Raw genomic sequence first — 71476 nt, forward strand, 5'->3', positions numbered from 1 at the left:
AGCTATCCTCTCTGCTATACCATCATCACTGTAATTTAATGAGAGGTTTTCATACATAGATGAATGCTGTAATGATTCTAAGAATCTTAGTTAAATGTAATGAAGACATATCCTAACGCATCAGCATCTCCTACTCTTACTGATTTGACAGACATGCACTCTCAAACAACCCAGCTATGTGCTAAGACTGTATCTTACAGCAAAGTACTCTGATGATTTGTTGCACATCAACAAAACTTTCAGATTTGCCTTTAGAAAGTAAAATGTGAAGGAACCTTCTCTGTGAAGTCATCCACTTCCTTAAAAACTAGCAGCTACATTGCAGGATCTCCATTAGTTGACAAAATCTGCCAAAAAACAGTTGAGCTTTTGTCCTCACACTTCCGACAGAAAGTCACCCTAAACACCGCTGATTTTCTTCTAATTGTCAGTCTAAACCTCAGATCAGTTAATATCTTGTTTCATGCCTGTACTTTTCTTTAAAACTAAGACTTCATTTTTGCTAAGCCAAACACTTCTAATGTTACCTGATGAATTAGTGTAATGGTATACACAGTAAATGTATTAGCTCATGTATCTGAATTGTGACATGAGGGAAAAAAAGATCAAATATACTGTCTTTTTCATGATCAGGGAATGCCACATGTCTATATCTACACTTCTTGAAATCCTTCATAGTAGTGGTGCACTATAGCAGCTGACACTGGATCTGATAAGTAAGACCAGAAGATATGGTTCCCACAGCACAAGTGAAATCTTTCACAGCAGTCTTTTTCTCAACTATAGTTCGTATTTATAGCACTTATTAGTGTTCATGGACTTAAAAAAGAAAAAAAAAGGCTAATATTTCTACCAGCTGCACAGCAGAATCTTGAGTAATAGCTTGTACCTGCCTGAACGTTGTCTGTTACGTAAGTTTTCCCAGAAAGATAAGTCACAGAGCCCTGAAAAACAAGGTCTATAGGCACCTCTAGAGCAGGCTGGGTTGCTACGCAGCTGGGAAACAACAGGAGAGTTGTTCTGCCACTCCTTGTTTTACATACATAAAAGGCCTTGTATTCCAGTGCTGTCAGGCAGTAACAAAACGCCCGTGATAAAGGCAGGAATCTGGTGCATGCTGTTACAGCCCAGCCAGACCCACAGCTCAGCAGGATTACTCACTGCTGCAGCTGCGCACCTGGTGGGTTCCACAGCCTGGCTGTTAGGAAAGGAGAAGAAAACTATAAAACTGAAGAAATTGAGAGTTTATTTCTAATGATTACAAGGCAGTGAACAGCATAATTTTTTGTATAGAGTGGGCAAAATGCAGGGAGAGTCAGAATTAGAGTTATTGCACATAGGAAAACAATGGCTCCATTCTGAGAGTGTGAAATATTTACTCAAAGCACCAAACCCTGGAGCTAATGTACTTCTGTATTATTTTATTCTACTTTTATTTTTCCCACCAGGGGCCCTGGTCCTGCAAGCTTATAGGAGGTGAGAGCTATCACGGATAGGACTACTGATGCCAGGAGCCACTAGGGCTTTGGGATACTTCTCTGCAACATGCACATTTTTTCACAGAATCTACAACATCCTTAACATATGCCCCATCTTTGGAGGCACTCAAGGCCAGATTGGATGAGATTTGAGGTTCTTTCTAACTGAAGCCATTCTACTACTGTATGATTCTATGATATTTCAAATAGCTAAATGTAATTTTTATGCAAGTGGAGCCTTGATGCACTACTTTCTTCTGGTATCTTTTTTACAGCTGAGTGGAAGCTGGGGCTTCTATGCAGTAAAGAATCTTTAAACAATGCAGAAAAGTTTCAGGAAATAGTTTCAAACAATGGGAAAGATTTTCATAATAGTTCAACATGAATCATGATGAGATTTAAACATCTATTTGCTGAGGATATATGCTGGATTTTCCATCTTAATCCCACTTGCTAAATACTGCACTTCGGTCATGTGATTGGATCTCTTGACTAAAAGAAGAAACTCAACTTTTTTACGGAGGAAGCAAATAAAAAACACCTACTTTTCAACGGCAACAGCAGGATCACCTCTGCTTTTGTAAGAGGCAGAGCTTGACTCTGCTGATCAAAAGCATGCCCTTGTCCTCTGCCCCAGCCGCTCCCTCAGCACAGAGGGAGTGGCTGCCACACTGGGACCAGGCAAGGCTGGGTGAGTCACTAAGCCCCTTGCACAGAGGCCATAGGTGAGACCATACCTCACCAGGATGCTTGTGCTGACAATTACCAGCTCTGGAAGCAAGCACTCCATCTCTGCAGGAAAGATATGCATTGTTTTAGAAGATAATTCATTCAAAGCCTATAGAGAGAATGCCAGCAGACATCTGTACTTCACGAAAATAGCACCTGATGCATGCTGTACATCTTGGAGAGCCCCTTTCCTGGGCCAGCACTAAAGAAGGGCTTGGCTGCTTTTAAGGTTTTAAAAGCAGCGGTGAATTTTCTTTGTTCTCTGGAGCCTGTGAACTTTGAACTGCTGCTATCTCCAGAAGGAAAACAAAGATCTAATGCTGCACGGATCCTCCCATGCATGCTGGCTTTGGGGTCAGAACTGTGGTGGGAGGAGGACAGTTTTGCAGCTGCCAGTTTAAAGTGGATAAGAGCTAGAAATTCAACTTCAGGAGATACTGGCACAGCTATGAGCTGTTAGAAGCAAACTGATGCTCCTTGACACTTATTTCAAAACATCAGACATTTTCCTTCTGTAAAATATGAAATAGTTTTCCATACCAGAGAACAGAAGTTTCATAATATTTAAAATATTACTGTTTTAATCTGTTAAAAAAAAAAAATAATAATGTGCAGAAGAGCTTCTGGTCTTGCTGTGGGCAAGCTGCTAGAAGAGATTTCCTTTTTAAAGGAAAGCACTGCAAAGAATATTTCAAAGAGAATTAAATTAACTTTTTATTCCATCGTATCAGCATTCAAAAATGGCGAATGACTGTAAATGTATGTTTGCTAACACATCTTTAACTGTGCACTGGATAGGCAACTAAAAGCTGTTTCAGAACTCCACAGAGCCAATTGAAAGATTAAGACAAAAGCTGCAAATCAAGGTTCTTCCCTGACAGCCATTTGATGCAATGAAATGCTTTCAAGCTATGCTTAAGCATCAGACTAGGATTGGAATCTACTTATAAATCACCATATTAAAAGTACTATAAATAAATATAATACTACAGAACTGTAAGAACTATAAATATGTTCTCCAAGACATGCTCTATGTCACTTATCTTAAACAAAAATTACTAAAAGAGAACTTTAGCGTTTGGCTAATATTAGCTGCACCTGTCACGTTGGTTGCTAGATCTGCCCCAAACTGCACACCTGGCCCTAAACTCTTGGTCAACAGCAAGTGTCCCTCATTAGTCAACAGTGTGCCCAGGCAGCCAGGAAGGGCAACCATATCATGGGGTGCACCAAGCACAGCATTGCCAGCCAGCTGAGAGAAGGTTTGTTCTGCTCTACACCGTACTGGTGTGGCCTCACATTGACTACTGTGTGCAGTTTTGGGCACTACAATACAAAAAGGACATAAAACTATTTGAGAGTGTCCAAAGGAGGGCTACAAAGATAGTAAAGGGTCTAGAGATCAAGGTGTGTGAGGAGTCGCTGTTGTCCCTTGGTTTCCTCATCCTGGTGCAGAGGAGGCTGAGAGGACTCACAGTGGCCTACAGCTCCTTGTGAGAGGAGTGAAGGGGTAGCTCTGAATTCTGCTCTCTGGGGACAATGACAGGGCCCGAGGGAACAGCATAGAGCTGTGTCAGGGGAGGGGGAGCTTGGTTATTAGGAAAAGGTTATTTGCCAGAGGATGGTGGGCATGGAACAGGCTGCCCAGGTCATGGACCCAAGCTGTTGGAGTTCAAAGAGTGTTTGGACAACACTCTCAGTCGTATGGTCTGATTTTTATGTAGTCCTGTGTGGAACCAGGAGTTGGACTCCATGATCCTTATGGGTCCCTTCCAATACAGGCTGGATATTAGGAAAATTTCTTCTCAGAGTGGTGAGGTTGCCCAGGGAGGTGGTGGAGTTACTGACCCTGGAGGCGTTCAAGAAACTTTGAGATTTGGCACTGAGTAATGTAGCATGGTGGGAATGGGATGATGGTTGGACTAGGGGACTTTGGATGTCTTTTCCAACCTTAATGATTCTGCAGTTCTGTGATTCTGTTCACCACACATTGTTACAATACACACGAGGGGAATGCAGTGTCTTTAGTATGAGGGTGGTGAGGTGCTGGAACAGGCTGCCCAGAAAGGTTGTGGATGTTCTGTCCCTGGAGATGTTCAAGGCTAGGCTGGATGGGGCCCTGGGCAGCCTGGTCTAGTCTTATGTGTGGAGGTTGGTGGCCCTGCATGTGGCCGGGGGGGGGGGGAAAGGGGGGCTGTTGGAGCTCCATGATCCTTGAGATCGCTTCCAACCCGGGACATTCTGTGACTCTGTGATTCTGTGTCACTGAGAAGACTGCAGTAAGGCTGGTTCCCTGGTGAGCATCACTGGTAGCACTATGACCAGCTGCTTCCAAAATTATTTATAACAACTGAGTGTGATCTTAGAAAGACCAATCAGGTAAGAACATCCTATAACAAAGGATGTACAGGAAGGGTATTTACTTATTTCGCCATCATGAATAAGCAGTTATGTCTTTGTCAACATCAATTAATGAGGTGTATCCAGGAGAGATCTCTGCCAGATAGGAGTAGGAAGGATATAGCTGGGAGCACGTTAAATAGAGGATTACGGGAACTGTCAGAAGGCCGCGCTAAAACAGCTCACCGTTTCATTTTCCCACGAGTGTATCTTGTATCAGTCACTCATTGATTTATCGGTTGGTTGTCGGTCCTTTCTCGGCGGGGCGGTACCGGGGGCTCTCCGAGGTCTGGCCGGGCCGGGCGGGGCCGGGCGGGGCGAGACGGGCGCTACCTGCCCCCTCCCCGGCGCTCCCCGGCTGCTCTCTCCACCCATCCGCGGCTACTAGCGCGCCCCTCGCCGGGCCGCCTCCATTTCCCTTGACGGCCGCAGGAGGTGACCCCGTCCCGGGCGCGGCGCGCAAGCGGCGGCCATGTCGCGGGGTAGCGCGGCGGCGGTGCCGTTGCTGGCGCTGCTGGTGAGTCCCTGCCTGGGGCTGGGCCGGACGGTGGGAGCCGGGAGGGAACCGCGGGCGCTACGCGGTGCCCCGGGGGCCGTGTGCGGGCGCGGGGCGTGGGGAGGGCGCTTCCCGTCGAGGTTTGGCAGCTCTCGTGTTCGCTTCCTGGGAGGGAGATGAAAGAAAGATCCGAAAGTTGGGAAAAGTCGGGAAAGGCTATGAAAGGAGCGTCCCTGTGTCTGGAGATAGGTGGGTTTTGTCGGGGCTCCCGGAGGATTAGGGGAATTGGTGCTGCTGTCATCTTCTTGTTCAGTATACTGTCTGTAAACTGTGTTACCTGTTGGAAGGAGCCGTGCCAGGAGGGAAAATGGATTGTCCGTAACATTTACTGGAAATCTTAGGGAAAATATATACAAAACTCTTACGAATACAAGATACGTGGGTTTTCCCTTTCCCTGCTCTCAATCTTAAGACCTTTTGTCCTATGCAACAGCTTTCCATGCTAGAAGCAAGTCCTGAATGTCCTGAAACCAAAGAAAGCTTGGGTTTGGTTCAGGCTGGTGTTTTCTGGCAGTTTCTAGCAACTCCCCAAGAAGCTTTCCTTGAAATCAGAGGCATTACTGAGCAGCTCACTCTCCCTGCTTGGTGAAACTCCTGTGAAGTTGGGCAGCCACTGCCCAGGCAGGGTGGAAGCCAGGCCTGGCTGGGAGCTGAGCAGGGCTCGGGAGGGCTGCAGGGAGCTGGGCAGGATTTCTCATGCTCGAGGTCCCAAAAATCAGGTTGAGTGGAGATCTGTTGCCTTGCAGCTTTAATGCGGGACGTAATATTCCAGGGACTAAAACTGCCCTGCTTGGTCGGTGACAGGAGAGAGAACTATGGGGTATTCCCTTTTTGTGTGTGTGTTTTTGTGTGTGGTGGTTTTTAATCAAGACAAACCCATTGTTGTGGGTGAAAGTAGCTGCTTATATGAGCATCCAACTGGAGTCACTGATGTCAAAAGGCATGCAAAGAAGACATAGATAATTGCAAAACCCAGAGAACTGACTAAAAAGCAAAAATTAAAAAAAGAATAATAATCACAATGTACCTTCCACATTAGAAGCCTTAAAAATTATAGGATCTTCCTTTCCTGTTTTTCCTGGAAGCACTTATTGGTTGACTGTGCTCTCTTTCTACCTATATCCATAGCATCAGTCCTGAGGATTGTATGAAGGTCCCAGCGCTTTCCCATCTCTACCTCTACCCTTTCTCTAGGAACATCAGGGTATGCCCAGCGATGGTGCTTGTAGGGTTGGGACCAATATGGGTCATGTCCAGGGCACGCACCTGGAGCCGTGGCCTTGTCACATAGGCACAGCCAACAAGGGTCATTGCACTTTTGTCTTCGAGAGAGGAAATGTTAGAAAGTGTCCTGTATTTGAGTGAGAATGGATTTGAGATTTTTTTTTTCCTGTGGATGTTTTCTTAGGTTGTACATCCTTAATATTTGATATTTTAGACATTAGACTAGTATGGAATACTTGGAATCACGATTGTAATGTTACCATCAGTAGCAATTTTTTTTTCAGAATTCATAGGAACAATACCACAAAGCCAACTGTATCCTGTGCTGCATCAAAAGAAGTGTGGCCAGCAGGGCGAGGGAGGTGATCCTGCCCCTCTACTCTGCACTGGTGAGGCATCCAGATGTGGAGTGCTCAGTACAAGAGGAGACATAGACCTGCTGGAGCACATACAAAGGAGGGCCACAAAAATGATACAAGGGATGGAACACCTCCCTTGGAGGACAGGCTGAGAGAACTGGGGCTGTTCAGTCTGGAGGAGAGAAAGCTCTGGGGAGGCTTGAAAGCAGCCTTTCAGTATCTAAAAAGTGTGTATAAGAAAGAAAGAAATATACTCTGTAGTGAGGTCTGTTGTGATAGGATAAGGGAAAATGGGATAATGGTTTAAAACCAAATGACAGGAGATTTAGACTGGATATAAGGAAAATAAATTTATGATAAGGGTGGAAGAGGTTGCCCAGTAGTGGATGTGGTGGTGCCTCATCCCTGTATACATTCAAAGACAAGCTAGACCAGGCTCTGAGCAGCTTGATGTAGCTGTAGGTGTCCATTGTAAGGGTTCGTTGTAGGGGAGTCCCTTCAAATTCAAACGATTCTATGATTCTGTGAAACAAACAAATAAAACTGACTAGTTTTAGTTTTTCTAGAACTGATTAGTTTTAGGAAAAGCAAAAGTGAGGTGATTTCAAGAAGCCTACTTTCTGTCTGCAAATCATGCATCTTTAAAAACAAACAAACAAAAAGACAGGGCTGTGGTGAGATATGAAAGCAGGCATGGAATGCCTGAGGTGATTTTTATCTGTGGATGTTAAAATCTGTGATTTTATCTGTTTGGCTAAAGAGGTGTGTTATCTCAGATGCCATACATCAGAAGAAATGGAATTATTACAGGAGAGACTAGAAAAAAGCAAAAAAATAGAAAAAAAATAATATAAATTCAAGTATTCCTAGTTTATCATTCTCATAGTGATACTAAAGAACTGGGATTGTGGGTAAAATGGATGATAAGTTTTCTTATATGTGAAAGGTAATCGTCACGAAAAGGGAGTTGTGCTGTTTCCTAGTTACATTATCTACATGACAAAGAGGGAGATTCAGTTTGAGATTAAGACATCTCAGTATAGCTGTTTTGATGTTGGTTATGGGAAACACATGCAATGGATGTAGAGTGCACCTATTTGATTGGATCAAATTGTGCTTTCGAAGCAAATCTCCAGAGTGTGACAGTCTGATTCTTTGAGATTGAAACTGTTCTGAGAGATGTTTCCATCACCTCTGTGGATGTTTATTCCATGGTTTCAGGCTAATTTCAGTCTGAAGTAAAGCCCACAAAGCTTTACTTGAGTACTGTTGTGTCCTCAGCAGCAATGCTGCGATCTCCATCACTAGTTTTTAGAAACAGGTTAAACAGCTGTCAGGCAGCAGATGGATGTTACTCATCCTACCCCAGGGCAGGGAGATGGACTCAGAGATAACCTCCCTTCAGCTCACTTCTGTAAGTGTGCAGGATGTCCACTTGCCAGTGGTCTTCAGCACCAAACTGACCAGCACAACATGTGACAAGACCACATTTATAGGGTTGGGTTTCTAGTTTCATAGCAAAGCAAATAGGTGTACACACCTTCTAGCTTACTCATTCTGCATCTTCACAATATAAAATGAAGCTGTGTGTTCAAAATGTGTCTCTTCAGTTACTTCCTTCACAAGACACGAGCACACGTTTGCACAAGAGCAGCCTTGCACTCTCTATACATGTCAGTCACTCCCTCCTTTTCCCCTGCCACCTCACCTGTTCCAGCTGCTTTTCTGCAGTATTTCATTCCATTTTTATTACTTCAGGCTTCAGGTTTTCTGACTAATTTTCTGTAGCAATACAGTTGTCTTTTGCCAATGCCTTTCCAGCTCCTTGTCATCAATAGATTTCATCACTAGATGTGTGAGTTTTTGTGCAGGGGCAGTGATTCACACCAAGTGACAGATGGGGGGTTTTCCTACTGAGCCACTTAATAGAAGGCAGCTGTAGTGTGTTGAAAAAGGGAATTTCAAAATTCAGCACATGTAGAGTGTGATTTTACTTTTCCTGAAAAATAATTCAATAAAAATATTTTTCTTAATTTTGAAATTTTAGTGTCTTTCATGAATTTTCAGTTAAATGCAGAACATGCCTATCTTTCAAATGTGTTTTTGCATCTCATAAACAAAATTCCCACTGTTAGACTCCTATATTAGATCACTTTAAAATTCCCCATGGACCACTGACTATTATAGATGAAAAAGTAAAAAAAACAAAATAATCTTTTTTTAGCAAGAAAACAGAATGCTTGAGGCTCTTTTGTAAGACTTTCTATTTCTAATGACTAATGGGATTTTCTTTACTTCTTGATGTGCTCTTCTTTTATCTCAGTCCACTGAGATATTTGCAAACTTCAGGCTTTAGTTTACACTGTTCTCAGGCTTCTGATACAAGGAAACTTCTCTCCTGATGCCCCTTGTCTCTGTTCATTCTTTGTCCCTTCAGTTTGTGAAAGCAAATAAGGATGTTCAAGATGACACTTTGACAGCTGCTTCCTAAAGAATTGTAGTTCTTGTTGGAAAACCTTGACTGGAAAACGAGTGTTTCCCTGTTATGCATTACCTTACTGGTATAATCTCATTGATCAGAAAAACAAAGTTTAAAAATTCATATGAATATTAAATAAGATTAAGCATATTCATAAGAAAAGCTTGATCTAAAATTTAAGATCCTGCAGCCCTCACAATGTGTTAGGGAACCTCCTGCTTGCTGATTTTTGTCTTCAGGATATACACACTGGGAAGACTGCTGTTTGAAAAAGTTTTGTTGTGCAAGTTGAAACCACTGTCTGCTGCTTTTCCCAACCTTGTCCACTGACTGCTGTGTTGCGTTGTGTGAGAAAGAGAGAAATTTAAAATATTCTATCATGCTATGATGTAGCAATCAGTGTAAGATGGAAGGGATCAATAGTGAGAGCTCAGATAGCAGTTTGAAAACCAGTCGAAGAGAACATTCAAAGTATTTAACATATTCTTAGTGGCTTGGATGAAGGGGTAGAATCCACCCTCAGCAAGCTTGTTGATGATACAGAGCTGGGTGGAGTAGCTGACACAGCTGAAGGCTGGGCTGCTGTTCAGGAGGACCTGGACAGGCTGGAGAGATAAGTGGAGAGAAATCTTACAAGGCTCAACAAAAGCGAGTGTAGAGTCCTGCACCTGGGAGGAATAATCAGGTGGCCAGGAGGTTGAGGGAACTGGTGCTCCCCCTCTATTCTGCTCTGGTGAGACCACATTTGGAGTACTGTGTCCAGTTCTGAGCTCCTCAGTTCAAACAGGACAAGGAATTTCTAGAGAGTCCAACAGAGGGACACAAAGATGATGAGAGGCCTGGAGCATCCCCCTTATGAGAAAAGGCTGAGAGACCTGAGATTGTTCAGCCTGAAGAAGAGCAGGCTGATGGGGGATCTTGCCAATACCTGTAAATATCAAATGGGCAGGAGTCAAGTGAATGCAATCGTGCTCCTTTCAGTGACAGAACAAGGGGTTAGGGGCACAAACTGGACTGCAGAAAGTGCCAAGTGAATGTGAGAAAGAACTTTACTGCAAGGATGACAGAGCTCTGGCACAGGATGCCCAGAGAAGTGGTGGAGTCTTGTTCTCTGGAGGTATTTAGAATCTACCTGGATGCCTATCTTTGCAACTTACTGTAGGGAACCTGTTATGGCTGGTGGCTACATGATCTTTAGAGGTCCCTTCCAAGCCCTATGATTCTGTGGTTTACTGACTTCAACAGGCAATCACTTCTCTAAGCCTACTTTTCCTTAGGCCTTAGGACCAATAAAAATCACCTGTGGAGCATCAAGGAATGCAAACACAGGATCTCTGATAATTTGACTGAGACTCCAGTTGCTTACAGCTAACAAGAGGCACCAAACTGCAGTTTCTGAGGGCATACATAGCTATCCTGGGCTCTTAGTGGATAAAGAAACGTGCTGCTAAAGCGACACTGAATTAATAATAATAGTTAACCTCACTTTCATTACAGATCTGTCTCAGTTGTGGAAATGGACTCCATTGGAAGGTAAGAGAGAGGCTTTTCTTGATCAGTACATGAAGAAGGGCCTTCTGAAAAAAAAAAAAAAAAAAAACAAGCATTGAAGACATGCTTTATTTAACTTGATAAGTATCTCCAGTTCTACTATTTTCTGAACAATGAAATCTGTATAATGGGTAACAAAATGAAAGCACAAATGTAAGAAAAGGACCAATCCCACATCCATCAAAAGAGTGATGTTCAAGAAACTTCAGCAAAAATGTTACATTGTAAATATCTTTTTTAACTCTCCATAAATGAAGTCAACTGCTATGATACAGTGTTTGTTGTGGATCTGGATACCAGCAGGACAGGGGGAGGAAGGACAGGAGTCAGCAGGAATGAGGGGTACCTGGACAAGGATAGCTGAGACAGTGTTGCTTATTGCATGTATCCTGTATTACAGAAGAAGGTATTAGTATTGATGAGATGTTAAACAGCATAATGAGGCAGAAGTAGTTGTTTATAGCAGTATCAATGGCAAACTTCATTCCACATCTGGTGACAAGCACTTAGATCTGTCAGAACAGGTGTATTTTCACCATACCCTGGTCATGTGAATGTGCCTGTGTATTTAAATCTTGGGTTTTATATGTCTGTCTTGATTAAAAGATTACTGTAGTTTTTCAGTTCAAACATCTTCAGGAATGTGTAGTTTTAAATTGTACTTCAGAAGGCTAGTCTGCTCTATGATTTAAAAATTACTATTAAAAGAGTGTATAGCCTCCTTGGAAGAAAATAAGTGGTAAGGTCAGCACGTGGTTTTGTGCAAGCAGAATGCCCAGGTTATGGCCTATGCTATTCAGAAGTGTGGACTAGCACAGCAATAAAGCATTTTATCTTAAGTGACTAGATGTTACGCTGGCATTCAGCCTTGTTCTTTTTCACAGATTTATAATCGAAGTGGCAAGAATGGCACATTAACTCATCCCAACAGCCTTGTCAGACAGAAACGAGAATGGACGGTCCCTCCTGCTTTCATACGGGAAGAGGAAGACAATTCTTATAGGAATCCAATTGCTAGAGTAAGACCTGAAAAGAGATAAATACAGAATACACAGAGATGAAAATATAAAATAAAGATGTAACTGCCCTAACCACAGACACAGATGTTTCTTTAATTTTAATGAACTATTGAATACTAGTAGAAAATTGGCACATTTCCTTCAGTTTTCTTCTTAAGATGAGTTACTCTTGAAGCCTGATTCAGCTGAGTCTTTCATCTTTTCCCAGTCAACAATTTTCATAATACTTTTGGAAATGCAGCGTTTTTGAATTTTTTTTTCACTCTACCACCCAACCAGAGTTACTCAGCTCTAGTTCAAGTTGGCTAGCAGCTCCCAAAACTGCTGGTGGTGATTGGACAGAAAGGAGTACACGGAACAGTCAGACTCTTCCTTGCACTTGTGTGCTATCCAACTTTCTTTGTCCAAGTCTTCTCTCTGTTCTGTGGTTCCTAGCTGTTGCACTGTCCATCACATTCCTAATCTCCCTTGGACTAGATCTTCAAAGAGAGCATGTAACTTTTTCTTCTGCTTTCATCTCAACATCTTAAACACTATAAACCATGTAGAAAAACTGTATTTAATACTAATTTTTGTTTGTTCATTATGAAAATAGCTAAAAGGATTATATGTTTTGAAATGTGGTTTTATTTACCAATTACTATTTACTCTATCATGCTCCTCCTAGATACATTCTGATTTTGAAGACACAGGGGTAGTGGTAACTTATACTATATCTGGTCAAGGAGTTACAGAACCCCCTTATGGATTGTTTGTTATCAATGGAAAGACCGGAGACTTGAACATCACAGGAAAGGTTGACAGAGAAAAGACTCCAGTGCTATTTGTAAGTTGAATAGTAACTTTACCCTTATAAATGCTCTTCTTTCCTTTTTTAATAAAAATATACATTATTTCAATAGGTTTTAAATTAATTATTTCAGTAGGTTTTTAACATTAAATATGTGTGTGTATGTGTATATATACATACATATAACTGCTAATAGTTTTAGTTGCTATATATTTTATATTTTGTGTATGTGCTCACATATATGTATTACAGTCACTCATTTTCTTATTGTTTCTGTCTGAATCATTTCAGTTGCGAGGTCATGCTCTAGATAAGACCGGAGCAAAACTGGAAGAGCCAATAGACCTTCCAGTTAGAGTTCTAGATATAAATGACAATCCTCCAGTGTTTTCACATGAAGTTTTTGTTGGTTCAATTGAAGAATTAAGTGAAACAGGTAACATTTTATATATTTTTAAATTTACCTATTCTGAATGTATTCAAGGACAGAAGTGAATATAGTCAGTGCAGCAGCATATCTGTAGTAACAATAGTGCATTATCTTGCTTATGTAGGACAGGTTATCCAAGTTTGAATGCATGTTTTTATTCAGGGCTGAGTTGTGTAGTGTGATGAAGGGAAAGTATGAGCATAAAGGGAACAGAGAACAAGACTTCTTCTTATGCCAACTTTGTTTTTGGGTCAGACTTGCCACTAAGCCAGGGAGGCCTTAAGTAGACACTGCATGGAGAATTCCATCCATCTTCTGGCCTAGCAACCATGGCCTAGCTGTGTTCTGAAGTTCTCCTTTATTTAATAGTCTGGAGAAGCACTTCGATGTTAAGAGTATACAATCATCACCCAAACCTCAGAACAAGCTATTGGCAGTTTTCCTATTAACGACAGTAAACATAAGAACAGATCTGGGAGCAATAGACTATTTCCCAGAATAAAACATCCTAATAAATACCTGATATCCTGTTCTTTTCAATGCCATGGCAATCTGAAGATAGAAATTACTGACCAACCATTTATGTGAGGTATTGAATTCCCCCAGCTGCCTTTCAAGTCAGTAGCAGCCATATGGTAACTGTCTCTCTTCTTGAATTCCAGCTGATATTCAAACCCAACTAATGGTGCTGGACAATAAGGTTGGCCCTTTCCAAGTACAGCATTACAACATCCTGTGTCATGCATATAAGGGGCTTGCAGCATGGGAGCCACAATTGATTTTGAATCAAGCTGTTGGAGGGTGTCAGTCTGTAAAGAACAGTTGTTGTATGGATGTTCATGTACAAAAGTTGTTCTGCTTCCTTTAGAATGACGTATGAGGGAAATGCAATTTACTGTCTAAATAAAGTTTCCATCTTCTTTATACAATATCTAAAGTTTTCTGTCAGAATTCTTGCAAGAATTCAACTCACTGAGTAGTTGTGATGAGTTGAATTCTACAACCTTCAGATCTGTGTTGATATGTAGTTTTGTTTTTGAGGTTTTAACATAAATTGAATTTCAAGAACAATTCTTCAGCTCTGTTAAATATGCCAGAGGTAGGGGCATCAGAAAATTGTGCATTACATCTGGCAGCACACTCTTACCTGTAACATTACATTAAAAATACTTGCCAGTGCATGGCAGCATAACCAAACATTGTATTTTGTTGGTTTTTTTTCAGGTACAATTGTAATGAGGTTAAATGCAACGGATGCAGATGAACCAAATAACCTGAATTCCAAAATTGCATTCAAGATCATTTCCCAAAGCCCTAGTTCTGCATTCAGTATGAATAAAGATACTGGCGAGGTTCAAGTAGCAGCAATAAACCTTGACAGAGAGGTAAAATAAATAAATAAAAAAAATCTGTTGATAGCATTCTTCTGGTACCTGTTGTCACTTCTCTCCTTCCTTCATCCCAGTTGGGTTTAAAGGACCATACCTTGTCTGTCTGATGTATGTTTTCCAGTGGCTTTGGGAGGGGATGAGGTAAAGCCTGCTTTCACCCTGTCTCCTCCCTCTCACTATGCCAGTTGGTGGCTGTTGTTTTCTGTCCCTTCTGTGCAGCTGGGCAGCAGTTACATGACACATGGGTGCCATTTCTTTGCTGGTGAGCCTGTGGATAGAACACCCAGGTCACCAACCTGTAAACCTGCTGGTTGAATCTAGACTTTGGTAGATTGCTGTACAAATCAGGACTCAAAGGATAAGAAATGATGCTGCTTTGAAAGTGTTGAAAGCCAAATACTGTCAGCAACTTTCCTTATGCTTGCATGTATTTTCACTGACCAGCAGATGGTGATCTTTATATTAGCTCACAGAGGCTGTGGATGCTATCCCTGTATCTGGATCTGCCTCAATGTGCAGGTATTGCTGTATCCTGTCCGTGGCTACTAAAATTTTTCCATTTTCCATTTGAGCACAGTCTAACTCTTTGGGAGGAAAATACAAAACTCCCAAACCCTTTTCTAAGGCTCAGCTTTACTCCGGTAGAAAGAGCTATGTGTAAGATTTAATAGTAGAGAGAAAATGAGTTTTGATTGGCCATTACTTGAGAGGTTTTGACAAAATAAGACACTGATAATACAGTAAGGCAACAAAAATTTAAACTAGTTGAAGCATTTCTTTTTTTTTTTTTTTAATTATGACAGACACAAAGTAGCTATTCTTTGGTGGTGGAAGGGAAGGACCGTGGTGGTGCAGCAGATGGGAATAGTGCTACATGCTCTTTAGAAATCAAGATTTTGGATGTCAACGACAACCTTCCTGTGCTTGAAAGCTCTGCAGTAAGTACATTCACCATGATATTTGGTGTGTTTGTACACCTGCTGGTATCCCATTGCTTAAGAAAATCTTATGCAGACTTTCTTGTACTGATGAAATACAGTAGATTGGGACATCTTTTTACATTTAAATGTTTTTGCTCTTGCAGTTTGAAGGAAGCGTTGAAGAAAACAGAGCAAATGTGGAAATTATGAGAATAAAAGTATTTGATAAAGATGAAGAGTTTTCTGATAACTGGTTGGCAAACTTTTCTTTTGTCTCTGGCAATGAAGGTGGCTATTTTCGTATAGTAACAGATACCAACACAAATGAAGGAATTTTGACTCTTGTGAAGGTTAGTATATTCTTTGTGAGTCTTTAGAGTAATTGATTCCCTTAATAGGGATTGATGTACAAATTATTTATAGTTAGTAAATAAACTATAAATGTACGTGGTGGATGCTTCTCTTATATTTTTTGGTGGTGTATTCAGTCATTCTGTACAAAATAATAATTTTGTTCACCACATTCTGTGTGGTGGCACTATGTATCCAGTGGAACAGAAATCCCCAGATCTTCCTTGTTGTTGGGCAGCAGTGCTAGTAGCACATATGCTGTAACCTTTCCCACATATTTGCTCTCCTTGCTTGTCTCAGTTTACTTATTTCCCATGGCCACAGATAACTGCATGCAGCACCTACTCCGTGAGTCATGGCTACAGACTATTTACATTGTGGATTTCTGTGGAGCTTTCACTCTTCTTTAGTGACAGGAGCTGAAGATGCGTAGTATGCTAAGCTTTATTTTTCTTCTGCTCTGTTTTCCTTATCTCAAACTTGGAAATTATTAGAAATAAAATAATAATAGTAAAAATTAAAAAAAAAAGGCATTACTAAATAACCAAATTGTTCAAATCATTTAAAAAAAATGTAGAAGAGTAGAATAATTCTGAGTAGGGATTCACTGAAGGCAAATGCAAAATATTTGTGTAGGACTCATTGCACATACCTTAAATTAATTTGATAATATAAAGTAATACCAGTGCTGTCATCCATGGAAAAACAAGGAGCAATCTTCTTAACATGCTCTTCAAGAGGTGTTTTGAATTGAGAGTAACATGCTGAATTATGGTTCTTTCCACTGTAGCGTCCTCCATCAGCATTATTTAAATATTAAACATCTGGATGTTGTCTCAATATCGAATACCATCAAATTCTGAGGGATTTTTTGTTTGTTCTTGTTTGCTCTAGGAGCTAAATTATGAAGAAATGAAAAACCTAAACCTGGGCATCGTTGTTACAAACAAAGCAGAATTTCACAAGTCCATTAAAAACAGCTATAAAGCACAAACAATTCCGATCAAAATTAATGTGATTGATGTGCGGGAAGGCCTTGTATTCCCCAGTGGGACAAAAATTATTGGAGCAAGTGAGAGCATGCAAGTAGGGCAGGTCATTGGACAGTATCAAGCCATTGATGAAGACACTGGAAAAGCTGCAGTGCACGTTAAGTAAGAATCTTTTTATATATCCCTCATAATTGAGCGTGTCAGAAACTACAGCTTACTGTAAAAATGTGTGTATTGACCTGAAATAATTTCAGAGGAAATCTGTTCTCTCCTACGCTTAATTGACAACTAAAAGAACACCATTACTATCAATATTCTATTTGGCAGAAAATGACTGATTTGAAAATACCATTTATTTTCTGGTAAATTATGAGTGCTTGTGCTGAAGTTGTCCATAGTTACATGCAGAATTATCAGGAAGGAGTATAGAGAAACACGCAGAAATTGAACAAAAAAGGATGTTTGGGTAGATAAGCCTGCATATGCATTCATGTGGCTGTCTTTAGCTTTTGAATTGTAGCACATCAGCTAAAACATTGTTGAACTACCACTGTGGTGGCATTTAGAAGTGTTACGAACTGACAGAGGTACAAATCTCACCCTGGGTCCCTTTCTTCATGCCTGTTATACAGCCTTTCCAGGGGGCTGCTGCTCACCCATGGCTGGGAGGAGGGTCAGGGGAAGGGGAGCATCGTGGTCAGCAGCACGCTGCCTCTCTAGTGGAACAGGCATTCTTGTTTCACTCGATAACACTGCCACACCTATGTCCTGGCTGGCTTGAGAGGGAAAAGCAGGTTTCAACAGCCAGGGTAGGTTTATAATCTAAGGTTAATAGTTGAAAACAATTACATTGGCAGCAGTGTCAGAGTTTGGCCTGCACAAAGAGTAGGCATAGTATGAAGCTGTTTTTTCTTCTGGTGGTTGTTTTGATCTTCTAAGTATGATATTTTTACTTTTTTATGTGATTTTCATCAGATATATCAAAGGAAGAGACCCAGCAAACTGGATCACGATAAATTCAAATACAGGTGAAATCCAACTTGCTAAAAACCTCGATTACGAATCACGTTATGTAGTAAATGGTACCTACGCTTTTACCATGTTGGGTGTAACTACTGGTAAGTTTAGAAAGTTCTGTTTCTGCTTTGCTGGATCTGGTGTCTTTTGTTAATTTCCTTGGGGGGGAGGGGAGGTGTTGGGTTTTTTTTATTATTATTTTTAAGGGCTCAGTTTGTATTTCTATGGCTACAGTTGGCTTAACCTCCCTACCTTCAACTGCCTAAAATTTAGGTGCCCAGTGCAGTTTCCAGTAGGCTCTGTGGAGGGACAAAGGCAACTCTATGAAATGGGACAAACCTTGGACTGGGTTGCCAGGATGCTTGTTTTTCTTTGACTGTATCAAGACAAGTTTTTAAAACAAGTTTTGTGAAGACATAGGTGGAAATTGTCAGTATCTCACTATAATAATAAGCAGATTTCAAAGTCCTAAATTTTCTGGAAAGCTAAGTTGGAAAGAATCTCTGAATTTCTTGTATAGCTAGTTAGAATTCTTTGTAACCTGCTTATTATTGTGTAGCTATGCACAAGAAATACATTTTTACATTAAGGTAGTAAAACAACTTGCCTTCAGAAGAACTTTGTCAACACAGTCATTGACATTAGGAATGAAACATTGCTCCCATAAACTCATTTCAGAAGTGCTTATGTTTGGGAAGATGTTGGGTTTTTTTATTTTAAGACAAAATTTCTGTACTTGTCAAATGTTGATTTAATTTTTCATATTTTGTAACCTTAGATCTTCCTACAAAAACAGCCACTGGCACCGTTGTTATTCAAGTTCAAGATGAGAATGATAACTGCCCAGTTATTGAGAACCCTGTACGGACTGTGTGTTTAGATGCAGAGTTTGTTGATGTTACAGCTAGTGATATAGATAGTTACCCAAACAGTGCTCCCTACAGCTTTTCTGTCATTGATGAGCCAGAAGGAACTGCAAGAAAATGGATAATTGCATCCAAAAATGGTAAGAAAAAATATGTTGAATTACTTTCAGTTTTCTGGAGTTCTACAGGAGTGTTGCACTTTGCTAATTCCAATAATTCAGCTTGACTGATCCAGACAAAACATAATTCATATATGAAATCACATCTGAGGACATGTTGCTTGTGTTCTGATGCCTTCCCTCTATCAGCTATAAAAATAATCGTGTTCTGGGGCCTGTTGCCTTCCCTCAACTGGACCATTTTAGTCTAATTTGATGAGCCAGCCATATGTAGATCATAAATCAAAAATTATTTTAATGAGTATTTCAAAACTAGATTCGCATTTTCTTCTTACATTCCCATTCTTGTAAACCTGGGAAACACTTGAAGGAAATGCTTCAGGTAGACTGAAGACACTAGAAAATACTTTTTCTTCTCAGAACAATTCTTGTTATTCATAATCCTACAACACAACACTGCAGAGCAATCAGCACAGTCCTAATCACAGTTTAGGACTGAAAAAGAAATCTTGCCTTTCCTCACCCTGCTTGTAGCCAGACTAGCAGCAATTACAGAGATTACAGCTTTTCAAAACAGGATGGTATTCGCCTCCTCATCCGGGATCTCTTGGGCGCCTGTTGCCCAGTCCTGTCCTAGACATGGCATGGTAATATGTCTGCCAGTAGCTTACAGCAAGTTAATCTCCTAATGACAGAAGTTGATTTTTGTGAATTCAGCCTTTAGCTAACTGGATGAAGTGAAGGTTAGTGCTCTGTAAGCAATCAGACTATCTTTTGTGATGGTCTCTGCTGGTGCAAAGCTCTTCTGTGATTTTCTGAGTCTTCAAGAGAACATGGCCATTTGTTACCAGCGTAAATTACGTGATTAAATAAAAAAGCACATATGCTGCCACGGACATAAATTTAAGTTGGGTTGCATTGACTGGTCCTAAACGGAGGGAGCTTGTTGGGAGTTTGAGAAGGTTTACAGGAGTTAACTTTCTGTCCACTCGTTTTGTATTCTTTTTTTCTTTTTCACTAACCCCACCCTTCTGCTTTAGCCACCAGTGTACGGTTGGTTCCCCAGGACCTGAAGGCAGGCAGTACTGAAGTCCCCCTGCTAATACAGGATTTCCAAGGGTTCAGCTGTGCTCAGCCACAATCTCTGCAACTGTTTGTTTGTACGTGCACTGCTGACGGCGGATGCAAAGATAGAATTACTGGCACTGGGTCAGCAAGTCTGGGACCAGGAGCGATTGCACTAATCATCTTGGCATTTTTGCTTCTGCTGCGTAAGTAATCATTTCATGTTATGTCAGAAGCGCCACAAATACGGTCCACAAAGCACCAGGGAGTAAACTGTTGTGCTCCCAGGTTTTATCATCTTGGTGTACTTCATGTAAACTCCTAGGCTGTGTGCAGTCATGGCAGATCTCCAGTTCGTTTTTGCAATATCAGCACTATACATTCAGAAGCTGTGCATTTTGAAGTTAATATGTACAGATCATAGTATTAGTTTATAACGCCATAAATAATAGGTGGGGAAACACTAAGGTATCCTTTTAGCATTTCCCACACTTCCCTGTGTGAACCCTAGCTCTTCTCACTCAAATCACAGCACTCTCTCAATCTTCTCCCTAATTACAGACCCAGGTCTGGTTCCTTAATCTGAGCAGTACATAATGTAAGAAGTCACATTGGTAAGACAAGGCAAAAGCTGAAAAACAAGAGAAATACTTGCAGTCAGGGTATGGCCATTTATACTAGTACTGCATTTGAATCATAGAATCCTAGAATAGCCTGGGTTGAAATGGACCACAATGATCACCTAGTTTCAACCCCCCTGCTATGTGCAGGGTCGCCAACTACTAGACAAGAATGAATGGGCAGTAATTTGAAAGGACAATAATTCATTGTTTGTAGTAGTAGCGCTCTGGCTATGAGAAAACAAAGTTAATTCCACAGAAGTATGTTTTCCTTCTGAAATTGAATCATTTTGAGCTCTCTAGGTAATGCTGTAAATGCATCCTCTCATGGGAGTGTTCCATATGGAGATGTCTTGATGTAGTTAGTAACAGGACAGGAGTTGGAAATGCTGAGGTTGTACACTTTTGGGGCTGGTTTTTCTACATGAGATCTTCAGTAGAAGTAAGGATAAATACATGCAAAATCATCTGCAGGAGTGACAGGTTCACTGTCAGTTTACTGTTTAGAAAAAAATCCCTGCTTATGTTTCCAGGAAATACCTTGAACTTCTGGGAATTGACTGCACTCCTTATTTGCTCGTATGATGTTCTTTAACTCATTAAAGACGCGTTGCTGGCCAGACTTCAGTATTGGCTGTTAACATGCTTTGACCCTAGTCAGTCCATCACAAATGACAAACTTGTGTTTCCCTGCAGTTATTCCGCTATTACTGCTGTTGTGTCCGTGCGGCTCAGGAGCAAAGAAGGGATTTGCTGCAATACCAGACTGTAGCGAAGAGATGTTGCGTAAATGGAACAGTGAAGGAGCAGCTCCTGAGGAGAAGGCAGGTTTTCCCTAGCAGCATTTTTCTTTGATTTCCAGCCAAGTGCTCAGTTTTGCACTCGTCTCTACCGCATAATGGGCTGATGTTTTCAACCTGCACAGCAGATTTTAGCCACACATGAATATTAATTAAAGTTAACCCCATCAGGCTCAATGAAGGATGCATGGAAAGGGAATTCCAACAGCAACTCTAGAAACACCAACCATAGTGTTAAAATCCCAAAGTAAAGGCAAAGGAATCAAGCACATGCTGATAGTATCTGATTAGAAGATAAAGTGTGGGAAAAGCATCCATGCTATTTGCATCTGCAAGCCTGGAATGTTCACTGCCTGTTTGGGAGTGTACGGTAAAGCTGTAAAGCTGTGAATGATCGGGTTATAAAGCTTAGCTTCCCATCACCAGTTCAGAGCTTCAGGTTGCATTTTAAATTACTTTCTTGTGTGTTTATCTTCTTAAACAAAGGATTATTAAAAAATAAAGTTAATACGATTTCAATATTATTACAATTTTTTAAAAAGGCAGAAAAAAAACTTCAAAATGCAGAGGGAATGCAATAGAGAAATGAATGCTAGAGGTGTTTCTTCTTGTTGTCCTATACAAACAGACAAAAGGGTATGACACCAGCCTGTTTTTGCATGACAATAAGAAATAAGGGAAAAAGCTTTTTTTTTTAGGGCCAGCACTCACACCAAATTCTTGATGAAAGATTGTGAATTTGACAGGGAAGCTAAGAAAAGAAGAAAGGGCCAGGTAGCACTACAGGGACAGCAGGCATTGCATGCTCCCCATAGTTGGAAGGCTGAGCACACTGGAGTTTCACAGGTCTTTTTCTTGTTTATTTTCCCCCCTCTTTCATTCTCAACCCTTTGAGTTTTAAGAACAATGACCTGTGGAAATACTTCTGTGATCCTCCTTGGGAACACAGTCATGGAAGCTGCACCCTCTTTCAGAAAGCTCTTTACTGTGCAGCAACATGAATCAGTACAAATTCGAACATGTCCTAACTCAGCACCCTCCCAGGTTCCACCCAGCCTGGCTGCTGGTTTGGTGAACTCCATATGCTAGATAGCCTAGCTTTCATGTCACATCCTCATTCGTGTTTTTCTTGCAGTTAATGCAAAGTGTTATGCTACCCACTGCATCGGGGAACTTGAAGGGACCGGCCAGCGGAGCAGCAGTAACAGCAGCAGCGGCGGCAGCAGGAATGAGTGCAGAGGAAGCTGCAGCAGGAGGAAGCAGTTCCGCCTCTTACATAAGAGGGCAGAACAACATGATTACCAGGGAAGAGCAAAGACAACTTCATCGTGCTGATTACCATACCAGAACCACAGCAACTGGAGGGTCTGTAGGCATGGTATCTGGAGAAGGCAACGTGGTGGTGACTGGAGGAGGTGTGGCGATGGGATCTGCAGGGGCCATGAATGAAGAATTTTTAAGAGATTACTTCACTGACGTAAGCATATGACCTGAGAATAACAGTATATTGAGATGTATGCTTAGCATTGTGAAATGCTTTTTTATGTTATTATAAACATGAACGGATTGTTTATATGTAAACAATCCTGATAAGGGTCAGTGCTGTGTGTGTGTGAGTGGGCTGTTAAGGACTTTTGAGTTAGGCTCACATGTGGGATGTAGACCTCGACAGTGCTAAGTTTTGTAGCATCTTTGGGTTTTTACATGATCTTCAGTGACAAGACCCTTCTCAAGGTTTGGGATTCAGAATATTTAGCAGTGAACAAGGAGCCATATGCAGGAAGAAGCAATGAGGAAGATGATGTGATATAAACGTCGGGGACTTGAGCATAGTAACTGTCCTGCAGGGAGGCACTGGTGACTCTAGATGAGTCACGGCTACAAACCTTTCACAAAGCAAGTTTTTGAAAGATAAGCCATAGACGTCAAATAGTAGGGTGGGACTGCATTTTAAAAACAGCTGATTAAGAGGTGCTGGATTTGTCTGGTTGTGCAGTAGTTTGGGTGAAAGGCAGTTCACCAGATGCACATCAAGCATATGTTGCAATCCCTTCTCTGAATTATTTTTTTGCAACCTAACTATTGAACAATAGGATAATCCTATTCATTGTAACTGTTCCTCTTTCTGTTATTACTTGGCTGGTGAGCTACTAACAGGGGAAGGTTCCACTTCTGTATGCCAGGGAGTGCAGAGATCATCCTTCACGTCTACAAATTAAACATCTTCAGTCTCTATAGATGACTGACAATGGGGCTGGGCAGGAGAGTAGCTGTGCAGGTTTGAGTCACCTCAGGCTAGGGAAGGATTTGTGTATCTTCTTTGTGTTCTGACTACTGATCTAGGTGAGCAGACACAACAGTAGCGATTCTGCTCATTTTGCTTCTGAATGTTAAGACATTCCAAGCACAGCTGCCTGCTGAAATCTTGCAGGAGATGCTTAGTAGATATTATACAACTGATGATAACAGGTTAGTTAATGTTATAGTCCTTTGGGTGGCTAAAGTTGGGTGACTAAAATACTTCAGATACAGAACTAATAATGAATGAGAAAAGAGTAAAGAACAAACTAGAAAAATATCTGAACCAATTAGTTCCATGTGTGTGCTGATTTCTGTAGAAGCATCTCAGATGATATGTCTGCTCCCAGGATCAAATGCAGGAAAATATACATAATCAGTTTGGATCTGGATACATACCACATTACACAGATGCCTGAGCTAATAAGTACTACAGTACTTCAAATATGGCATGAGTGGGTCTGAGCACGAGCCAGCAACCATATTAGTAAAGCTGGTTCAGCAGCCCCAAAGGATTTGGCCACCTCTACTCCTGCAACTGGAGCTGCTGCAAGAGCATACAAAGATTTGTGCCAGCATCAGCAGCAACCCAGTTGCAGATGCTGTCTTCAGACTGAGCTTGCCTTGGAAAAGGTACAGTCAGAACTTGGTTAATCCTTCTTGTTCTGGGTAGAGCCAGTGTATGCTGGGGTATGTTCCCATACATACCAAACTGTTTAACTCAATAATTTGTTCACTTGGGTGTGATCCTGCAGGCTACAGAAATGAAAAGAGCCATGACAGTGATGATATGTCAGCCTTTTCTCATGAAATATACTCTTAAATGTTAGATACTCTCAGACATGGCGCTGGCACTCTCCCACAAAGACCTAGTTACAGGTGAGAGTTATTCACTGAAGCAAAATGTGAGTAGACTCTTTTTGAGAAAGGAGTGGTATCATAAATGGTTATCTGGGAGAAGTAGCAGATGGTGATGTACCCAAGGCTTTCCATTACATTCCGAAGTACTCTTTTTTCTTCTCATCACTTCACTGTCCAGCTCAGAGAAACTTCAAAAAAGCAAAAAGCAGTTCTAGGCCCTGCTCTGATTGGTTGACAGATGCTGTTATTATAATCCCCTTGACCAAGCATTCAAGGTTTGTAAAGGGCTTGGAGAATATGCCCTTTGAGGAGCGACTGAAGGAACTGGGGCTGTTCAGTCTGGGGAAGAGAAGGCTGAGGGAAGACCTTATTGCTATCTCCAAATACCTGAAAGCTGCTTACAGCGAGACTGGGGGTGATCTCTTCTCACTGGTGACAGGTGACAGGATGAGGGGAAATGGCCTCAAGTTGTGCCAGGGAAAGTTTAGGTTGGATATCAGGAAACACTTCTTTACAGAAAGGTTGATAAGCACTGGAATAGGCTGCCCAGGGAGGTGGTTGAGTCACCATCCCTGGATGTGTTTAGAAAGTTTGGGAAACTGTTCGGATGTGGTGCTCAGGGACATAATTTAGCGGTGGGTTTGGTTAGATTGTGGTTGGACTTGATGATCTTTAAGGACTTTTCCAATCTGAGCAATTCTATGATTCTGTGATTTAACGATTCCTGATTTCTTTCAAGTTTACTATGTCTAGTAGTAAGGTTAGTAAAGTAGTAGTAAAGTAGTAAAAAGGTTAACAAACTTTTGCTTTCTTTTGCTTCCCATCTTTAGAAAGCTGTCTCTTTTGCGGAAGATGAAGCTCAAGCTGCAAGGGACTGTCTCCTGGTTTATTCTCAGGGGGAGTCAAGCTCCCCCCATGGCTCCATCGGCTGCTGCAGCTTTATTGAGGGTGATCTTGACGACCGCTTTCTTGATGATTTAGGAGACAAATTTAAGACTCTGGCAGAAATATGCATAGGCAGACGCATCGACATGAAAGACGGTAGCTCCAAGAATGAATCCAGTTTTGATGTTAATGAGCAAAAGGCTTTCAGCTCCAAACAGGCCTCTGCCTCAGGTGGCTACTTCTCACCCACCCCATCAGTGCAGGCAGGAGGTGCTGTAGTATCGGAGGAAACATCCTATTCTGCAGAGGGCCATAGCCACTCAACTGCCAGCTTTTTAGATCCCCAGTTTAAGGAGAACATAGTGGTGACAGAAAGGGTGCTGGCTCCTGCCTCGAGCTTGAGGGGAATGGTGGAAGTCCCCAGCCTGCCCTCCGGAAGCAACGTGGTGGTTACAGAAAGGATGGTGACGTCAGAGGGCCCTGGGGTAGGAACCATGGCAGTTCAGGACCTCCCCAACTCAAGGTATGTGGTGGTGAGGGAGCGGGAGACGGTGCTTGTGCCCAGCACTGAGCAGGGCTCACCGAGCTTTCCCACCTTGTCTGAAGGGCAGAGCATGGTGGTGAATGAGAATGACCTTACAGCCTCAGCAGGGCCTGGTAGAGCTGAACAGGTGCTGATCACGGACTCCCTGCTGAGCCCTCTGGAGGGGGCACCTCCTGCCAGCTCCACGCTGAGCAAGTCCTCCAGGGTCACCAAGTACAGCGCAGTGCAGTACAGCCGCTCCTAGTCTTGGCACCTTAACTTCTCATGCAGCCTTCTGTAGGCTTTGTATTCAGACCTGGTTTTTGTAGTGCCTTAAAAATGACACTGACTTGTATGTAGTGTCTTCTTCAATAAGGACTGTGGCCAAGAAGCGAGCAAAAAAAATCTACTATTATTATAAAACATTGACAATGTTTTTGAAGTGGAACGATGCAAGATATATATAGTTTGCTATTTTTGTAACTGTTTTGCTATAAATTTGCTATTTTTATTGTTGAGTTAGTGTAATAATATCATGTAACTACAAGCATAATTATGGGAAAGCAGAAGAATATTAAAATCTAGTGATTGATGTCAAAGCACAAGTTAGGTTTCTGAGCTGCTCTTGAGTCTATCTGCTGAACCTTCCTCCCTACTCCCCGAAGGGGCATTGATCTCATCACATCTTCTATCTGTTACCTTGTGGATAGTGCATAAGAGCAGCTCCCCTAAACTGCAGCGGAACCCAGTGAATTCATCGGAAACCTCCTTCCTGAGAAAACCAAGTTGCCAGAGTCCTCTGGGCAGCAGTATGAATCTCCTAGAAGGTTGTCACAATTTCAGGTTATCAGCATCTGTACATTAAGCAATCAGTACTTCTCTTTAACCTCTGTGCTAATATGCAAGTAGCAAAAAGAGCTGAGAACTGCTTTTCTTCTTTGGGTTTTTTGTTGATTTTGTTGTTGTTGTTGTTGTTGTTGTTTTGGTACTTCAGTGTAAAATTTCCATTACTTGGCATAGATGTAGACTGACATGGGAAAAAAAAGCATTTGCATCATGAAGATTTTACGCTGTCTCTTAATTGGTCATTTGAATCAGTGGCTTCTGCTACCAAGATTTATGTCCCTTAGGAATCTGCTGGATCTGATTTATAAGTGCAATTAATTGATTTTATTTCTGTCTGTGAGTTCACAGATACAAGTAGAGGAATGAGGCTATGAGCATATTTTTGCAGTTGTGATAATTGCAGCATCAGAACTGCTGTGGCCTCTGCAGAGCTGTGTCATGGCAGCTGTCATTAGCTCTAGCAGGAAAATAGAAAAGCTCCCTGTAATTTTGTAACACTTGATGTTACTTTTCTTTCTATTAAGTCTGTGGTAAAAGAGAGAGTACTGTAACGTCTGGCACTATGTATATATGCATGTGTATTTATTTGTTTGCAGTTTTAAACATTTTAATATGACTTTATAGCAAAAAAGAAAAAACAAACCTGTGATACACTAGTTATGTTTTATCAGAGTAGAAATGCATTGGATCACTGGATCATACGTTAGTACTGTGTGTACCTCATAACTGTAAAATCAGTGAAGTAATCCGAGGGTGGTGCAAAACCCGTGGACTGCAGAGCTTTCTGGTTGTCTCCATGTCTGCTGAGTTTTCAGGTAGTTGTAGGTTATGTTTGCCACTGTATTTATTTGAGGGGTGAGTCAGAAGGCGATTCAAACACATTAAAAAGTACGAGCAGTGACTGTGCTCATTCATCATGGTATGCATAAGTGTGTTACAGTGGAGAAGTACTTCAAGCAACTCAAACGATGCACTTGCTTGGGCCTGTTGCTTATTTATCTCTTACATTTTATTTTTAAAGTACACATCTCTGCTTTTAAGCACGCAAGCAGTTTTAAGTGGTAACCAGTTGTTTTCTCTTGCAGTTAGAGAGAATGAACTTACCTCTGTTTTTTTTTTTTAAATGGAGTGCTTCTGTATTTTTATGCAATCTGAAATAAAGAACTCTACCACACTTTTTCTATTCTTCCTTCACTATTAGATAGCTACACGGATGAAAGTAAGGACTTTTCCATTGCAAATGCAATGTGTAAGTATAACTCGGTTTGGGATTTCCCAAATAGCCTGAAGGAATATCTTAAAGATACAGATACAATAAAAATTTATTTCATGCTAACTTACAGACTACGAACGAGGGACTGGGGGGGATCCAAACATTCATTCTGCCTGCTGCTTAAAAGCACTGAATTCTTTAAGTCTACAAGCAAGATAAAAGCAGCCCTACGCAGATTTACTGGGCTTTTGAGTCATACTCTGTAAATTGATTTACACCTCTTGTGCACATGACATGGCACAAAGATACTGCCTGTTTTATAGCTGCTAAAGCTGAGACCCAGAAGGGGCTGTAACACTCAGGAACATGAAAATTCCAACTTTACTAAGTATTGTTTATTTACAACTTCACTTGCTCAGTAATCATCACAAATGTGCTAGTGCTGTAACAAATCCATTAGAATAGATTCATTAACGGCCTGTGGCAAGAGATTACTGGTCAAAAGAAAAAACAGGCTTGTTACTAATAGTTAATTTTGCATGTTATGTTGGGGTTAGGTAGAAGCAATCTTCTAAGAGCTTTTCACCTGTTTAGACTAATACCTCTCTGTAAGAAATTCCAGTATGTAAGGCAGATGGTACAGAAAGAGTTTAATTGCTGGTGCATTAATATTGAATAGTGAAGACAAATAATACTTAGCACTTACTCAACATTTCATCCGAGGATCTTGAGTGACTTCATAAATGAAATCTGTTTTCTCTGTCATTAATTACTGTGACTGTGGAGAGCAGCGGCATTATGTCTGCCACATCTCATGCCCTTTAATGGAAAACACACCAAAAAAAAACCCAACTACTTCCATCAACACTTCAGATCATATCAGCATGTGCAAGTGCTGGCAGAATATCCATCTGATTAAATGTATTTTTCAATGGAGCTGTGTTTTGCACATGGTTGTGGGAAGAATGCACAGACCCAAATTAATGGAAGTGCCTGGTTAGCATCCAGCCAGTAGGTAAACCTGGGACTGGCCCTAGACTCTTATCTTCTGGCTTCAAAATGAAAAATCACGTCTGTAATTTTCTATCTAAAAATAACAGCACGCTTAGGCAAGGGCTGAAATACTGGAGTGACAGGGACTGCATCCATGCTGCTCTGCAAGAGTTATGTTTCCTGCCAAACCTTGAAGAGTACACCAGGCTTCATGAGCACAACCCGGCATGCTGCAGTGAGGGTGCAGCCCAGCAGGGTCGCCAAGGAGGGCAAGAGGGGTGCTGGTCCCCAGCATCTACAAGAAAGCATATCTGTGTGTTTGCTTGGAGTCAGGCTGGGTTTTGAAAGACAGGGTGTTTCCTTCCAGCTCCATAGTCTGCTGGGTGTTTGATCATCGCCCACTATCAAGCGCTTAAAGCTTGGTCGGGTTATCAGCAGTAAATCACTTAAAAGACAAAAATAATCAGCTGCTCCCCCCAGGAGGCTGGCCCTGCTGGGAAGTGTTTATGGCCTTAAAGAATCCAAGCAATCCGTCACTCCTGCAGCACTCTGGTAGCCGAGCTGCAGATGCTGGCTGCCCCCTTCACTGGCCCCTTCACCCTCTTGGTGGCCTTTGTGGTTGCCCTGTGCTCAAAACACACAAACATTTGTTCTTCCTGCCTGGTGAATGATAAAAGGGGAGCCTGCCCCCACTCTTCCAGAGGAACCAACCTGGGCAGAAGGCCTGTCTACCCAGACCTGGTCTGAGCTGCATTTCCCCAGCCTTGCCTTGCTCTGCCTGCACCCATCTCAGCAGGAGCTTGGTGGTTGGCTGGGGGATCGGGGCCTTTTCTTCAGGAGTCTGAATGTCATGCTCTGCCAGCCTGGGATGGTACAGGTGAAGTGTCAAGGAAGAGCAGGGTAACAGCCTCCTGAGGCAAAAAGAAGTGGTGTGGAGAAGTGGCGGTGAGGACAAATGGAGGTTCAGCTCTCTGCAGATCTCACACTGAATTAAAAACCTGGGGTAGGGCCCACGCTGCTGAATAAACCATGCCCAGTGCTCCAGCCCTCCCATGAGAGCCTCTATGAAGAAACAGCTACACAAACACAGCCCTCACCACCCTTTCATCACAGAGGTTTCAGTTTCCGGCTCCCAGTTTCACCAGATGGCCTCAACACATAGGCTGGTGCTTCAGGCTCTGGAACAGGTGCAGGTGGTGTCCCCAACACATCCTATTGCTCAGCCTGCTGGCAGCTGAAAATCAAACTCAGGAGGACTCTCCCAAGAGGAGAACAGATGGCGATGCAGGCTGTGCAGCTGCTCCCAACAGGGACATTTACCTTCTGAAGCTGCTGGAAAGGGTGGTGCCACATCCACAGCTCTCTGCTGCCTCCCTGCCAGGAAAGACAACTCCTCAAGTGCTGGTGGTCAGAGTGCTTTTGCACCCTGAGTGTATTTGGACAAAAGCTGTACCAACGTTCGGTAGCAGAGACCTATGCTGCCTCCCTCACTGCACTGCATCTTTATTTCTGCAGCCAGAGAAAAGACCAGAGTAGAAAAAGCCACAAATGTAATTCTGAAGCAGTGCAGGGCTGAGTTTCTTCTCCCCTATTACGTAAGTGCAGTCTGTGGGAAGGTTATCTGCCTTTTTTACAGGCCCCCACTCATGCAGCTACTGAGGCTGTAATGGAAGGCCTGTCACGGTAGTGGCCATGGCAGAAAATTGTGGTTTTGTTTAATACTAAGAAAGTTTTTGACTTGCCACAGACTGAAGGGGACTTCCACAACTACCTTGCATTAGTTGGGGAAGCCCAGGGAGACAGAGATATGCACTGTCCAGATGTTATAGTTAAGTCATTATTCACTTTTAGTTACTGAAGTATGCATAACAAGTGATGGCACCGGTATTAAAATTCCCCTGAAACTCATTTTCTTGGGATATATAACAAAAAGTGTCTAGCTGAATGGTCCAGAAGGTGCTGGGATCTTTCTGGGGAAGAAAAATGCCCAGCCAACAGTTGGTTCTGCAGGATGCTGGGGGTTGAAAAGTTTGTAACCCCTCCTACACTATCATCACGCTGGTTTCTGACCTATGATTCAACTGTTTCATCAGATTATTTCTTTTAGATCTGTTATCTCTAGCAAATAAAACTCAGAGACGAGCTATCTCCTCCCGGTGATTAAGTAATGACCACGATTGATTTTCTGGCTAATGATTATCCCAGATCTTTGGTCTCCTGTAGGCCTTGAAATCTGCCTCCTTAGGCTGCCAGCCTGCTGGGAGAAGGGTGGGGGCCACACCTGGTGGGGAACATGGAGCAGGTGGCAGCAATGTGGTGCCAGAAAGGTGAGGCTGGGCCTCAGACCATGCAGAGGCAAAGCAGCAATGCTGGGACATGGGGCTGGAAGCACTGGGCTTCATGTGCAGCCTGCTGCCATTGCTGCCTTCTCCAGCAGCTGACATAAGTAAGGTTATTGCCTTCCTCACTTCCCTTGACTTCTGCAGTTCCTGAAAAAACTCCCAACATTGTCTCTCTAATGTGAGTTGCATTATTTTTTTAATCTACAATTATTACCAATTGCCTCTTTCTTCTTTTCTTAATACAAAAATGAAAAAAAAAAAAAAAAAAAAAAAAAAAATGCAGAGCAAGGAATCCTGTACTTACAGCGTGAGGTTTTAATTGGAGCCAAATCACATCTCCCAGATGATGCATTGCACCTGATGTAACTCTCATCTGACAGCACAGCTCCTGCTGGCAAGGAGAGAGCTGCTCTTTGTTAAAGGGAACCCACCCTTTTGCTATTTATCATCCTGTGATACACCCAACACTTTGTCCTGCAGTCAGCTAGCTTGACTTGTGCAACAACAGGAAAGACAGAAGGCTTCTCAGAGTCTTGAATCTGGGCTTCAGACAGATGCTGCCAAAACAAGAAAATTAAAGACAGGGACTTTCTTGTTATCTATCCGTCCTACCTTCGTTTTGTTCCTGTGAACAAGTTATATGCAAGCTCAAGTAAGGATCCCTACAAATAGTAGATTTTCCATACTGCTGCTAAGGAGTGGGGCTGTTTCTCCTCCCCATACTCTGCCCAGCAGGATTAAAATATTTAGAACAACGAAAATCATCATTATTCAGAGTTCTTGAGGGATTTCAGGCATCTCATCAAACAAGCATGCAAATCAGGCTGAACATCAGGTGGCTAAGTGTGTCTGCCCCCTTAGTCTCCTTTCTCCAATGTAGAAAACACAATAATGAGTAATGCTCATGGCATCTCTCAATGAGCTTCCTGTGCAGTGAACGAACTGCTGTAGCTGAAGCAGATAAAACACACTGGAGTGGGTAAAGACCTGGAGCAGCTCTCAAGGACATGCCCTAACCAAGGACAGGAGGATTGCTCTAACACTCCTGTTCTTTGGATTAATGAGCACCTAAATATTTGATGCCACATGAAACACATCCAAGCAGAGCGACCTCACAGCATTCTTGCAGCTCTTAGGATGTTCTCATGAAAGAAAGCAAAAATAGTGGAACTGAACACAGGTCTTCCCTCACATGAAGATTTCCCTTATTACTTGAATGGAGGTCATTATAAATCCTGCTCAGTTTTCTGGTTCATTCCATTCATATTATTTCATAAAATACTTAAGTGTGAAATAGTCATAGAGGTCTCTCTATGACACTCTGAATCTTTCTGTTGGAGACATATAGTGCTTTTTATAGGGAAAAAAAAAAAAAAAGCTGCCTGTAAGTCCTCATCCACTCAATTTGTGCCCTCCTCCTTTCAAATCCAATAAAATCCCTGCAAAGTCTAAAAGTGTTTGAGCACCTGTTGAGCATAAAACCTGATGGCATTAGGTGCTGAGAAAGCAGCCACAGAAAAAACAGCCTCTTAATTTTTCCAGGCCACTGAAGGCATGCAGTTAGCTCTCCAGTGATAAGAAAGTCTTTTAGAGGAGATATTTAAGCAAATATTCTGCTAACAAATCTTGAGCATTCAGTGTTCCCTGAAGGACATGACTCAAATAGAAACACACCTGAGGTGACTGGTGTTAGGAGTAAGTTACAACCTAGCCAAGAAAACAATATGGGGTAGAAAGCTTTGGAGCAGTGATGTTCTCTATAAACATGGTTTTATGTTCTTACAAGTTGACTTATTGCATCAGCTGAAGTTTGGGATTAGTGGAGAAGGACATTATGACTGTAAGTGATGGCACGGAAGGAGGACATAGGCTGTTCTTTTAAAAGTTGTTTCTGGAAGGGATGTGCTGAATGCAACTCTAAATCTGAGCATACAAAACTATCATCTGCTTTGCGTTAGAGGGGGAAAAAAAAACACACACAAAAAAAAAAAAAAAAAAAAAAAAAAAACCCACAAAAACATTCTGTGAGGAATGTGTGCTGCCCTGGGAGGAATTTCTACCACAAATAACAGCATTTAGTGTGAGTGGGGCTCCTCCGGAAGGCCTCATGGCTCAGACAGCTCTTTCTTTCTCTCCTACATATACCTTTTCCTGCTGTGCTCTAAAGCAGATTAAGGGATCAAGAAGAATTGCAATACTCTCCTGTGCCTTCCCCTTAACGGCTCTGTGCTGCTTTGTTTAGAGTTTGACAGCCTGAGCTATCTGAGTGCATTAGGTTTGTGGAGCGTTAGGAAAGAGATCCAGGCTTTCTGAGAGAAGGGAAACTGCCTTCAGCATTTATTTTTCTTTTTTTTTCTTTCCACCTTGGTGACTGTACAATTCTTAGTTTTTTTATGGCTGGCTCAGTCTGACACAACAGATAACCTTCTGAATCACAGGAACAAATGAATGCGTGGCATTTTCCCTAGTGTAACCGAAAAAAGAATTGGTTCATTACATTTATTACCAGTGGATGAGCAGCTAGTTCCTTAGAAACACCATCAGCTTACCGTGTTTCTTTAAACAGAACCATTAACATCATTCTTTCTGGACAGAAAAGCAAGAAGCCCGAACCCAAGGGAAAAGCCCCTGAAGCCCTGAGCTGATCCAGCCTCTGAGCGCGCAGCAGAGCCCATCATAGCTCCAGCTCCCGCCTGCCCAGGCAGAAAGATCGAAGAAAAGGCATTTCCCTGAACAAAACTAATGGTAGGAGCTGGAGGCCTGGAGGGCCTCCGACCAGCAGGTGGCAGCCTGCTGCTGCTGCTGCACCTCCCTGCCGGCAAAACGCTGGGTGGCAACGGGCTGGGGGAGGGTTAGCCAGACCGCGGGGATGTATGCACTGATTTTTGGTTCAGTCAGAAAGAAGTCGTTAACTGGCATTGAAATGGAACCAGGGGTGCTTGATAAAGCCCAAGGGGATAAAGAGTTCCTGGACTGCAATATAGCCTCTGCTTTCTTGTGTTTCATTTTATGTCAGTAGCCAAGAACAATTTCCCACCTTTGTCACTGATCTCTTAAGCAAGATATTCTCTGAAAACACACCGCTATTTTTTTTTGTTGTTCTCAAAGCACAGATCACTTAGGATGGACTTATGGCATTTTCCTTTCGCAAATTATGATATTTTCTTTAGTGAAAAGAAAACCACAGCTCTCACAAATGGAATTGCAGCTAACAAAGGTTGCCCTAGGGAAGCAAAGAGTTTTCTTATTGCTCCTGTCATCAAGTAATTCCAGAGCAAAGACTCCAGCAGCAGCTCTCCATCCCCCCTTCCTTCACTCTTCTGCCCCTTGTCTGTGCATAGCTTTACACTGAGGCAGCACTGCAATGTGCTGGGCTGCTCCAAGCAATCGGCAAAGCTACCGGTGGAAAAAAAGACATCCCATCATCCCAGGTCAGAGTGTGATGGTTTCTGTTTGACTCTCATCCTAGTTTGAAAGGAGCAACTCATCAGTGACACCTTTAGAAAAGAGGCCTATTACGGTCCATGCTTTCTTCACCATGGTTTACTTCATATTTTCTTCTGTATCTAGGCATAGGCACAAAGACAGTCTGGCCATTCCTTTTCCTTCTGAGCAAAGTTCAGTCTGGGATGTTAAATGAGTGAAACTTACCTTAAGCTGGAGTTCTGTATTTAATTGTGGCAGGCATATAGGGAAATTACAAGATCAAGGACAATCCAACTTGTATTCTAGACCGCTAACCAACTTGTTGCCTTTCTCTGGACACACTCCAGGGCCTCAGTTTCTTTATTGTAGTGAAGGGCCCAAAACTGAACATCAGTGCAGACTCACCAAAGCTGAGTACAGCAGGATGATCACCTCCCTAGTTCTGCTGGCTACACTATTTCTGATACAAGCCAGGATGTCACTGGCCTTCTTGGCCACCAAGACAAACTCATGGTTTATGTTCAGCCAAGCATCCACCTACACCCCCAGACCCTTTTCCACCCTTTTACATAGTCTTCCAGCCACTCTGCCCCAGGCCTGTATCATTGCATGGGGTTGTTGTGACCAAAGTGTAGGACCCAGCATTCGGTCTTGCATCTCATTGGCCTCAGCCCAGCTATCCAGCCTGTCCAGATCCCTCTGGACTTTGGCTGGAAGTGTGGATCTGCCTGGGGGTAGCGAGGCCCTACAGAGGGATCTGGACAGGCTGGAGAGCTGGGCTGGAGCCAATGGGATGAGTTTCAACAAGGCCAAATGCCGGGTCCTGCACTTCGGCCACAACAACCCCAGGCGACGCTACAGGCTTGGGGCGGTGTGGCTGGAGGACTGCGTAGAGGAAATGGACCTGGGGGTATTGATTGATGCTCGGCTGAACATGAGCCGACAGTGTGCCCAGGTGGCCAAGAAGGCCAATGGCATCCTGGCTTGCATCAGAAACAGTGTTGCAAGCAGGAGCAAAGAGGTGATTGTTCCCCTATATTCAGCACTTGTGAGGCCGCACCTCGAGTACTGTGTCCAGTTTTGGGCCCCTCACTGCAAGAAAGACATTGAGGCCCTGGAACGTGTTCAAAGAAGGGCAACAAAGCTGGTGAGGGGTCTGGAACACAGGCCATATGAGGAGAGGCTGAAGGAGCTGGGAATGTTCAGCCTGGAGAAGAGGAGGCTCAGGGGAGACCTTATTGCTCTCTATAACTTCCTGAAGGGAGCTTGTAGTGAGCTGGGGGTCGGCCTCTTCTCTCGTGTCATTAGTGATAGGACCAGGGGGAATGGTTTCAAGCTATGGCAGGGGAGATTCAGGCTGGACATGAGGAAGTATTACTTTTCAGAAAGGGTGGTCAGGCACTGGAATGGACTGCCCAGGGAGGTGGTGGAATCACCGACCCTGGGGGTGTTCAAGGAAAGACTGGATGTTGTGTTGAGGGACATGGTTTAGTAGGAGCTATTGGGAATAGGTGAACGGTTGGACTGGGTGATCTTTTAGGTCTTTTCCAACCTTGATGATTCTATGATTCTATGATTCTATGATTCTATGATTCTCTGTAGGGCCTTCCTACCCTCAGGCAGATCAACATGTCCTCCCACCTTGGTGTCATTTGCAAACTTACTGAGGGTGAACTAGATGATCTTAAAGGTCCCTTCCAACCCAAACCATTCTGTGATTCTACGATGTGGATTTCTTGGGTCCCAAAAAAGTAGATTTCGACTACTCTAGTCAAAGATGGAGTTCAGACTGGAGATGACAAGTCACAAAGCCTGTAGGATGACTGTAGGAGTGAAAAGAGGAAGTGCCCTATTTTTGGAGGGTATTTTTCCTCCTTCCAGAACAAATTCAGACAAAGGATCCTATATGATTTTATTTTTTTTTAAACAAAAGTAGACTGTTCACCTGGGCAGCAGCCAAAAGCAGAGGCTGCACATCACTCAGAAATACATGCTGCTCTTCCTGCTCTTTCTCTGCTTTCCTCCATGTCCATATTGCAAACGCTGGAGCAGTCCCTGAACACTGCTGTGACAAAGTCAGTTGCACTTATTCAAAATGAAATCCCCAAAAGCTGTGTCACAGAAGTGGGCAACAGAAGAGACTCTGACCAGGAAGAAAGACAGGGAGATGCCTCCTGTTCTCATTCATGGTGCTGTGCAGAGCACAGCTGGCTGCTAAGAATGAGGAGAAATGGAAACTAATTCAAGAGGCCCATAACAAGCATAGGAAAAACTTGTTCTAGTGTAGGAAATGCAAAGTGAATGTTTGCCTTGTGCTTAATCAGCTGCACTAGCACATCGTAATAAGAGGAGTTCCCAGTTTTGGACTTATTCCTCTGGTTGCCACCAACTCTGTTAAGTGGCTGCTGAGCTGAAACTCAATTCAGCAAAGCCAGAATAGTTACCTCCAAAGATAAATTGAACCCAAAGCTATGGCAGAGGCAGGCAGCAGAACTGCACAAGCTATTCAGAAAAAAAAGGTGCATTTTTGTTCACTCTAAAATCTCTCTAACACATGCACACAAAGTCTCCTCTGCAAGGTATTCTAGCAGGGTACCCATAAAGAATAAGGTACTGAACAGGCATATGGGCAGCACGTGTTCAACGTCAGCTTAAAACACAGAGACTTCAGCCTTATTTTTTCTAGAGTTCCCACTTCCCTGCTAGGCTTGACCATAAAAGACCCCGCTGATAATTAACCCCCCTTCCCATTCTTTTTCTGTTCTAACCAGTTGTGCAGCTTCCTGATTTTTCCATGCATTTTCCATTGGTTCCCTCTAAGTAAATTTTTGTTAGGCTTTAACATTAGTTTAACATTTAGTAATTCCTTGACCACTTGGGTTTGTTTCTTCCTTCCCTTTCTGAAACTTCTTGAGCACTTTTGCTTGAGAGAGTGGAATTGTGTTGGCTGGGAAAAGAGAAATAGAAATAGGAAATTTCTCAAAGATGTAAGCAAGTAGGAGACCTCTGAAAGATCTGAACTCTCTAAGCCATTTTACTCACTCCATCCCATTTTCTCCTGAACGCAACCATTCAGAAGAGTACGATCTTACTCTCTGAGACCTCCAAATAGCAGAGACCATCCACACAATCCATCAGGATGAGCCCACCTTGGATACTGAGGCTGCTCAGGACCTGAACAGGCCCCAAGGACAACAGATCTATGGAGGGGTGAAGGTGGAGTAGGGGCATGGTAATCAAAAATCAGTTCTCAAGTAAGTAAATGAAATGTGTAATTACACAAGAGCACTGAATAGAGATTTCTGTTAATCTGTGATCCCATAATCTGCTTTCGTTGCCACTTAGCAACAGAATCGCAAATTGAGGACAAAAAGCCAGCGTGACTTAACATTCCTCTTTTTGTTTGGAAGAGGGGAGAAAAGGTCCCCCAGCAGGCAGAGCAGCATTTTCAGGTGCAGGCTGTACTGTGTGTTTCATCACTATTATGCAGAAACCTGAATTCCAATTTGCCTAACGTCCAGCTCTGCTGGGCAAATAAAATTCTTTATAACAATTAGGAAGATTTTACTGCCAAAACATGGGATTAATTCAAACAAATATATCCATGGACTAGTGGTAAGGTCATATACTGTAAGCAGGAGGAACATGGAAGGGGCTTGTACCAGAAATTTTTCTTTATTGGCCAACAGCAGCCCTCACACCTTCCACACCTGTGGGATGCAGGATGCCACAGGGATGTTAGGGGAATGGTGCAGGAGGGCATCACCCTGTGGCCTCGGACTCTATCCAGGGCAACTGGCCTTCATCATCCTACCCACACCCAGCAGTGCTAGCCTACCTCAGCCCTTTCCTAGACTCAGCTGTTCTCTTGACTGGCACAGAAAATTCTTTACATCTCAGCCTGTTTTTCTGTTCTCCTTCTTACCTCTTTTTTTTTTTTTTTTTTTTTTTTTTTTTTTGTCTTCTTACCTTTTTACTGCCACTGTGCTTTTTTGCTAATGGGCCTGGAGCAGCCACACATGCTGAGATCTTTTGCAATGTTTCTATGGATCTGGTCCAATGAGGCAGGCAAAAGACATGCTATGATCTGCCTGGCAGCCAGGTTCGGGCCATTTTTGAGCAGTTGGTAGGACAGCATGCCCTGTTTGCTCTTCAAACCAGGGGCAAATTCTCCCTCATAGTCCAGCTCAGATGTCTGTTTCATTGCACGTGGCTTGGTACTCAAGACAAGGCTCCAGTAACAACAGCTGCTTCCCACCTTAAGCACTGTGCTCCTCCTGCAGTACTGCAGGAGGGATAGGCTCCTGTACCCACAGTGTTGACTAGAACTGGAGAGGAGTGGGGAGGTATCCCAGTCAAAGGGCAACAGAATAAACAGTCAAAATGAAAGTTTCATTTAATATTTACATTTAAAAGGATTAACTTTCACCAGGTTTGTTTATCTTTTGTCAAGGACATGTTTGCTTTTATTTCTTTTTCATTTTTACAGTACTGTTTTGCTCCAAGACTGAACAGCCAAGACCTTCTTTTTATGCCAGACACATTCACCCTGTTTAACTTACAACACAACTCTCATCCAGATTTCACAGTCCAAACTAACCATGAAGGCATATGTCCGGCCATTGGGATTACAAAAAGTCATGGGTTCCAATCAGAAAGGAGATAAGAGACTGGTGAATGGGAAGGACAGAACTGGGAACTCTGCTCCTTTGCCTCTTCCTCTTTGAGGTGGTTGGACAAAAGAGACAGCCAGAGGAATTCTGGCTTTTCAAACAGCCCAGGGTATGGTTTCACAAAGCAAATGCACCTGTAGATGTTACTGGAGTATGCAGAGATGTCTGCAAGAAGTAACCACACCATCCACAAGCCTACTCTATGCACTCTGTCATGCACACCACTTCAAGCGAGAGGGAAAAAAAAAAACAACCCTCCAATAAGCCAAGGGAAAAAAAAACAACCCTCTAATAAGCCATTTATATGTGCTTTTATGCTTTTTTTTTTTCCTGACTTCTGCATGCCAACTCTTCATTTTCAAAAAAAAGACAAATTGCTCAAAAGAAAGGAGTGTGACAAGCAATTACTCTCCTGCTATTTACAGCCTTCCTCATACAATGGTAAAAAGGAGCAAAAATAGTACATGTTCCTCTTTTTATATGACTCTCTGTAATTTGTGGAGGAAGTTCAATAGACCCATCAAGCTGATACTAATAAAGGAAAGATCTACAGTTCTGTCTGTAGTCAAATATTCCCCAGCTAACAGTTGTAGACTGGTGTGCTGGTATTATTTGCTGTTTTTTTCCCATCTTAGGCTATGCTTCTTTCATCATTATTTCAAGATCTAAAGCACCTACCTGCAGAGTATCATCTTAAAGAAATGGCTCAAATTAGCTTCTTCCCTGTGACCCAGCACCCAATAACTGACAATATGAAATTCATAGCAAATCATAGAATTGTTTGAGTTTGAAGGGACTTTAAAGGTCATCTAATCCAACTCCCCTCAATGAACAGGAACACCTACAAGCTACATCAGGTTTCTCAGAGCCCCATCCAGCTTGAGCTTGGATGTTTCCAGGAATGGAGCATCCATCACCTCTCTGGGCAACCTGTTCCAGTGCCACTCTACTTTACAATAAGTAGTAAAAAACTTCTTCCTTATATTGAATCTAAATCTTCTCTCTTTTAGTTTGAAACCATTTTCCCTTGTCCTATCACAATAGACCCTGCTAAAGTGTCTGTCCTCTTCTTTCTTATAGCTCCCCTTTACATACTGAAAGGTTGCTATTAGATCTTCTCAGAGCCTTCAGTCATCAGTATAAAGCAGTAGTCAGTAGTGTAGAGAAGTCTTAAACAGAGGACTGAGGGAATCTTTTAGATTGAATGAGGGAAAGCAGAATACAGATATCGTCCAGGTAAGTCTCTTGTCCTCTGTGTTGATGAAGAATGCTAACTGGCAAGAATGGATAAGGATTTCAACCTGACACTTCAGAACTTTTTGAGGGTTCCAAGGGATCCAAAGGACTTTTGGCTACACTTGACAGTTACTTAAGGCAGTGTGAGAACATAAAACGTGCTAACTATTCCGCTAGTTGTGGACAAGCTTTCAGCCTCACCGCTTTCTATGGTCAAAATAAAAGAGGATTAAAATTCCTTTGAAACACATTCAGAGGGGAAAATCACAGATGAAGAGGATTAAATTGATTTAGTTTACCAGCACATAAGTCCCCTAAGCTAGTTTCCTGTGGCTGTGATGTTATGTGCTTGTGATGGAGCTTCGGGAAAACACGGAGTGCTGTGCACTTCATTGTGTATCAGCAAAGGGTTGTACACGGTGAGTAGCACCCACCAGTTGCTTTTGGGCTCTGCAGGAACACTGGAGATGTCCAGAGCAAGAGTGATCCATGACCTATAGTCTTGTCTGTGTTGCTAAAAGGGACAGTATAACAACCACAGTCTGAACGAGAAGGACTTCCAGGTCTTCTTGGATGACTTTACTAAAGTGACACTGAATTCTTCAGATATTTTAGAAAAAAAAAACTCAACTTCTGAAGGAAAAAAAATGTCCCTTGTATTGCTTAAGCAAAACAAACAAAACCTTGGCGTGTTTCACTGGTAGGTTCTACAGTACAATCTACATTACAGAATTTATAGATTTTAGAGTCAAGCAAAAAGGGGATATACTGAAGTCACTGACATATAGCATTCAGTGAACAACATTTAACATCAAGTGACCTTTGAACAGCTCTGCTTCTAGATCAAATTGCTGCAAGAAAGAAAAATGAGCCTTCAGAGAAAATTACTAGAGACCTCCATGTCTCATGAGAGCAGTCAATGGGAATAAGACCCCAAGATAGCCCCATGCTCACCCAGTGCTGCAGATCACTCTACTTGCACTGTGGTTTTATACACAATATTTAAAATCACTATGTGGACTCACATTCCTTAAGCAAGATGTTGGAGCCTGGAACTAAAACTGTCTGCCTCTCTGACTTGGGTACAGGTCATCATTTCATATCTCTAGCAGATATCGGACTGCCTGCTATTCTTTTGCTCCCTGGGTATTACATCCTTCATGATGCTCTGGCAGTCAAAGGTGAAAGGTGGCTTCAGTTCTGTTTGCTTTTGTTCTGAACATGGAGCATGCCTCTGCTTCATTATTCTTACTAAAAAAGAATCCTTGGATGTAGAGTAAAATGGAACTTTTTCTCAGCAATGGTACGTGGCTGTACCAAACACTGTGCAGACCAAGAAAAACAAGGTATACACTCCCCAGGAAGAACAGGCACAGACGCAGATCAGAGATGAAATGCATAACCCAAATGCATTTCAGACTTGTAATTGCTGTGATTGTGAATTTAGAGCAATGCATACCTATAAATAAATTGAAGCCTCAGCAGCTGTGTACTTTATTTATGTGCTACAGGAAGTGTTCTGAATGCAGCTTAGAGATGGTTTGTCCTTAGCAAGGGTTATGCTGAACTACTGACAAGCTTGCACTCTAAAAACTTGAGCATGTATGTGCTACTGGATTAGAATTTGGTCTCCCAAGTTGGCTGGCAGTAGGTAAAGAGGTTATAAGCACCAGACTGAAAACATGAACATGTAGCATCTGTTGGTCCGTTTAAAATGGCAATCTGTGTTTGCACTGATGTGGAATATACAGCACTTCATGCTGAATGTCCAAGGGAAAATAAATTGTGTTTACACATGTTGGCAGTGATAGGACAAGCGGGAATGGTTTTAAGCTCAAGGAGGGAAGGTTTAGACTGGATGTCAGGGGGAAATTATTTACAGGGAGAGTGGTGAGGTGCTGGAACAGGCTGTCCAGAGAGGCTGTGGGTTCTCCATCCCTGGAAGTGTCAAAACCAGGTTGGATGGGGCCTTGGGCAGCCTGGTCTGGTACCAGATTGGGAGGTTAGTGGCCCTGCATGTGGCAGGGGGATTGGAACTTGATCCTTGGGGTCCGTTCCAATCCAAGCCATTCTATGTTTCTATGATTCTATATGAAGACATACACAAGCTGTATTTTCCCTTACAGTGTATCAAGCCATGCTAACTCATGTAACCCACAACATTTCCAAGTAGGTACAAATGACTTTTGTCCTGCTTTGTATAAAACTATCACAGTTTACTGGCAGCTTGGGCACTGGAATGGGCTGCCCAGAGAGGTGATGGAGTCACCAATCCTGGAGGCATTGGAGGAACATTTAGACATTGTGTTGAATGGCATGGTTTAGTGAGAACTATCGGTGATAGGTAGACGATTGGGCTGGATGACCTTGTAGATCTTCTCCAATCTTGGTGACCCTATGATTCTATGATTCTATGAATCCCAAAGCTACTCATTATTTTTGCAGTATTCCTTCAGCCCATATTTTCCATCTTACTCAAAGAGTTAGCTTTCTGCTAACTGTCTGCTGCAGTTAGAGACAGCTTTTCACTCAGGTAAGCCTATTTAGGAGCAGTGACTGACCTCCAACAGCTATCAACTCTTTTTCTTTCCTTTTCTTCTGCTTACGCATCATGCTGTTGCTGGTTCTGCAGCACTAGAATAGTGAAGTCCATGAAAGAAACAGTCACCCAGTTTATGAGACAAATTGGGCAGGTCTACAGGAGGATTAAAGGGGCTGGACAGCTCAGGACTCAGACTACAGGCATGGTGTGCACTCCAGGTATACTTCACCTCAAAGCTCCATCCAGACGAGTCCATGTGATGATCTCTCTATATTGATCTCCACTAAAGAAGAAACTGAGTAATTTAAATGACACTGCAGGACAATTAAGCATTGACCAATGGCTAGTTTGGCTCTGTGCAAATTTGAAGAAGCTTTTGAAGAGCCTACCCAGGTGGACCTGCATGCTAGAAAAACAGGCATTTCCACACATCTATTTGTATTCAGGTACCAGAATGAAGTGTCTGGGAATAAAGCCTTAGACTCAGCATTTTACAATCTTAAACAGCAAGATGCAGAACAAAGTACACAGCTGTAATAGCTGACACAGGACCTTCAGTAAATATATAGGTAAGCTAAGAAAAGATTATCATTTAACTCTACAGAATCTTTCTAATGATCATAGTAGGTATGGGGAAGATTTTCACTGTCACCAGTGATCCATAATTTGTGGAGATTCCCTTAAAAATTTAGCCCTGCAAAGGCACTGTGAAATTCATGTTCTCTGTTATTTCTTTTTATGCTATTAAAAACACTTGCTTCATGTTGTGGATTTCCTGTGTACCTCTTACTGTAAGGAGGGGACAAAAATAAATGAACAAGAACAACTTTCACCATTTTGCTAACAAAGAAACTGAGCTTCAAAAAACATTGATCTCGTGCCAAGTTCAAAGCATTTTTCAGCAATACAAGAGGCTAAGGCACCAGGGTTGGCGCAAGAATTATGAAGTTAGTTTTGTGTGTAAATTGAGATGGGGTTTATTTTTGCAATTACTTGTCTAGACTGATGGATTGGTATGTAAGCATGAATACATACTGAAGTTGAAGAACAGAAGCTTGTTTTAGAGGAAACTAACAAAGTAGCACTGATCAATGCCCAGCCACCTTTGGAGCTGAAACACTTCAGAGTGAAAGCTTGCTCCGATGAGAAGGTGTGAGGTGAATTCAGAAATCACAAATGCCCCAGAGCAAGCATCATCTACTTAGATGTTTCAGTTTTTTAGACATCGGGCTATGTCCAAGGAGCATCCTGGGATGTAACCTGGATATGACCAAAAACTGGGATTTTTTACCTGAAACTTAACCCAACACATCTGTCATCTAAGTCACTTGCTAACAGAATAGTTGTGTTTCATGTAGTGTATAACGTAAGAATGATTTTCTTATTTTTGTATTTCAGAGCAGTAATATTTCCTTCCCACTTAATGACCCAGTGTTAGGAACAAGGTAATTGGAGAATGATCATTAAAACTCTAAACATAAACATATTCCCTATACAGAATCAAAATGTACAGCAGACTAACAAACATGCACTCAGCAAGCACATCTGAACTCACACTATTTTTAAAGCAATTCTTTGAAAACTCAGACTCATGCATGAATCTCTCTGAGCACATTTTTTAATCAGCAAAGTACTATTCCTGGCTCTGCAGAGTGGAAAAATGGTGCATCATTAGCAAATAGCAAAATCAGTGGAAAATCTCTCGTTGATCCCAGCAGCACCCTAATGTGCCAGAGTTCAGCCACAGCAACTCACTGGCAGATGCCTGGAGTAAAACCTGTTCACAGAGAATCACAGGCATACAGAGTCTATTTTCCTTTTAGAATAGTGGCCCTGCTAATAGTCCTTGACTCTAGTTCAGTCACAGAATCACAGAATGGCCAGGGTTGGAAGGGACCTCAAGGATCATGAATCTCCAACCCCCCTGCCACACACAGGGCCACCAACCTCCACGTTTAATGCTAAACCAGGCTGCCCAGGGCCCCATCCAACCTGGCCTTGAACACCTCTAGGACGGGGCATCCACAACCTCTCTGGGCAGCCTGTTCCAGTACCTCACCACTCTCTGGGTAAAGAATTTCCCCCTGATGTCCAACCTAAATCTCCCCTCCCTCAACTTAAAACCATTTCCCCTTGTCCTATAATGTTCAGGCAAACTTAGTCAAGAAGTAAATCTTAGGTCTTTTCCTCTTAAGTACTAATGGAAAGTAACCCCAGAAAAGTGGGGCAGGAAAAAATGCCATACTGAAATCTCTATACTATAGACTCCTTTTTTTTTTTTAGAAAAAATGCTAGGGAAATTTATCCAGATTACCATCAGCCCCTTTCCTCCCAGTATCAAACGAGTAGCTTACAGTACTTGATGCTCAAAGTCAGCAGTACCATCCTGTCTGAACATTATGCCATGTAGAAACAGTTGGCTTACTAAATAAAATCAAACAGAAGAGAACGGAGCAGAGAGGAAAGAGATTATCTGTGTAAAATAAACATAACTGTACGAGACCATGCAGAAGAGAGAAAGGTATACTGCAAAGCAGTTGGAAAAAGCCTTGACACAAACAAAAGTATTAATGGGACATGTTTGTTCTTGACCTGAACGCTGTAAAGCTTCCAAGCAGGGAACACGCTTTTCTCTAAAAATAGGCATTAATTCTAATTCTTCAGAGATGAGCTTCAATTGATTTGGAATTCAGATAAGCTTTAGAGTATTTACATATTTGAGGATTATCTAATTTTTTTCCACAGCTGGGGGTGTCTCATGCCTCTTGGTTTCCATAGGATCATGGTTACTGTGTACACTAGGGACTCTGCCTTTCTCTCCTTCAGCTTTCTAATCACTCTGCACGTTTCTTCCTGACTCTGGGTTCTGAGTGCCCTTCAGTACCAAATAGCCTCTTTCTGTTTCCATGTTAGCTACATAACCCTACTTTTTCTTCCACACTAGGATTTCTAAATATCTTTCTTTCGAGGTGTCTTCAGTGATTGCATTTACTCTCTCCCTGCAGTAGGGCTTTTATGCTGCTGCCCCATGCCTAAGGTTCTGTGTTGCACCCCTTTTCTTGTGGCACATACCCTGCTAGCAGAGGCTCTGGGTATTGCCCACCAATCTCTTGCTCTTCCCTACTGCTTCAGAAGTCTGTTTGCTCTTAGCCCTGCTTGCTCCTCAATGTTCAGCTTCTTTTCATTTCCCTTATAAGCTGAAAAATATTCTGCTTATAAACTTCAGACTCCCATTACAGAGAGAGGATGTAGATATGATAGACAACAGTCAGTCATCACTTTCAGATGTTCAGCAGTTACTCATCTCCTTTTTCCTTCTTACCCCTTACAGTCAAGTGTTTTGATTCTTGCTCAAGGTAGTAAGATTTCATTCACTGAGGTGGGTAAATTCTATGAAATGTTAGAGCTCAGTTGGATGCAAATGTCAAAATCTCTCCCAGTAGAAACACACATGCAACCTGGATGACAGCAATTTTGCAGCCATGTCCTTTAAGAATTACCCCTCCCTTCTCCTTTTAAATCCTGCCAAGTAGGAGCCTCTATCTGCTGGGGTTTTTTTTGTGTCTTCATTTCTTGTCACTCCAAGCAGATGCGTTTTTCTTTCAGCTAATATTTCAATATATGTATATTCCAGAAATTCCCATGCATTTTACCAAAACTATTTCACTTGCAGTATTTGTATCAATACTGCAAGAGAAGGAGGAAGGTCTGACTATCATTCGTTTCACTAGACTATATTAATTTTAAATTAGGTTTAAATGGGGTTTTAATAGAATTTTGTGTAAGTTCTAGATGTTCAGTGACCTTCCAGATTGGAGGAATATTAAAGGTGTTTACCTTTTCAAAGGGAATCACAAACACAAGAGTTTATTTTCCTTTCAGAATGGTGGCCCTGCTAATAGTCAAAGAATCCCTATTTAAATTATGGATGGGATGGGAAGAGTCAAAACAAAAAACAAAAAACCAAAACCAACCTGTAATGGAAGGAGGAGAAAAAAAATAAAGTAAAAATAATGTTTGGAATTTTCTATGCTTATTTCATCTGCTTCAAAAACCAGCTACCAAAAGGTCGTTTTATAAGAGGAAACTAAAATAGATTATACAGACAGATGAAATATACTGTCCTTTTAGACCTAGTTTTTCAGAAACTCTTATCTTGCAGTAAAACCTAGTAAAAATGATTATTTTTTTTAAAGTCATTCTCCCACAAGAAGGAATTCTAGGTTCAATTAGGCTCATTAGCTCCTTGACATTTTTCCCTTGCAGAAAAGCAGATAGCAAATGAGAGGAAAGTCTTTTTTAATTAAAACACAGATCATTTATTGTCCTGATGTACAAAATTTTACTGCTTCAGAGAAATACTTGCAAACCACAGAGAGCAAAGTAAGCAAATAAAGCACTGATGCACCGATCTAAGAGCAGTATTTACCTCTCCAGTGCCTGAAGAGAACTCACAAGCACTAGGCTGCAGCATGATTTGTTATTGCTGGTCACCTTGCACTAACTTCTATGCATGGAAATTGAACATAGAAACCTACCTACGTATCAGCTTGCTTTGCTGTAAGTCCAAAGGGTACTTTGATTTCAGTTTGGAAGATTACTGTAATATGGATTTTTTTTCCAAAAAACAACTTTGCTTAGAGAGAACAGACTACTGCCATCTGAAAGCATGAAAACCTCTGGAGAACACTGTCCATAAACTCACTCGCTCTTCATCATAATCTGACCAAAGTTAGAAGGCAAAAATGTTTTTTGTTAGAATATTTTGAAATGAGAATTAGGCTTATCACCTCCAAAGAGCAGAAATATAAAGTCATTCTTTAGGACATGGGAAGAAGGAAATGCCAAAAGAAAATTTTTTCTCATTCAACGAGCACAGGCAATACAGACAAGCTTTATATAATGTAGCTAAAAAAACCCAGCTATCCCATGCATATTCTTCCAACAGCAATCTCCTTTCCAATTTACACTGGGGCCAAATTCACCCCTGAAACTACTCTTATCAAAACGTACATTGTAGAGCATAACAGTATCTCTGCCAGGATGATAAGAGTTTGACCATTAGATTTTAATTTAAGCTACTGATCTCTACCATTTGGCTTTGCTTATTCTGGTGTGCCATGAGGAAAGAGAGGACTCCTCTCACTTTTCTTAAACCTCTATCTTCCCAGAAGGACAGGTCATTCTAGGTCTCTCTCCAGTGACAAAGAGGAAGCTTCAGCATCTGCCTGAAAATTAGGTATGATGAATCCTTGGGGACATCTAGAGTAAGTTGCAAAAAGAAACAATGCTCCTTTTAAACAAGCGGGATCAGACATGGGAATCTGTCTCCATGCTTAGACCATTAGTGCTGCCTGAGCTAGGCAGCAACCGAACTCCATCGCTCATATTGACTCCACATCTATATTTGGGAGCTAGTCTTTGGAAAGCATTAAAAGAAAGAGAGAAGAAGCACAAAACATACAGAGAGAACACTGGGGCACTATCATGCACAGTCTGAGGGCAAGAGAACGTCTCCTAGAACCGGCTGGACTTCTAGGCAAGGAAAGGTTGCTTACATTGTTTTGTGGAGGGCTTTTTACAAGTTTAATCTCCCCAGGCAAGGGTCATGTTTGTGTCCGTTACTTATTCTCTTTACTCTAGTGATCCTGCAGTTCTTCCATTGACTGCAATGGCAGCATTATTCATGGACTGTCTCTAGGATTGGACTGTTTACTAAGCAAATAATCAGAATCAGCAGATTTGTAGTCATATGGGCACCCAATAAGCAGCCTGTTTTCTTGTAGGGTTGGGTATAAAATCCCAAATCTCATCAGCTCCTAGCTGTTGGCACCACGACTCACTAAAAGCAAGCAGAATGGCCTTTCACTCTACTCTTCTTGTTTTCTTAGCTGGGCTGGTATTTCTCTCTGAAGCTGCACCACTGGTGATTTTTTTTTTTTTTTTTTTTTTTTTTTAAATTCAAACTCAATCATTACAAGAGTTATAACCCCTATTTTCTAGATGACTATCATCTTCCTCAACCATGAAATTATGCAACCATTAGACAGTCCTGAAGTGTTATTTTACTACCACTTTTTTACACAGCTTTTATTTCACCATTTACCTATTTATTTTAGGATACTACAAAAGGGTCTGGTATATAGAAGATATGAACTTTCATTTTTCTTTTTCTGTCAGCTTGTGACTCGCATCCTATATCTTCAGAACAGAGACAGCTTCTCCACCAAACAAGTGCTTCTCTAAAGAAATTTACATATTTTTAAAGCATGACTAAGAATGTACTATAGTATAGCAAAGTTTAAGGAAGCAACATCTTTTCACCCTTAATGATACTGTAGGTATTTGCTGTTGGCTGCCTAGGCTAACATACTCTGCCTGCACTTATATTAACTTACTACTTTACTATTTGCAATCTCGTTAAAAAAGTATCTCTTCTATAACATTTTTTCCAGGATTATATGCAACTCTAAATAGTTCTAAAATAGTGTGCATATGTATGTGTGTAAAATAAAGTGATCTGTATAAACATTGAAGATACTCTTCCGTATGGGGGACAAAACAGAATCTTGGGGACTGGCTTTGCACATCATCTGGCAAAGAAATTCCTTCCAAGTCAGCATTAATTCTGCAATAAGAATCCGTCTACTCTTTGAAAGTAGGTTTTTGCAGGGCTAGTGAGCAGCTCCTTTACAACCTCTCCTGCTTTCCCCCAGGTCTCCCACGGCTCTGTTGATTCCAAATGCCCTCTCATGGTGAAAGTGCTGGATGCAGTCAGAGGAAGTCCTGCAGCTAATGTAGCTGTTAAAGTCTTTAAAAAGGCTGCAGATGGAACCTGGCAGGACTTTGCTACTGGGTAAGTTATTCATGTGGTCTTACTGAGATATTTTTTCAAAGGGCCTTGAATGAACAGAAGAGAAATAAAGGGAACAGAGCTCTGATAATGTTTTTTGCTGAAGTTTTCTGTCACCATTAACAGCACATGAATTCTGGTCTGAAACTCATCAGATTCAAGTGGAACTTACCTGTCACTGAAATACATACAAGTTGCAAAAAAAATGGTCAAGATTCTTGTCATACCTTTGTAGGGGTGTAGGTTTAATAAACACATTTTACTCATTGCTTCAATGCTATCTTTCCTTCCTATAAAAATAAAAGAAACAGAGGGACACAGTTTTCTAAAATTCAAATGCCTGAACACCCCATCAATTTAAGTTTCACTCTAAGAATTCACTAAATCAGGTTTTTAATTAAGAGAAGTTTCTAGCAGCAGCAGGTTGTTAGAATACAGAATGACAAGCACAAGCATGGACAGCAGCCACTGGAGAATCCAGCTTTTCTAGTAGGATTTTATAGCTTGATTTACATAAAAGCTGCAGAAGGAAATAGAAAAAACTGCAAAGAGAGATACGCCTTTCTCCATTGGGTTTATCTTATAAAATTCAAAACAAAACTAGAAAAATTTCCCCTTTGAAAAGGAACAGAAAAGTTAAGAGGAGAAACGAACAACTTCATTCCCAAATATGGGAATATTTCCTATGAGAGTGGTGAGGTGCTGGAACAGGCTGCCCGGAGAGGTTGTGGATACTCTGTCCCTGGAGGTGTTGAAGGTCAGGTTGGATGGGGCCCCGGGCAGCCTGGTCTAGTATTACATGTGGTGGCCCTGCCTGTGGTGGGGGGGTTGGAGATTCATGATCCTTGAGGTCCCTTCCAACCCAAGTCATTCTGTGATTCTATAATTCTATGAAATAATGAATGGTAATAAGGGAATAAATGGCCCTCGGAATAGTCTTATATACTTCAAGGAGAAAACAGAGAAACTCTAAAAATTGACAGGTTGCTTTCAGGGGAAGTGGAAACAATGCTATGCTTTTGTTCTTAACAAGAATTTGTGCTGCTGCTAGGAAATTGAGATTATTTTGCATGCTTCATCAATTGGTCTTGAATATGCAATATACAATAGAATCTACACTGTAATAAGATAAACGCAACATCAGTGTTAAGAATAGTCACATTGTGAATGTAACAGTTCAGTTTGCAAGGCTGCTCTTAAGAAGCTCAAGGAGACAAGTCGTGTGGTAGTTCTTAGCCTTTGTTCTTTTGGCACTTTGGGTCACAGAGAAAATCTGAGAAAAATCAAAGTATGTATTTAAAATAATTAAATAAATAAATGAGGAGATTATTTGCAGGCAAGAAAGAAGCATTAGGTTTTTTTGCCAGGGAAAGCTGTAAAGGAAGATTAAACCACCATTTTTATTGCAGGTAAAGATTGCGACCTCTCCTTTGACTTCCTTCTTAACCAAGGCTGCCTTCAGTGACACCGCTGACTTTAGCTGAAAGCACTTATTTGAAATAGTTTTTCAAGCTCACTTTCAATGTTTTTATTTTGGAAAAGCAGAGTTTATCTGTAATAAATATGTTGAAAATCCAAATGCAATCAAGGAACACAGTCTGTAACTGAAGCTGTCAGGTTAATATTATTAAGTTCCATATGCATCTGCTAGGTACTGTAAGAAAACTGAAAAAGAAAAGGAAAACTGTAAAAGTTTTCCCTTTTGTACAGATGTCCATAGAAATATTTTGTTAGGTTTGGTTGTTTTTGTTTACTTGTCGTTGCTCAGTTTTTTCTAACAAGTTTTAGGAAATTAAGCAAACACACCTTGCCACTCATGAATGTGGATAATTACTATTTAAAAAGTTTGGAAGAAGTTACCATAACAACAGCTGATTTTATTATGAGGGTTATTTCAAAATTAGTCTGGCCAAAATATGCACAAAAAGCTTAAGTCCAGCAGAGACATTCTCTGAGGAAGGCCAGAGGGCACAGAGACGTGGAAGGCATGTGATCTGTGTTCTATATGAGCTCTTCCCATGACTAGCTTTGACTGACTTACTCCTCACATGTTTTAGGAAATCTATGCCTTACAATGAAGTTCAAGAGTTTCATTTGTCAAATATTTCTCATGTGACCTAAGTTGTGGATCATCAAAGAAGAAGAAAGTTACAGCGTATTTGAAATAAATACAGATGCTCAGACAGAAATGCAAGTGCTGCTCAGAAGGAATGAGTTGAACCATTTTGCTACCAGGACTGATGGCAGGGAGCCCTCTGCCTTGTGCTAATCCCGTCCAGGATCTGAATCATATACTGTCCTTTTGGATGTCACTGCAACAACAGCTCTAAGCATTTTGTTGGTGAGACCACTAGCAAGGAATAGCTACCCCATATTAGCCTTTTTTTTCTTTTTTTTCTTTTTTTTTTAAGTGCCATGAACTCTTGGCAGTGAAGAGGAATCTCATTTTCAGTTCTAAAATTCAGTGTCTGAAATGTATTACCTGAACAAAGATTTTTCGGTCAGATACCATGTTTGTTTTTAACTGGTTTATGTCTTAACTATCCAGCTTCTAAGCAGATATACCTGAATTGCTAATTTGCACTTTAAACACTTCTACAGAATTTCAGCAATTCTGTTTCACAAGTTCAAGGACACATGAACACTCACCAATGAATTATTCAGCATTCTGTCTATTGCCTTTTCTTAAATCAGGATAGGTTAAGGCTGGAAGTACTAATTAAACTAAAAGAAAATTTCTCACAAACTGCCTGGAGCCATGTTTCAATCAGGGCTTGGCTTAGTACAAGTTTGGTCTTCCCGGGATACAGCTGATTTCAGCTAGACTAGTCTCATGCTGTAATGCTTTGGTCAGTCTTCAAAGTGCTAGAGTTAAAATGACTTCTTAATTTATCATAACTTTTTTTATGCACTATCAATAACTGAAAAGAAGACAGCTGAGGTGGAGGAGGTGGGGAAAGAAAAGCTGTGACAGCACAATGGTTTCTTTCTCTGATAAGAAGCTGTAGGTCACTGTGTTATCCCCTCTCTCTTCTTCTTCTGTCTCTTCTGTCCCATTTATAGAAAGTTATTCCAGGGTTTTAACGTTTCCTTCAAATACATCAAGTGATTATGAAATGTGATATTATATAAACATTTTAAGTAAAAAAGTAAAATAAGTTTAAAAGATTGAGGGAAGAATATGAAAGTAGAGGCATAAAAGGGGTTTAGTAGCTCAGTAGCTAAATATTTCAGCAGCTGTCATACAAAGCCTGGTCTTTTTCAGACTGTGCTATGCAAAACCAGCTATATTTCCTTTTTGTTTCTGGATGTTATCCACCCAGTATTTTGTTACAAACTGAATAAACAGCCTCTCTGAGCTGGGAATTCCTATTTCTCATTTACACGACACCCAGTGGAAGCAGTCCCTGCTCTTTGACCACTGCACTATAATACAAATTACCGAAATCTTGTGATGCTAAATTGCTGTTCCAAGACATTACCATTCAGGGTCATATAAAAATCCATCAGGGTTTAGATGTAAAATCCATAGTCTCAGTGTTAATATCTAGTGAATAAAATCATTTTCCACTAAAATCTCTTTTCTCTAATTATAATTTGATGTTTGGCATCTTGCCTTTCATCATGACAGTCCTTTTCCTAAGCCACTGACATTTGTCTCCAGAGAGCACTTGGTACAAGTTAAACGTGATATTAAGGCAGAGGCCTTAAATGCAATCCTGCCATAGCAGTAAAGATGACCAAACAGCAAAGAAAGATGACCAACCGTGATATACATGAACAAGTTGGTAGCTGAGACAGATTCTGCAATATGGAAGCATAGGCTACACAGGAAGGAATTATTTCACATGATTAAAAATCATTCAATGTCAAATTTGGCTGTGCAGCACCTGTGCTATTTAACACTCAACACTGACTGTTTCTGCCCAGCATTTAAAGGACAATACAAAATATTTATGTAGGTATTTTATCATTGCAGGAAAACCACAGAGTATGGCGAGATCCATGAGCTCACAACAGAAGAACAGTTTGTAGAAGGAGTATACAGAGTTGAGTTTGACACCAGTTCATACTGGAAGGGACTTGGCCTTTCCCCATTCCATGAATATGCTGATGTAAGTATTTGAGAACACACCTAATAACCCACGTACCATGTAGTGGTATCAGCTGGACGCAGAAAATACAGCGCTTTCACACCAAAAGAGCAGTAAAACAGATCACTGTCATGTTATATATGTAGCGTTCTGGAACAGCTACAGAATTTCTTTGTAAAACATGCTAAATTGCAATTTTAAGATCTCTGGAAGGCTAAAACAAATGACTGAGTCCCAGATCTATAGAAGCCTGAGGAGCAAGTTGAGCGATTTAGGTCAAACAGACAATCCTGAAAATATTCCTGAATCATTTGAATGTCTGAAAATACAGATGGGGCCTAAGACCTTCACCTCCAAAGGTGCTTAAAGGCACGTGGTTGAGATTGTTCCAGATAGGTTGTTGAGGATGCCTTCTTTTGATGTACTACTGTAGCTGAAGGGAGGTTATGACGAGGCAGGTGTTGGCCTCTCAACGCACATAACTAATGACAGGACTAGAGAGGATGACTAAGTCATGCCAGGGGAGATTCAGGTTAGATATTAGAAAACATTTTGTCTCTAAAAGAATGGTCAAGCACTGTGGAATGGACTGCCCAGGGGAATGGTTGAGCCACTGTCTCTGGAGGTGTTCAAGAAATGTTTAAATGTAGTACTAAGGAATATGGTTTAGTCGGGAAATATTAGTGGTAGGTGGATGGTTGGATTGGATGATCCCGGAGGTCTTTTCCAACCTTGGTGATTCTTTACTTCTATGATTCCATAAGTCATTCCACTGTCCTGGGAAGTGGACAAAGTTTAACAAATGATTAAAAGGTAGCCCACAGTCCTCAGATTCCATCCATTTGGAGACTGACAAGATGGATACAGGAGGGAACTCTATAGTTCTCACATGTAAGAAATACACCATGGATGTGAAAGTAGTTCGAGTATTAGACTAAAGAAAGCCAAAGAATGCGGGAGCCTAATCCAATTGACGGCACTTTCCTGGGAGCTGTGTATTCCAAATTCCAGGAAGTATTTGGAATTCATATCCTTCATATTCTTTTAGGACAAGGGTCTTTCTGTTCTTGCACGCCTAGCAACTCATTTCTTGCATTAAAAACTGACCCATCACCATTGCCTGCCTTGTTTAAATACAGACATTGTATTTGAGTTAGTGTATTTCACCTCTGTTTTTCTTACTGGTTGGTTTAGTTACCACCCTCTCATCCCCCTACTCCACATTACAAACTAGAAATGTGCATACCTGATTCAGGTGGTAGCTGTCTCTACTGAACTTTCACAGACACGAGTCCAAGTCCCACTAATTTCTCAGTCTTCAGTGTTACAAAGTAACGGTGAGCATTTGCAGGGGTGAAATCTCTGAACAGAGCTGGCAAAGCAGTTTGCAGCAATTTGAGTATGCTTCCTAAAATTAAATGTTAAGCTAGATTTGAATACACATTGTTCCTCTTGATTACAAGTTTTCTCTTTTCCAGGTGGTGTTCACTGCTAATGATTCTGGCCACCGCCACTATACCATCGCTGCTCTCCTCAGTCCTTTCTCTTACTCAACAACTGCTGTTGTCAGTGATCCCCAGGAATAAAAACGTACTGTCAATGCATATATTCCCTCCTCTGCTAGGACTATTATAGGTTTTTAGGAGGAAGGTTTTTCCTATTGCTAATGCATATCCTTTTGCTACATTAGTTGGTTGTGGTTTTTTTTGGTTTTTTTTTTTTTTGTTTTTTTTGTTTTTTTTTTTCATTTTGTAACCTGGCAAAAATTCAGACAAGTCAATAAAATGTAACTTCTTTAAAACAGTTTTGATTCTATTGGTCAAGTTTTATTATGTCCTAAAGTGTTATGATTTGCGTTCAAGTACAAATGAAATCTAGAAACAGTGCGTGGCACAGGGAAGTAAATTAACACTTGATTTGGTTCTGTTAACTTCCCCCACTGTCCTAAAAAAAATCTCAACAAATGCATTGGTTCAAAATAAGACAGAGTTCTACTATCTTAAAAAATACATAAATCAGACAAGTATACTCAAAACGTGAAACTCATTCATGTTACTTGGTTTACACACAGAAGATAGGATCCCTCTATCAACTAGGTCACAGAGTAAATAGGAGAAATTCTGAATAACTAGCAGCAACACAAACAATATAGAAAGTCTTTTAAGGTATACAAATGCAGAGAGCTGAGCTAAGATCTGTATAGCTCTTCTCAAAATTTCAAGGCAAACTTTGTTGATTTGATGGGGAAGGATTGCTGCTCACTGAATCTAGGAAGTTCTGGTGTAATTTCAGTTTCCGTTGTTGTAAAAGCTCTGCTCTTTAATACAGTTGGCTACCTCTAGTAAGTTGAATGTCTGTTGGAAAAAAAAAAAAAAAAAAAACAACAAATTCCTAAAATGGAAGCATCACCTTAATACTATTTTCAAAATTTTAGAAGAAGGACAAGGTAAATTTTGGAGTGACTGTGATTCAAACAATGTTGACAAATGGACTCAAACATTTGAAGGCTCTAACAGTAATTTCTGTAGAAAGATAGCTGATTGTATTTATGATATCCAGAAGCAGAGAATTGTTGTTTAATGGGATTACAGAAATAACACAGAACATTACTGAACTCAGCCATTCCGGAACTATCAGCACTAATCTGCTACTGACCTTGGAGCTAATCTCTACATAGGAACCTGCTGAGATGACTCTATACCAAGAGAATTCACAAGGTTACAAAAGCCTTTAACATTCTGCTATTTGATTACTTTGCTCCCTGATTTCTGGACTCTACCACATTTACGCAATTCTAGCAGACAGTGCAAACAGTTTCAAAACAGCACCCATCTTAAAGCATGAATGTCATTTCATGGAATTCTGCAATTCCTAAAGCTTGAAAACCAGTAGGTTTGATTTGCACTGGACTGTGGCCAGCCTTCTGAACAAAATGTAAATATATTCCTACCATAGACATTAAAAAAAGAAGTTAATGTCCTAGCTGGGCATGTAGTCATTCATATGTATAAAGACAATCTCATTTCTGGAAATAGTATTTACCTAAAATGAAAAAGAGACTTCTGATGAGGGCTGACTTGCAGTTATACATGTAAACTTCTGAAGTTGTATGAAACATAAGGAACTACTAAAGGAACAGAATTTAAAATGCTGTTTAGCTGTGCTCCAGAAATGGGTATGTAAGTATGTAATTGCTGTGCTAGAAACCAAATGTGGTATTTTTTCTCCATGGGAATACATAAGAAAACGAGCAGGTCACATGTTACATATTTACCACACAGAGAAATTGCTTAATAGGTAAACATGGATAAGTTGATTATGCCATACTATTACCACAGAGGAATACTCAATTAAATGGACATTTTGAATTAACAAGATCTTTCTATTTTTCTTAGCTTTACGAGACTTCAGCAGTACTATTGTAACTAATGTTCAACGAGAAGAGAAACAAAACAGAATAGACATTGCTTCCAAGAAAACAGATTGCTGCAGTTAAGCTAGGCAATATTCACTATTCCCACAGGCATTAATAAAGTGGATGTATTTTCACAGACAAGGTTCATGTTTGTATGGGTTACTTATTTTCTCATTATTTACTAAGTAAATAGTAAGAATCAGCATGATCAAAGTCAGTTGCATTTTTTTTAATTGATAAACAGTCTTAGTTTAGAGGCCTTGATATAAAAATCACAGATCTCATCAGTTTCTACTTGCTGCCATTGAGAATTCCTAGTGATAGCCACAATGGCTTTTCGCTCTGTATTTCTTGTTTTCTTAGCTGGCCTGGCATTTTTCTCTGAAGCTACACCGCAGGTAAGTGTCTTAGGATTGAAGTTGAAGTCCTTCATACTGATGTTCCAGCCTCTTTTTTTTTTTTTTTTTTTTTAATCTCTCTCTTAAATACTACAATTAGCATAAGAGGAAAAAATAGTATATTCCATTTTATTGCAATTACTTCAATTTTTTTTTGTATTACTGACTATAGTTCTCTCTTACTGCACTTTTTCTGGTCCTTCTTTCTCCTCAACAGAGAGCTTTCTGATTAGAGAAGTAGCACTTGCTATCAGACTCAGCAACTACATGAAAAAAACATGTTAGAAAAGAAAGGGAAAAAAAATACCTTAGTCACTATGCAAAGGCCTTGGGCTTCTCAAAAAGAAACTATAGCCCTTATAACATAACGAACAAGGTCACAAGGGATTTCAAGGCAGTTCAGGCAAGTTTTGCAGTCTTAGCATTCTCTGTGGTATCCAGCACTTCCTCCCTCATTAGTTTTAGTTGCATTGGCTGAGGAGAATCCACACTGGAGTAATGTATTTTCTTGTTCTTTCCCTTACTGCTGCCATGCAAGAAAGAAGGGATGTCAACACTCATTGACGCAAACCAACTCTCTCTATCATATGGATGGTGGTATAGATACATTCTGATACATGTCTGACACAGTGGGAATCCTGATCCGTGGGGTATTCAATGCAGCATAGAATGAAAGAGGGGACGTATGAGAGGGCTCAATTTTTACCATCTACATCATGATTCATTTTCCAACGATTAAATGGAGATCAATGATCTCTATTCTAAGTGGACCTCTGATTAGCACCTTCTACATAGCTTTATTTTCTCACTTTTCACTTATAGAATTAGGTAATGGAAAGATAAAGCCTTGATTCAACTTTCCTTTTGAGAATGTAAAAACACCATAAACAACATGCCTTGTGATGTGATGGGAGGGAAATTATCACCATCCCATAGCTGAAAATAAAAAAGTTCCTCTTCTACCCCATGCATAACTGCCAGGGGACAAAAAATCTGATCCTTTTTGTCATTAGGGAAGATAGTATGTGCTAGTTATCAAGTTCACAGCTGAATTAAGATAATTCTTCAGTAAGATGACTAGATCAGAAAGAAGCCAACAAATTCAGAAAGTTCTGCTCAAACTGCAAAACATAGAGGGCAAATACTCCAAAACGTAGAGGAAAAGTTGCCTGATTTTTGAACATTTTTGCTACTTTTGATGATTTAATTATTTAGTGTCTGGGTCACAATTTGATTAAAAATTATGCTGCGAATGATGCGTATGTGAACCATCCCCAAGGGAAAACAAAAAGGCATTTTCACACACAACCGCTGTGTCTACATATTGCACACAACTCCTTGACTCTCTACACCTGCTGATATCCTCCTCCTTGGTTCTACTGTCTCCAGCCTCAAGTAACATTCAGGCTGTATTTCTGAGTACACAGTAATCTTGTGGAGAAGACTGTAAAGCTAAAGAACAAGACTCCTTATTGCTTTATTATGTCCCACTTCTTACCTTTCTTCCAACATAAACAATTCTCTCTCCCTACCTGAAGGGCTCTTCTGATTCCAAGCATCCTCTTGTTGTAAGAATTCTGGATTCAGTCCGAGGAAGTCCAGCTCCAAATGTTCCAGTTAAGTTATATAAAGCAGCTGCAGATGGATCTTGGGAACTGTTAAATTCAAAGTAAGTCATACCGAAGTATGAAGTGAGAGAAGGGAAAGGCAATGGGAAAGACAAGAGTTTCTAACAAACTTTTAATCAGAGAGAAGACACACTATTGAATGAATTACATTTTATTTGCTGCAGGTTGTCTTTTAACAGTACAGTTTCAACTACCAAAACAGTTTTATAATGTAATTTTATTACAAAGCCTCATATTTCCTTTTAATACCCACCAATGAAGTGCTGCATTATTACCAGAGGAGTCAAACAGACTCTTTTTGTTTGAGACTAAGACTGTGATTGAGAATTCTACCTTTATTTGTTACTTCTGGTCTTTTCAGATGGGCTCTCATTTGCTAAAACAGTACAGCATTAGAAATAAAACATGCAATTTTTTTAAACGTATACCACATAATAATTGATAGCCTCCTTTATTTCAAGGAAAAGTAATCAGCCAACATGAGAAAATCCAAGATATTTGCAAAGTCCCACCTGAGACTGTCTTCTCAGGACTCTGTTAATGGTACATTCTACCTATCAAAAGGTGACACAGGGCTCATGCGTGCAAAAGCCAACATACTGCAGGAAGTATACCAGGCACAGATGCATTTGCAGACAGCTCACAAGAAATTGTACGTCTGTGACTCTGGTGTAATAGAGCAGTGGGCTGGAAGAAGCAACATGGCTCTCATATGTGCCCTTAACAAACATAGCTACAGTGAAGGTCATGCATATTTGCACAAGTAGGGGAAAAAGAACTTTATCTATTCACGTTGTCCTTGTTAAATAATTTACCTTTCACAAATAAAGTAGGTTCAAACATATTCTGTCACTGGAAATGTATGTAATTTTCCATTAAGAAGATGTTCATCTTAGTTACTTTCAAGTCTGAGCTCAGCAGCGTAATTTAAAGATACAGAGCTGAGCAGCTGGATGTTAATCAGAGCCTTAAAACACGTTTCATGTTGAAACAAAGGTGTACGGAAAGCTGCAGTAATACTAAGTCAATTTCTCCAGTCCTGATTGTCTATAAATAATGGAATGTTAGGAAGGGATTCAAAAATAACTATTCTCAACTAAATACATGTTGGGTTTTACCTGAGAAAGCTTATTAAACACTTATCTAAAAGTAATCAAGCTATGACAAGGACAAAAAAAAAAAATCTGCCAACTGACTAAGGAGCATCTCTCAAGAAGCAAATGACTTCATATCTATAAGCTACACAGAAATACAAAATCTAAGTAATAGTGGACCATGACACGAATAACATTCTATTCTTTTTTCTGCATGGAATGAAAAAAAGATTTGGCAGCTGGAACATGATACAGTGGTCTGTGACTACTCAAAGCAGGCACTTACAGAACTTATTTGTGGATAACCTACTCAGTGAAAAACGTAGTTTCATAAAACTTATTTCACAGAAATAGATTTCAACCAAGAGGTATGTTTGAGAGACAGCATTCAATATTGTTTCTGGCATCCCAGTTTGGCTGGTATTCCAAGGTGTACAGTTTCAAGCCAGCTCTATACTCCAGGGTAACACCGATAGCACCTTTAATTCAAATATCATCTGTTGTATGAGGATAGAAAACAGCTGATCAGCAAAAACAACAAAGAATTCTGAAATACCACACTGTTGGCTGACCTACAATCATTTCCAATAGTAGATTTCAAGTTTAAAATTGGTGACTCATTAATACTTATATTGATAAAACAACTCAACATATTTAAATAAGAGAAACAACTACGGAAAAATCAAGAGTTGACCCTACTCACATAGCTAAGTGCATCACAGAGCTTTTGCATTGCTTACAGCAATGTTTCCCTGTGAGTTCATTTAATTAACTCCAACACACTGCCAAGAGCCTATGAACAATTATACCAACATTTGGCTCATCCCTAGACCACGCAGAGTCGTGACATGGCAGGCAGCCACGCACTGTTTTGATTGTGGAAGCAATAAATGTCACGATAAGATCTGTAAGACATCCATAATACAGATGGACAGAAGTCATTACAGATCAAAGGAAGTACTCACAACATTACTTAAGCTACGCAACATGACTTAAGTGCAATTGCTAAAAAGCTGAATTTTTATTGGGTTTTGATTGAAATATTAAAGTGCGTTCTTCTGCCATCACACAGACAAACCAATGAAAACGGAGTGCTTCAAGAGCTTACAACTAAAGAACAATTTGTAACAGGGATATATAAGATTGAGCTTGATACAGCCTCTTACTGGAAGAAACTGGGTTTGAATCCCTTCCATCAGCATGCTGATGTAAGTACTTATTTTATTCTGTATGTCAGTTGCAAAGAATAAAGATGCATTATACATCTAGGATTCAATTAATAATTACACATGTTGAACCTTTTGCTTTAAAATGCTTTAGCATTAACATTTAAAATTTGCAGTCTCAAAACATTCTGGTAACATGTTCATGACAAAACATAGTTACCAGCTCCCCCACTACTCTCAGTGAGCTCTTAGATGCATTACTTACGAAGAGGTCTTCCATTCTTCTGCTTCTGCTGAAGCCTATGACTCTTTCTGACAGATAAACTAGCTAGGTAAAAGTTGTCCAAACCAGGTATCAACCAATTCCAGTGTTTGGGGCTCCTGGGAGACTGTCCTCCTCCCCTTGATAGTATCAGCTCCTTCACATGTTGCTACACTGCAATAACCACAGCAGATCTGTACTGCCTGTTTGCTGGTCTATGACAGATCAGTAAGCACCAATAGCTGTATGGTTTGCAATTGCTTTGTAAATTGCTTTGGTTTGCAAACATCCACTCCACAACTCTTTGGAGAAAAGGTAGCAGCTACCCAGATCAAGCTTTATTTTGGCTTCCCTAAAATGAGTAGATGACAGTGAATGTTAATACTGGGCAATCTTTCTTTCTGCGATAACAGAAATGAAAGAGATGTAAGATTTATAACATGCAAGTTATGATTATATATCATAACGTTAATTTCCAGTCTGGAATATAGACATGAATTTAATAGAGAGTGAAAGAGCTTCCTTTCTTAAGAGTAAGCCTTCATAGGGATCGCATTTTCTTTAGTTCACTTTCAAATATGTATGAATTTTTATTATCAACTGTTTCAATTTTCACAAGCATTTTTTTCAGTTAATGATGAAAGGAACAAAAGCATCACAGTGTTAATGAACTGTTCTAAATGTTTACATTCTCTAACTCCTATCTTCTCCCAGCACAAAATAGTCAACTAGTCTAAAAGGAGGAATTGAAGAAAAGGAGATGAGCAGGTGAAGGAGATGTTAAAAGGGCTGTTGTAAATAACTCTCCTACACAAGGTCGTGGCCAAAGGACTAATGCAGTCCTGAAACTACTAGAAACTCAAGTAGGATTGCTTTGCTTCATATTTTTGACTGAATATATTTGCTGTAATACTGTTTAATTTTGTTTCTCAATATTTAGGACTTTGTAAGAACAAAACTGTTCAGATACTTGAAAATATACTTTAAATTTAAAAAAATATACTATATAAAATATACTTTAAACTTTAAGAAAGCAACCGAAAAAAAAAAAGAGGTAAAGTGTTCAACCTAGCTCTTAAAGGAAAAAAAAATCTTGTCATTTACCAGTATCAACAAAGAAAACTCAATTTAAATCATAAATGTTTAATAATTATAAAGAATATTCTTTAAGTTACATTTATGCTTTTAACAAAAGTTTCTCAAACAGTGGAAACGTGTGACGAATACTGACCACATTACAAGAAGAAAAGATATTTCCAAAGTCTTGCGGAAGCTCAGTGTAGACAGACAACCACAATGGTTTCACCTACATGTAGGCTTGTGTCTAGAGATCACTTCTCATTCGTCCTGCATTTATTGTTTCTTTTTCTAGGTGGTATTCACAGCTAACGATGTTGGTTATCGACATTACTTCATCGCTACTGTCCTCAGTCCCTTTTCTTACTCAACTACAGCAGTAGTCAGTGAGCCGGTGGAATAGAAACTCGACATTAAGCATAAGGCTTTAGATGTGTAAATTAAAGTTTCCATAAACTCTACCGAATAGTTTCTGACTTTGGTAACGGTTTTAGAATTTACATAGCACTTCCCAGAGTAAATCACTAACAGCAAACGTCAAGTTGTTTATTCCTTTTGTTAACTTTAGGAAGATGTATTGACTTTGCTTTCAATCACTCTTGTGAATAAAAGCATTCAGAGAAACACATTAAGTTTATAAAAAAAAAAAATGTACTGACCAAAGTCTTCTGTGAAGTTAATAAGCTACATTCCTCGTAAAGAAAGTGAACAAAATAAACCTGAAAGGTAAGTGAGCACATGGGAAATGTAAACCACTACTTGCCATCACCTATATCTTATTATTAAAGCCCACAGTGGATGAAATCACATGGGGCCACACACATAGAAGAAGCTTTTGAGTGACAACAGGGTAAATAAGAGTATGCAAAGATTCTACACAAACTCAAAAAGCCTCCTTTCCCACTCCTAAATATAGCTGATAACACTTTCAAGAGAATCCATATCTACTATTGCAGAAAATTAAAATCATTAAACATACTTGAAGTTATTTGTGGATTCTCAAAAGATCCATAGAGTTCTGCAAATACCTTTGGCTTCAGTTTAAGTACTCCAAAAAATTACATACTTCTAGTATTCAGACATTAATAATAACTCTAAGATAAAAGGAAAAGGTACAAAGGACAACTGCTTGTTCCTGAGAAAATCAGCCAACAGATAGGATTCATTCATGTTTTTCACACTATTGTAAATCACGTACAAGGAAAATTACTCTTAAAGAGCAGAGAAGAGCTATTAGGAGAATTAACAAAAGTCACCCCACCACAGCCTAGCCTGATTCATTGGTTGCCCAATTTCCCCTTCCTCTTCCTGTTATTTCAAGAAGTTATGCACTAGAAAAAAATCAGCACTTTATCATCAAAACACCTCTCCAGAAAGCCTAAGAATAACGAAACCAACACACTCTTTAGAATGTTATATTTCATAAAAGACAATGATAAAAAAGTACAAACATTCTCATGAACAACAGAAAAAAAAAAAAACAAGATGATAGTACACAGGAAATTCCCAGCATATGTTTCAGTGCATTTTTCATTAAGCCTATCTTACATACCTCTACAAATAAAATAATCTTAAGTACACTTCCTCTTGCTGATAAGCAGTGGGTACTTATAATATTTTAAATTAACTGGCTCATTAGCAATCCACTTCAACACAGTCATTAGCAAACGTAATAGAAAAATAGACTGGCAAGATCTAAAAAAAAAAAAAAAAAAAAGGAAATTTTGTACATTTTTCAATATAGCCTCTATTTTGAAATGGATTTTATATTTTATATTCTCCTATTTAGTTTTATATTGTGGAAAATGCACTGAAGAGCATCTGAGTATATGAAGCAGATTCAACCGTTAATATTTCCGTAAAATCTTTATTCTCAACTGCAAGACCTTCTGAACCTTGTAAAAATAATTCCTTTCTCCCCCCCTCCAAATTAACTCCTTGAAGAGAAGATGCTCTTTATTTGCCTCATCAGCAATGTGCTTGGCCTCCCCCCATGTTTTACAAGAATTATGAAAAATATCAAAAGGAACGTACAGAATTCTTAGTTCTGCACCACATTTATTTTGTTTGAAGGCACTGTCTAGGTTAAAATTAAATACAGAATAGTACTGAGCTCAAGCAGATGGTATACAAACATTATTTTGATGTAATTTAAGATGGCACCTTTGAAAACTTCTCAACAAAGTGATCGAAGTTATTTAGAGAGGAGTGTTAGTTAACATTTCATCAAGTAACATCCATCACTTTGGGGCACCAAAACGCAAACTTTTCAAGAACTCTGCTATATGCCATAATCCACTCACATCCCAGTTTAAAATTATATTTTTCCTAAGACCAGACATGATTAATCACTTACAGCTGTGAAGTTATGTTAGTTCAGCCACAGCATATGTGTAACATACTACGTATATATGTAACCATGCATATATATATGCACTTGAATGGTTAAAAATCGCACATTTCACAGAATGCCTATCGAACGGGCACAAAAGCATGGTTCAGAAAACAGTACAGACCTACAATACCAAAGATGTTTGGTAATCATAGGTGTTGAATCATAGGTGACCTTTGTACTGAAAACCAGAAATCACTTCAAAATTACGACAATTTAAGGTTTATTCAACAGTTCTTAAAGAATTGTATTAGTCCGTTACGAAATAAGACCAACTTTATTTTGAAGATGTTGTTGATCATGTTTTTTACATAAATATGTTGATATATTAATTACCTCCCTTTATCCATGTGCTTCAGAATATCCTATACACTCAGTTATAAAAATATATCAGGAGGTGATCTAACTTTTGAAAAGATGTTCTGTTCACTTTGTACTTTTCGTTATTTTGGACCACATCATTGCTAATGCATATTAGATAAACTGGTAGATTTCAGGGTAATTCCCATAAGGTTTATCCCTTATAATTGTTCTCAAGTACTACAATTAAATCACTACATTTCTACAAAACATTCGGGATGTCTAAGTAAAATCCTAACTTTACCTAAGAATGACTAAGAGTAAGATTTATTGCTGGGACGTCAAGGAAAATAAAAAGTGTTTATGGCAAACAAAATAAACATAGCACCACATTATTTGTGGCAGCAATTCAGGAAACCAACACATAGTAATGAGTTAGTATTTTTTGTCTATACTCTTACAGAACGCTCTATGGATAAACAATCCTATACTGCTTTCCATTCTTTACAGGAGCAGAAGTCAGTCTTTGGTTCCTAAAAGAATTGAATAACTGCGACAAACAAAACAGTTCAGGAGAGCTTAGACTATATTTGCATTAACATAGAAAATAAATGATTCAGTCCTTTTCCTTACTGCTAAAAGAAGAATGTAAAAAAAAAGTTAGGAAAAAATTCTTCTTAGCATTGAGTTACTTATAAGTAGCTTAACATTACAAACAAACAGATAATAGGAAAATAATGTTTTTCATTCTAAGCCAAGGAGAGAGGCTAGTTACTCATACATTTTACACCACAAAAATAGAGAAACAGACAGGACCAATTCTTAGTGGAACTGTGCAACCTCAATCTCATCTGAAGTCATAGACTTGAGGATACTCAGTGCATCATAAAAGCATTCAGCACTGTACTAGAATAGGCCCTTCAATAGCTATATTGATTAATATATTATAGGTGGAAATTTAAAAAGCACTTAGCTTAATTTCAGTTGCACTTATGCAGTTATAAGTGGAACAGTTTGACCCACACCATGTTCCTGAAAATCCCACACTGCAAGCATTAGAACTATGTTTTCTTATTTTCTTTAAAATCTAACTTTAATATTCTTCCAATGAAGACACATTTTTGGCTCTTCTGATTTTGGAGGAATAAAAGTGCTTTTCAATAGTATTAAAAAAAGACAATACCAAAATACTGTATGCACCCAGACACATTGTTTTAGCATTAAAATCCCTGACATTGACACCAGTGGCACACGTGAAAACATTTAAGAGTTCCTGTAGATCATAGAATGTAACAACTGCAAGATTTTCCATAATACGCATGCAATAGGCATATAAATATGATTTAGATGGCAGGCAGGGTATAATTTTGCTGGCAATAAATAAAATTAATAGCTTTCTTTTGAGAAAGTTCATATATGAAATTGATTCTTCTATATAGATATGCAGGAGGCCTAGAGCTCAAAACTAGTATAACAGTTTAAAGTCATAGCTGGCCAACAATTAATATTTCCTTCATTTCACATAAGGTATAACCTTTTTTAAGGATACTTACATTTCACACTTGTTCTTTCATGCTAATAAAAACATTCCTATAGAATTCAAGCAAGAACACACTCAAATACATACTGGAGCATAAAATATTGAGCAATTTAAAAGCAATGTACACACATTAATTTACATCACATATTTACAAAACACATTTTAAAAAGGAACAAAAGCATTCATTTAAATACAGGAGGGCAGAGTGGGAGCAATTTAGTATAAAAGAAGTCCTGGAAGAAGAATGTCTCTACTTCCAGTGAAGCTAGCAAGTCTGTTTTCTGCAGTTTATTTAGCTGAGTGGTTAAGATAGAGAATATGGAGAACGAAGGCTTGAACAGTAGTCTCATGCTGTAAACATCTGAGTGGTAGCTGCTGGCTTTTCTTTCTGAACAGAATGCATGGCAAATACAATCACTTTACTTCTCATCCCAAATATGCATCATCAAAAGGACAAAAACCCCTAATTCTAAGATGTTGTGTTTTTTGTTTTACAGTGTCTTCAGTGTCTATTAATACCTTCCAGTGCATTAAAAGTTTACTCCACTAGGATAGCTTGCCACACCATTTCCATCAATAGTCTCTAATAGGAGCAAGTTCTGGCGTAAGATTAACAGTTACATTTTTATACAATCTACTGACAAGTATTTTAGGAGTGTATACTAAATTGTTCAACCCATCAATATACTGACGTTCTCTGGAATACCTCAGAAGTTTATATCTGTAGAGAGAGTTGGAAGAAGACAACATGAGAAAGATTTGCAGGAAACCATTCAATTTGTTAGGCATGATACAGTAACAGTCACATCAGTATGGAAGACTACCACCTTTAACCCTGAAACTATCTTTCAGTTTTTTAAAATCACTGATTTACCTAAAGTTCAAAAGCTGCCACTTGGGCTTTTTTTTTTCCCCCCCTAAACACTTTGACTTTGTTTATGCATACAAGCTGATCTCGAGACCATATAACAAGATCAGAGGTGGATGTTGGTGGTATGGTAGCAGAGGTTGAACCTTCCATGCCAATACATTTTATTGCCATGTGGCAATGGTAGAGGAAGGGCACACCAACAAAATGGTATCTGACATGGAAGTGTGCATGGAATTGAATTCCACCATGCAGAAAGACTGACGCTCCTTGACGTTCATTCATGTTTGCTGAACACTTCCAGTGACCAAACAGTGGATGTGAGCACAGTTAGGTTGGTGCACTTCAGCACTGACAGCAGTGACAGAGACAAGCCATGTTTCAAATGGTTGAGGAGATTTTTATGAGTGTGGTACACAGGGCTCTTGTTCATTGCTGGCAAAAATGCATAGTTAATGGCAGCAACTATGTTGGAAAATAGTGGTTATTAGCTGAGAATCTGCTCTATCACAGTGCTATTGTGCTCTTTGTATCTGTTGTAGTTTTTATGGAAATTGTGGCTTTGCTTTTGGGGCAATCCATGTACTTTTTGTAATTCCAAACTAAATTTCTTTTTAAAGGGACATTCAGTTTCTTTACTATTCTGTGCTAGATAACTCACTGTGGAGATATGATCTAGATGCCTTCACTGTGCATTAGCATACATTTAAGATGTCTGAATTTCTTTACATTTCATACTTTAGATTCCTGCATTTGCAAATATCTAAATTGCAGATTAAAAAGCATTTTTTCCTCATTGGTTACTGACGTGTACATTTTAGCATATATTTTTACAGCACATATTTACTCATATCTGCTGTATATGACCATTTTCAGCTTTATTCATTACTTTTAATGAATGATGCTCCCAAAAAAAAAAAAAAAAAAAAAGACATCCACTGATAGCAAAACTGAGCAGGATTTCTAGTTATTTGCAAACATACCAGAAATCCTATATTTTGTGCTTCACATTACAACTTGAAGATGCAGCTGATGTGCTACATTCTGGTTGCTATTCTAATCTAGGGTAGCCAGAGTGTTCTGCATGAGAAAGGAACCACAAAACAGAAAGCTGAAGTCCACACGACCAAGAAACAAGACGACCTTCATCTCAGAATACAATGATATATAATAGAAGAAAACAACCCTTGAGGAGTCCTGAAGTCTGTTTTCACACAAATCATCATTCCCAGCTGTTCTGCTTCCTTATGCAGAATATCTAAATCAGCAAAGTAGTAAAGCTCTTCCAACACTAGTGTCCAAACTATAAAGGAACTACAATTTTCTGCATCAAAGATAATAACATCTCCTGACACACAAACTTAGTTAAAAAAAAAATACCGGAACAAAACACATACGTTTAAAAGACATGGAATTCAGCACTGAAGAGGGAGCAACACTTACAAGCACTGACTGCTTATTTGTGCATGAAGATATATGTAAGAAAATCTTTACATCGTTAGCTGCAGTGTTTGATTAGTTTTTAGTTTTTCTTACCTTCCTAAAAACTGGACTTCACCTCTGTGATGATGAGGAATGGATTTGTATTTCCCTAAATCTCCCTCTGGTCTTGTTACATTGTATCCAGCATAGTGAACCCTAAAGTGCAATAAACAAAATATCAAAAATGCCTTTGTTTTTTTTAAGTTACAGCAAAAGTGAAAACTGTGCATTAACCGTTTTAAAGCTCAGTCTTTGCATTCACTGACATTCTCTCCCTCAAGAAAATCCCTTCTGTCTTAACAAATAATAATGCTGTCAAAAACTAATTAAGTAGGGAACATTAATCATTGTATGTTTAAGGCACAACAGGATGAAAAATACGAGAATAGCAGGGAAAGGAAAAAAACAAATTCTTCTTTTAAAATACCCCCCTCTGTATAAGAACTCATGTTTTAAGAAGTCCACTGGAATTTACAGTTGTTTACTGTGAGCAGTTAGTAACATGGCAAACGCTGCTGTCCGTTATCCAATTTGTGACCATCTGTAGGGCCAAAATTACCATTCACAGTTCTTAAGATATTAAATATAGCTGAAATTCATCCTTACTCTACAGCCTGTAACATGGTATTCTGTAATGCTAGCAGTAGAGACATATTAAAAGTAAAAAGCTATACACAAAGGACTAGGAGGAATGAGACTAATATACTTAATACTATTATCTGTTGCTATATCTACTGTGTGTTAAAAGATCTCTCTCTTAAGAGTCTGTTACATACCCAAACCAATAAGGCCAAGAAAAAAAAAAAAAAAAAAGAATGTCATACTCATTCTTTTTATTCCTTAAAACAACAGAATTTATCAATCTAAAACAAATTTTGATTGTTCACAGACATTGGATACCGTAGAACAATCAAAAAGATACAGTAAGTATTGAACGTTCACCTGTTCCAAAGATCATCATCTTCCCCACCCCATCCCCAGAAGGCATTTGGAAATCCATTAATCTTCTTGAATTGTTCCACTGTCAGGCCACTTACACCACCAAAGAACTCATTGTACGGAAGTCTGAAAAAGACAAACAAATTTCATATTCTTATCTGGACTTAGGTAAATAGTCCTCTTATTGAGAAATACCCTTCAATAAAACACAAAGAATCCATAACTGAGGACATGTACAGAAGCAGAATGCATCTGCTAAGATAAACTGACTCACAGATCACTGGCATTAATACACATTGAAGTCACATTAAATGTTTACAGCAGCATTAGATTTGCATTAGATTTCTGCCCAGGGAGGTATCGACCCTGGGGGTGTTCAAGGAAAGACTGGATGTTGTGTTGAGGGACATGGTTTAGTGGGAACTATTGGGAATAGGTGAACGGTTGGACTGGGTGATCTTTTAGGTCTTTTCCACCCTTGGTGATTCTGTGATTCTATTCTATGCATGAGAGCTACCCTCACACTTAAATTTATGTCTCAAATCTGTAGCTGTAGCTCAAATTTGTAACATAAATCTACCACATATTTCAGATGGCTGATTTAGATCCAAAGCTGAAAGTATGAAATGAAACCTTCCAATTATCTTTCAAACTACTCAACCAAGAAGAAAAAAAAACACTTATTTAAAAAAGCAATGGAATAACAATAATAATAAATCAGCAATCAGTAAAGCATCAATTCAGTAATTTTAATTCTCAGCTGTATTCTATGGAATGGTTAAAAGTTAAAAAGGATCAGTTTAATAGTATATATTCAACTATAGTAAAATACTTATCTACTTAATAATGAAAAATTTAGATTTCCAGGTTTTAGAAAGTAAATTTTTAAATCAAAGGTATATATAGATATATAGGTATGTATTTTTTTCCAGTAAGCATACACTAAGCACTAGCTCATAATTATTAAGTAATAT

At 40.1% G+C, this 71476-nt stretch overlaps 4 protein-coding genes across 4 annotated transcripts in view; 3 read left to right on the plus strand and 1 right to left on the minus strand.

Moving 5' to 3' along the window:
• The first annotated feature begins 5052 nt into the window (after positions 1 to 5052).
• DSG2 (desmoglein 2) lies at positions 5053 to 27744 on the plus strand. The gene is made up of 15 exons (XM_042869607.1): positions 5053 to 5124; positions 10723 to 10758; positions 11661 to 11795; positions 12463 to 12621; positions 12877 to 13021; positions 14240 to 14400; positions 15210 to 15344; positions 15491 to 15676; positions 16572 to 16831; positions 17645 to 17787; positions 18465 to 18692; positions 19712 to 19942; positions 21053 to 21180; positions 22292 to 22633; positions 25146 to 27744. The coding sequence occupies exons 1-15, from the start codon at positions 5080 to 5082 to the stop codon at positions 25986 to 25988; spliced, it is 3177 nt and encodes a 1058-aa protein (XP_042725541.1). The 5' UTR covers positions 5053 to 5079; the 3' UTR covers positions 25989 to 27744.
• Positions 27745 to 48803: 21059 nt separating this feature from the next.
• On the plus strand, positions 48804 to 55744 carry LOC122178533 (transthyretin). Its single transcript, XM_042868690.1, has 4 exons — positions 48804 to 48920; positions 49711 to 49850; positions 53827 to 53962; positions 55420 to 55744. The coding sequence occupies exons 1-4, from the start codon at positions 48852 to 48854 to the stop codon at positions 55525 to 55527; spliced, it is 453 nt and encodes a 150-aa protein (XP_042724624.1). The 5' UTR covers positions 48804 to 48851; the 3' UTR covers positions 55528 to 55744.
• A 1879-nt stretch (positions 55745 to 57623) lies between these two features.
• LOC122178534 (transthyretin-like) lies at positions 57624 to 63609 on the plus strand. The gene is made up of 4 exons (XM_042868691.1): positions 57624 to 57754; positions 59293 to 59423; positions 61549 to 61684; positions 63277 to 63609. The coding sequence occupies exons 1-4, from the start codon at positions 57686 to 57688 to the stop codon at positions 63382 to 63384; spliced, it is 444 nt and encodes a 147-aa protein (XP_042724625.1). The 5' UTR covers positions 57624 to 57685; the 3' UTR covers positions 63385 to 63609.
• A 2022-nt stretch (positions 63610 to 65631) lies between these two features.
• B4GALT6 (beta-1,4-galactosyltransferase 6) overlaps positions 65632 to 71476 on the minus strand; it is a 20482-nt gene continuing 14637 nt past the window's right edge. Inside the window, exons 7-9 of the mRNA XM_042868689.1 lie at positions 70506 to 70628; positions 69618 to 69719; positions 65632 to 67934 (exon numbers count right to left, since the gene is read on the minus strand). Of these exons, the coding sequence (XP_042724623.1) occupies positions 67787 to 67934; positions 69618 to 69719; positions 70506 to 70628 (373 nt within the window). The 3' untranslated portion in view covers positions 65632 to 67786. The remainder of the gene's footprint in view (positions 67935 to 69617; positions 69720 to 70505; positions 70629 to 71476) is intronic.

Source organism: Lagopus leucura, unplaced genomic scaffold (genome assembly GCF_019238085.1).
Source record: "Lagopus leucura isolate 7727_CA_CO unplaced genomic scaffold, USGS_WTPT01 Super-Scaffold_100002, whole genome shotgun sequence".
NCBI classification, from domain to species: Eukaryota; Metazoa; Chordata; class Aves; order Galliformes; family Phasianidae; genus Lagopus; species Lagopus leucura.

Coding starts and splice junctions, on each gene's coding strand:
- LOC122178533 (XM_042868690.1), top strand. CDS start 48,852: ATGGCCTTTCACTCTACTCTTCTTGTTTTCTTAGCTGGGCTGGTATTT. Junction 48,921..49,710: donor TCTCTGAAGCTGCACCACTG/GTGATTTTTTTT, acceptor GCTTTCCCCCAG/GTCTCCCACGGCTCTGTTGA. Junction 53,963..55,419: donor CATTCCATGAATATGCTGAT/GTAAGTATTTGA, acceptor TCTCTTTTCCAG/GTGGTGTTCACTGCTAATGA.
- LOC122178534 (XM_042868691.1), top strand. CDS start 57,686: ATGGCTTTTCGCTCTGTATTTCTTGTTTTCTTAGCTGGCCTGGCATTT. Junction 59,424..61,548: donor TGGGAACTGTTAAATTCAAA/GTAAGTCATACC, acceptor GCCATCACACAG/ACAAACCAATGAAAACGGAG. Junction 61,685..63,276: donor CCTTCCATCAGCATGCTGAT/GTAAGTACTTAT, acceptor TTCTTTTTCTAG/GTGGTATTCACAGCTAACGA.
- DSG2 (XM_042869607.1), top strand. CDS start 5,080: ATGTCGCGGGGTAGCGCGGCGGCGGTGCCGTTGCTGGCGCTGCTG. Junction 11,796..12,462: donor ATAGGAATCCAATTGCTAGA/GTAAGACCTGAA, acceptor TGCTCCTCCTAG/ATACATTCTGATTTTGAAGA. Junction 15,345..15,490: donor CTGTGCTTGAAAGCTCTGCA/GTAAGTACATTC, acceptor TTGCTCTTGCAG/TTTGAAGGAAGCGTTGAAGA.